Raw genomic sequence first — 72,089 nt, 5'->3', positions numbered from 1 at the left:
CCCATCCTTGGCTTACCAGCCTGTTAAACTGTGTCTGCGGGTCCATTTTCGGTTTCAAGCCATGTATTTTGGTCGCCAACATGTTGATGTTGTTAAAGACAAGCTTTAACATGATGGGCAGGAATAAAAGTATTCCCAAGACAAAAGGGGCTAGCACGATCAAGCTATATATGCTATTCATGAAGCTTGACCAAAGTAGAAATACTGACCTCAGGCCATGGACAATTTTATCAGCAGTATCTGAAGCATCAAAGCTCAGCAGAACATTTTTAAAATTCATAATCTCACTATGCAAAGTTAAAACATCCAGAGAGGTATTAGAATTATGCCAAATACACTGCAAGTGTCTTTAAACTTTTTCCTAATTATAATGACTATCATTGTAAATTTTAGAAGTAACACAAATCCATTGGTATTTGTCATGACACTTGAGATGGCTTCTTACTCTTAAACTCTGAACCTCCTTCCAATAGTGTGAATAGAATAAAGAATATCAATTTGTTGTTCCAAAAGGCTATCTAAATCCTCTTGAATATTCAACACATTAGTAACCTTTTTTGCCAAATTATTAATAAAAGTAGCTGTTTTAATTTCTTGTGTCAAAGCAATTGCAGAAGCAATGGTAGCTATTAATATAATTAAAGCTATTATACCAGCAATAATCAAGTCCACTACCCTCTTGCTTCCACTTAAAGCCTGACTCACTTCTTCCAGTACTTGCGCGATGTTTTCAGAATACCAAGGTCCTGTAATTCTCAGGGCAATAAAACAAAAGCTGGTTGATAGACCCCCATAACAGACATGCCAGGTTTCAACACACTAATACAATTAGAAAGTGTATAATCAATACAACTTACATTAAATATTGTAGAAGAAACAAAAGTAGTTTTAACATGACAATTAAAAGAGCCTTAACACATGCACTAACACTTGTTTGAAATCCAGATCCTGTCCTAACTTTATCTCTTGTAACATAATATCACAGAGAACTTCAGCTAACTTCCAAATATGTCTCTGAAAATGTCCAGAACTAGCCTTCCAAATGAAGACTGTTATTTCCAATATTGGATTGATTTCTAGACCAGTCCATGATTGAGTCAGAATAACTGGTCATGTTTAAGAAAAATATAGGAGTCATTATAACTTCTCTTTTTGATTCTCTGCCCCACAAACGTTATGCATTTAAGCATACTGGTCTGCAAAGGCATATAACTATCACTCGGCTACCGTGGGTGTCCCTAATATTAGTAAACATTTGAAGCATGCTCTAAAGAGACATTCATAGAAAATATGCTCTGGGAACAAACATTACCAAAAATTTCTTTTAAGTAAAGGAATTTTTTGTTTGAGATGGAGTAGAGAGACTTGAGACAGTCTTACTATGTAACCCAGATTGAAATAAACAGTCACAGGAATGATGCCTTTTTTCATTCCTGGAAAAATGAATAATTACTAAAAGCATTATGAGACCCTAACACGATTCCTGTAGTGATTCTTAAAAGGAGGAGTTTTGGAGTGGAAGAGGAAGGGTATATCTGCATGTAGCAATTAACCAAGGATCAGATTTCGCCATGAAGAAGACATTCTGCATGGGGTCTGGAAATGACAGCTGTTTTCATGTAAAAAGTGATGGCCTGCTCTGGCCTCTATCCAACTTCCCTTGACTCTGCTCTTAGACCCAGCCCAGATTTAATTGCCCCTCTTCACTGCCAAGGCCCTCTTTCTACTCTTACACTGGACACCTATTTCTTTCCAGCAACAATTCAATGTGTTACTCTGGGCTGTAAACATCTTGAGACTAGAATTGCAATCTTGAGTTACAAGCAAAATAACAATTCCCCAAGATTAATGCTGCAGAACTAATATCGTGGAAATGAGTGAAGCTAACCATTAAAAGGCAGACAATAAGTCGCAGGCCACATGATAAGTGAGGGGGTGTGTAAGGAAGGGTGGGGAGGTTAGCTGGCACCAGCCAGTCTGATGGCCAATGTTGATAGAAGATTGTGTGTGTGTGTGTGTGTGTGTGTGTGTATGTGTATTCCTGAGAGTAGTGGTAGTGCAAGGGTAGTGAGCATGTAACTGTGGATAAGTATTTTTAATGTAGCAAGTGTGAATACCACCGTGTTTTTATGGTGTCTAAATGTTAACATTTCTCTAAATTAAAAAAAAGTATAATTTTAGTCACATGACTGCAGAGAATTGAATCTCAGCTTATTTTCTAGGTTCATTCTCTCCAAGTAAATGGGATGGCAAGCTTGTAAGAACCCTGTCAGCAAGTTCATCTGTAGTAGCTAATTAAATTTTTGAGGTACTAGACAGGTCATACATTTCAATAGACCAGTGGAGTTTCTATGGTGGTCCCCTCCTCTGTCCCATCCAGGTCCACAGGGACTATCAAGACCTCACTGCCTCCTGAGTGCTTGGAGGCAGGTGTTGATTCACTGGAGCATGGGTGCATAAGCATTAGGGAGCCCAGATCTTTTTAGAAACCTGCCTGTGCCTCTTCCCTACTCCTAGACCAAGCAAAGATGAACTCCTTCTTAATTCAGTGGATCTGTGCCTAGAGTTGCAGCATCTTAACTTCTTTGCTCTCCTTTGAGGAACACAATCTGGACAAGCTTTGATACTCGAGGGAACTGGAACTAGAAATGGCAGCTATGTCATTTCACTATGACATAGCTGGGGACACCTCTCTGCTGCTAAAGTGTTTGCTGTGGAGCAGGAGGACCTAAATTTGGAGGCCAGAACCCATAAAAACATAGTTAGGTAGCCTGTGACTGTAATCACAGCACAGGAAGAACCAGAGACAGATGGATCCCTGGAGTTCATTGGCCAACCAATCTAACCAAATCTGAGACACCCTTTTTCAAATAAGGTGGAGTGTGATCAAGAAAAACACTCAGCATTGTTCTTTGACCTTTACAAGCATATACATGCGTGTACTCCTACAACACATGCACACACACATGCACACAAATACTAACTCCTTGTGCAGTTTCTCAGATATCACTGAAACTTATATCTTGCTTTCTCTCAATCCTAGCCTTATGAATTTACAGGCAGCCCTGAATTTCCTGGCCACCAAAGCAAAGGTCCCTGGGGCAGAGAGTCTCTCAGTCTTGGCATTTGTCCCTGTTTTCCACATCCTGTTCAAGATCCAAAACAAACCCCCACATTCTCACATAAAAACAAGCTGTAGGTTGGTTTCTGTTGAGAACTTAAAATGTTCCCTGAGTCTACTATAAAAATAACAATTATAAATGATCTGTTCATGTGTGTTCTTAGAATAAGATCCTACAGTTTTGTACCATACACAAGACTTGAGTCTGCCTTTAAAAAAAATATTAAACAATTTTCCAGGTGCTAAACTGCAAGTAGAGCCTTCACTTATTATAAAGCTGCTAACAATTATAAATTTGTTTTGTAGCTTGAATGTTTGTGACGTTACTCATAATTTCATATTTCAGGGAAGTATTTTGGGCCACAGAGGTTACCATTATTATTATGGTGATTTTTTTTTTTAAAAAAAGAAACAGTATGATACCTCCAAAAGGAGTTTGAGAAGAGTCACAAGTGCTGAACCTGTGACTCTAACATGATTCTCTCCAGTGTCCAAAAGTGTTCATGACAAGATATCCCAAGAGTACAATAATGATACTTATGTATTGGGGGTGAGCAACAGATGTCTAGTTAAAATCAAGGCCCACTTAATAGGAGGAAATTAATGCCTAGTACTGTAAAAAGCTAGCCAAATTCCCCTTGGCTGATGAGGTTATGGACCCTAGTGGATGCCCTACTGTTGTTTTCTCAAGTCAGTGAAAATTTGTAACTGTATTCTAAATATGCATCTTTATGCCTACAGGTAAATATAGTTCTCACTCTTCATCAAATAAATTTCTCTTTGTACCAGCTGTGAAATTATTATAGAATTCCATAGCTGAGCCAAATGTAGAGAACAATTGACCATGGGACCCAGCCCAACTGATACATCTACAACACAACCTGTGCTCCTAACAGTCAGCGAACACCATGGGAGCGGAGGAAAACACCGTATAAGAGGCAAAGGACCAAGGTATCTGGTGTGATATAGTGGCTACCAAAAATATTGTTGCCTTTATAAGACCTGCACAATGAGAACATTGGTTGACATTCCAAGATGAACGAGGAAAATCTCACAAGGCACCACTCTTAGATGCAAAGCTACAAGCAGTTAATTGCTCCTGAGAAAGAAAGAATGAACTTTCTTCTTGGGCAAGTACCCTGATAGGTTATACAATTCCAAGTGGTCAGCCCTAAATAAATACATATAGAAACAAAACCAAATGTTCTCAGCAGTGTGTGTGTGTGTGTGTGTGTGTGTGTGTAACCTTTTATATTCTGTTCAAACATTAAGTAAATACCAATTTAAAAATTCTTACTAGGTTGTATCCAGGCAATTAATATATATGGAAGAAAACATCATAAATTCGAGAGAGAATTGGGAGCATGGAAGAAATTGGTAGGGGTGGGGGATAGAAATGATAGAAATATAGCAAACATATAAAATTTTCAAAAAATAAATAAAGTCATGAAAATAAAGAATAGTTCCACCAGTCCGTATCAAATTGTTTGTGAGAACTTATATAATTCAAAAAGTAGATACGACCAGAGTATGTTTGGTTTGTCTTTGAACAGGCCAAGATTTACTTCTGAAATGGAAAATTCTATCAATATGAAGAAAAGCTAGAGCCAAGGCAGTTGCTGGAAGAATTTTCACTAGGAATTCAGAGTTGAAAGCTGTCATTGTGGATTTTTCTTGGCTTTGGGCTGAAGTCCAAAGAGAAGGAGGATACTGAACATAAGATGTATTGCCTAGGAAGGTGTTTTAAGGTGGTAGGTTTGAGTCATTGATTATTTGAACAGAATATACATCTGAAATATAAAGGACCCACAGCTAAATGGCAAGATCTCACAACAGGTGTCATAATGATAATGAGTACAAATGGACACAAATGATATTTCACATATCTATAGCATTTGCGATGTGATGTAAAGTAAAAGATATATGACTTTTACTGTTAAAGACAGGAAGGTGTTAATACCATTGTGGTTCCTGCCTACTTCATAAAGATACAAGTCATTTAGCGTTAAGAAATTCTACATCACACCAGAAAACCTACACACTCATGAAGACAGAACAGCTCTCTATTCAATGATCTCTGGGTCAGGGAAGAAGTAACTAAAAGAATTAAAAACTTTCTACAATTCAGTGAAAATGATGGCACAACATACCCAAAGTTATGGAACCCAATGAAAGCAGTGCTCTCTTAATGCCTCTGTAAAGAAATTAGAAAGTCTTCATAATAGCAATTTAAAACTACACTTGAAAAATCTAGGGAAAAAAGAAGAAGCAAACACATCTGAGAGTAGTCGAAGGCAGGAAATAGTCAAAATAGAGGCTGCAACCAATCATTTAGAAACAAAGAAAACAATACGAAGAATCACTGAAACCAAGAGTTGGTTCTTTGAGAAAATCAACAAGATAGACAAACCATAGACAAACTAACCAAAAGAGAGAGTACTCAAATAAACAAAACCAGAAATGAAAAGGGAGACATAATAACTGACACTGAGGAAATTCAAAAGATCGTTAGGTTGTACTTTAAAAACCTGTACTCCACAAAATTGGAAAATCTTAATGAAATGAATGATTTCTAGACAAATTTAACCAGTTAAATCAAGATCAGGTAAACTATTTACATAGCACTCTAACCCCTAAGGAAATAGAAACAGTCATTAAAAGTCTCTCAACCAAAAAATAGCCCAGGGCCAGAAGGTTTTAGTGCAGAATTGTACCGGACTTTCAAAGAGGAGCTACTACCAATACTCCTAAAACTATTTTATAAAATAGAAACAGAAGGAACACTGCTCATTTTATGAAGACACAATTACCCCATACCTAAACCACACAAAGACTGAACAAATAAGAGAACTTCAGACCAATTTCTTTTATGAATATTGATACAAAAATATTCAATAAGATAGTTACAAACCAAATTCAGAAACATATCAAAAACATTATCCATCATGATCAAATAGCTTTCATCCAAGGAATGCAGGAATAGTTCAATATAAAAAAGTCCATCAATGTAATACATGAAAACACCAAACTGAAAGAAAAAAGTTACATGATAATCTCATTAGATGCTGAAAAAGCCCTTGGCACATATGTAAAACATAACAAAAAGAATATACAGCAAGCCAATAGCCAACATCAAGTTAAGTAAAGAGAAACCTAAAGCAATTCCATTAAAATCAAAGACAAGATAAGGCTGCCCACCCTCTCCCTATCTATTTAACATAGTACTTGAAGTTCTAGGCAGAACAATATGACACTAAAAGAGATCTAGGGAATACAAATTGGAAAGGAAGAATTCAAAGTATCGATATTTGTGGGTGATATGAGAGTATACATAAGCAACCTCCAAAATTCTACCAGAGAACTCTTATAGCTGATAAGCATCTTCAGCAAAATGGCTGGATACAAAATTAATTCAAATAAATCAGTAGCCCTCCTTTATACAAATGATAAACAGGCTGAGAAAGAAATTATGGAAATAATACCCTTTACAATAGCCATGAATAATATAAAACATCTTGGTGTGACTCAAACCTAACAAGTGAAAGATCTCTATGACAAGAACATCAAGCCTCTAAAGAAAGAAATTGAGGAAGATATCAGAAGATGGAAAGATCTCCCATGCTCATGGATCAGTAGAATTACCACTGTGAAAATGGTCATTTTACCAAAAACAATGTACAGATGCAATGAAATTTCCATTAAAATTCCAGCATAATATTTTACAGACCTTGACAGAGTAATTCTCAACTTCATATGGAAAAACAAGAACCCAGAACAATACTCTAAAATAAAAACTCTTCTGAAGCTATTACAATCCCTGACCTCAAACTGTACTACAGAGCAATAGTAATAAAAACTGCACAGCATTGGTATAGGAATAGACAGGTTGATTAATGGAATAAAATTGAAAATTCAGAAATAAAACCACACACCTACACCTATGGACACTTGATTTTTTGACAAAGAAGGCAAAACCATACAATGGAAAAAAAGAAAGTATCTTCCATAAACCAGCAGGTCTAATTTGATGTCTGCATGTAGAAAATTGCAAATAGATCTCTCTTTATCACCCTACACAAAACTCAAGTCCAAGTGGATCAAAGAAACAGTGTAAAACCAGATACACTAAACTCAAAGAACAGACAGTGGGCAATAGCTTTGAACTCACTGGTACAGGAGACAACTTTCTGAAGAGAACACCTGTGGCTCAGGCTCTAAGATTAACAGCTGACAAATCGGACTTCATAAAACTGAAAAGCTTCTGTAAGGCAAAGGACATTGTCATTAGCACAAAACTACAGCCTAGTTGATTTGGAAATCAACTTGGTAGTTTCTCACAAAACTGGGAATATTTGTACCTCAAGACCCAGCTATACCACTTCTGGGCATATACCCCAAAGATACCCACTATACCACAGGGATACTTGCTCAACTATGTTCATAGCAGCTTTCTGTGTAATATTAAGAAATTGGAAACAACCTAGATGTCCCTCAATTGAAGAAAAGATAAAGAAAATCTGGTGCATCTACACAATGGAATACTATTCAGCCAGTAAAAATAAAGACATCATTTTGTAGGTAAATGGATAGAACTTGAGAATATCATCCTGAAGGAGGTAACCCAGACCCAAAGGACATGCATGGTATATATTCACTTATAAGTGGATATTAGCCATAAACATAGGATAGCACCGCTACCCTCCACAGACCCATAGAAGCTAAATAAGAGGGAAGATCCAAGCAAGGATGCTTGAATCTCAGGATGGGGAATAAAATAATGGTAGGAACTGGGTGGGAGAGGAGATGGGGAAGGGAATGGGGGGAGTTCAGGATCAGGTGTGGAGGGGGACGATAGGGGTGGCCAGAGGGCCATGAGAATGAATAGAAATCTTCAGCTGTTGGGGGTGGGATCTGGAGGGGGTATGAGAGATCTGGGATAAGGGAGGCTTCCAAGAATCAATGGGGGTGACCTTACCTTACGTGAGACTCACAACAGTGGTAATATAGAACCTGAAGAGGCTACCTCCTGTAGCCAGGCAGGAACCCCAGGGGAACAATAGTGACACTAACTGAACCCACAAAACTTTCAACCCCAAATTTATCCTGCCTGCAAGAAATGCAAGGATGGGGGATGGAGCAGAGAGTAAAGGAATGGTCAACCAATAACTGACTTAACTTGAGACCCACTCCATGAACAAGCACCAATTCTTGACACTATTAATGATACTCTGTTATGCTTACAGACAGGACCCTAGCATGGCTGTCTCCTGAGAGCCCCCCACCCAGCAGCTGATTTAGACAGATGTAGAGACCCATAGCAAAACAATGGATGGTTTGGGGAATTTTAGGGAAGAGATGGGGAAAAGATTGAGGGCTATGAAGGAGATAGGCACTCCACAGGAAGACCAACAGAGTTAACTAACTTGGACCCTTGAAGGCTCTCAGAGCCTGTTAGACCCCTCACCCCCCACACACATATGTAACAGATATGCAGCTTTGTGTAGATCCCGAATAACTGGAGCAGGAGGGGGGGTGCTATCCTTAAAGCTGTTGCCTGTCTGGGGAATCTGTTCCCCTAACTCTGTCTTTTCTGGCCTCAGTGGGAGAAGAAGCCCTAGCCCTGCAGAGACTTAGTGTGATAGAGAGGGGGTTACTTGGGAGGGTCCATTCTCTCAGAGGAGAAGTGGAGGGGGTAGGGACTATGGAAGAGGGGGTACAGAAATTGGGATGTAAAGTGAATAATTTTTTTAAAAAATGCTCAAAAAAAAAAAAAAAAAAAAAAGGAAAAAAATCTACATTATTTCTATGCCCTTTCCCAAAATTTCAAGGATCACTGTAGGGTAAATTCTTAGACCTGTTTTGATTCTGCAACAATGAACATATTTATAATTGAATGTGTGTTGCCAAACTGTCAGAAAGATGTAATTGTTTCAGCACCGAATGAGGGTGTGTTTATAGTTGAATCTTTGCCAGTCTCACAGTGAAAACAGTATTTTGGTGTAAGTTTTACTTTGCATTGACCTCATTACAAGCCAACTTGAGTATGTTTTCATGTTTTTAATAGCTGTTTTTTTTTTTTTTTCTATGTGTTCAGTTCCTTTGTTCATTGGCCCTTCGCTTCCTCAGGCTTGTGTGCTGTAAAAGCCAGGGGGAACTCAGTGTGAACAGCACCCTCTGGAGTTGGCAGTGCAGAGGCTGAAGACTGCTTCCATGGTCACCTATTAAGTTTTCCCAATCTGATTTCTATAGATTAAAAAAAAATCATCAGAATAGACTAAAATAGAAACTAGAACTGGAAGAGGACCTATCTTTCTTCCATAACAACGCTGGCTAAGAAAACATCAAACAAACTTAATTACAGACAATTTAGACAGGGATAGTGTCATGAGATGGGAATGAAAAGAATTTTTAATGACGTTTTTTGAAATATATATTTATGTGTGACTGATCTGTGATAAAGAAAATAAGTAATACATGCTGAAATTAAAGAGGGTTATAAAAAGAACAGCATGACAATCCCTTTTCCTGTTTCTTTTGCACATAAAGACTACAATAAATTAATGGCCACTTCTCCCTCAGCCTGTATTGTACTTTGAGATTCTTTCCCCACTAGAAACAATCAGACCTTTTGGATAAATGACCAACTAACAGCAAGGATAATGACCAACTAACAGCAAGGATAGCAGTCTACAAGTGTCAGGAAACCCACGGGATAAAGAAGGGGTCATAAAAGTTTACCAAATCAACTTAAAGAGACTCCCACAGACAGAAAAACCCATTTCAACAGCCTGAAAGGGGTTACAAACTTATGGAATTCTGATAACCTTGAAAAAATAAAAATTAACTGGTCATACTGAATTAACAAGCTTAATTAGTAATTAGAATAATTCAAATTATTAATTAGAATAATTAACATTATTATTAATTAGAATAACCAACAAAATAAGCAAATCAATAAGGAGGACCTATTTTCTTTTTGTCCCTCTTTCTTTGTTGTTTCTTTTTTCTTACTTTTTGAAGTACTGTGGACCTAGGGACCAAACTCAAGTTCTTATGTATACATGCTAGTATATCACTGAGCAACATGCAACTCTAGAACATACCAATTGTCCTGATTTTTTATACAAGTTTTATCTTTGTTCACCAAATAATGCATGAAAAGAGAATTCTCTTCATAAAATGTAGCCTAGCTAAAAATGGATCAGAGACTGAAGGAAAGGCTGTCCAATGACTTGCCCAACTTGGAACCCATCCCATGGGCAGGTACCAAACCCTAACGCTATTATTGATGCTATGTTGTGCTTGTAGCCAGATTCCTAGCATAACTGTTCTTTGTGAGTCTCTATCAGCAGCTGACTGAGACAGATGCATTTACTTACACACAATCACTGAACTGAGGTCTGGGACCCTTATGCAAGAGTTACAGGAAGAACTGAAGGAGCTGCAGGGCATGGCAATCCCATAGGAAGACCAACAGTATTAACTGAACCGGACCCCTGGGAGCTCCTAGAGATTAAACCACCAATCAAAGCGTGTACATGGGCTGGTCTGAGGCCCCTGGCAGATATGTAGCAGAGGACTGCCTTGTCTGGCCTCAATTGGAGAGGATGTGCCTAACCCTGTAGAGATTTAATACCCCAGGGAAGAGGGATCTCCAGAGGGAGACCAGCCTCTCAGAGGGGAAGACAAGGGGGAATGGGGTGAAGAGCTCTTGAGAGAGGAGCAACATTTGGAATGTAAATAAACAATATAATTATTTAAAAATAAAATAATAAAATAATTTAAAAATGTAGTCTTGCAAATGAATGAAGATAAGATAATAAAATGTGCCATTTGTCATTTTCATGATGTCTTGACATTGGTCACTACAGATGCGAGCAGTTACAGAGCAAAACAACTAGTGAGACTAGAGATGCTGCCTAGAAGAAGAACAAAATCCCAGGGAAAAAGTTTTCTTGTCAAAACAAAAAGGAGAGAGAGAGACAGAGAGATAGAGAGACAGAGAGACAGAGAGAGACAGAGACAGAGACAGAGACAGAGACAGAGACAGAGAGAGAACTAAAAGTAGATGAAGTGAAAGTTCTCAAGTGCAACTGCTAATTTACAGGAAATATTCATAAACATTAAACAATAACACAGGATTTCAGACTGCAGCCTTCTTTAGCAAAGAGACTGGAAGGAGGATAGTAGCTGTAGGGGGGCAACCTTTAAGAACATATTAACAACTTGGGAGGCAGAGGCAGGTGGATTTCTGAATTCAAGGCCAGCCTGGTCTACAGAGTGAGTTCCAGGACAGCCAGGGCTACACAGAGAAACCCTGTCTCAAAAAACAAAATAAAACAACAACAACAACAACAACAAAAAAAAAAACAAAAAATATCCACACACAAAAACAAACAAAAAAACATATTACCTGATCCTAATATTTGGATATTATCTGAACCTATATTCAAGCATCCAAACCCTACAAATAAAAGTAAAATGGCGTTTATAACATTCAGAAGATAATTAGAAATGTGAGCACCAAAAAATGGTTAATGATGATATTAAAAAAAAAATTGCCCCAGGCCACTCCATTGTGGTAGATCCCACAGATCTCCCCCTCCTATCTTCCTTCCTTCCACTCCTCAAGTCAAGCACACAGCCCCTGGGAACCCACAGGCACTTTGGCTAGGGAAGCAGGTGGACCAATGCAGACCCTCACTTCTCCCTCTACCCCAGGTCCAACCTCACAGTCTCTTCTCACCTCTACAGTAGACCTGCAGTAGTCGCCTCCAACGTCATCTCCAGTGGATCTTCACCTCCTAACTTCCCTCACCCCATTAGCTGTTTTGTCCGAGCCCCCAACACTAGCAGGAACTCCCCTAGGAACTGGCACGCCAAGCTGCTCATGGAAACACGAAGGCTAATACCACATTGTCACCTCTTTCTCAGCTGATCCAAATTCAACCCATTAGTTTCATTTCTAACTCTATAGCAGGCCATCTCTGCAGTCCCTCCCCCTTTCCCCTATCTCCACTGGACTACACAGATCTGCCCCTCCTAAACTGCCTTCCCAACCAACTGGTTGGTTTATCTCATTCCTTAACTCACAGGCCACTTAGTCCAGGGAAATAGGCTAGCTGAAGACTGTCATCTCACCTTCCCCTCCTCCAAATCAAATCACCCAGTCTCATTCTCAACAGAATACCCCTGCAGCCTTTCTCTACCTCCTGCCTCATCTCCTGGAAATCCTATATAGGTTCCTCCCCTAACCTCCTTCTGCCTACCTGTTGGACCCTGATCCTGGAGGATGTCCCTCGACAGTCTCCCGGCTGGTGGCAGGGTGTGAGCGGAGAGGGGAGATTGCCTGCCCCTGCCGCTGCTTCTGGCATCTGTCGTTGCTGGCCGATCTTCTCCAGGTGTTGCCCCTGCTACTCCACGTTGAACTGGTCCAGGCTTGGGCCAGGCCGATAAGGAGCCGACTAGCTGACAGAAAGGCAGCCAGGCATTCCAGGCAGGCTCCGGGGAGAGCCGGTGGGTTGTCAAGCGGTACAGCTCTTTGTTTAGCTGGGGAATGTTGGCTAGGTAGTGGAAGAGCCCTGCGGGCTCTAAAGCGTTACACCTCTTAAGCCGGGAAGTGCCAGCTAAGTAGCGGAGAAGGGCGGCGGCAGTGGCTGCGGAGGGTCAACGACAGGAAGTTCTCGGACACTTGGATGGTTCTTGTGTGCACTTTACTTCTCAATTAAGCTCAATATATACAGTTTGGGGTGGGTGAAGGTTTTAGCAGCAGGTAACCTCATTGGCTTAGTCTGAGGTTTTGGGGATGCCTCATATGCATGTGAGGAGAGCCTGGGGTACCATTCCTACGTGACCTGATGGCCGTAGACCTCTCAACCTCTCTGAGGGAGGGGCTGTGAAGCAGTAAAGGGCTGAAGCTGAGAGAGCCAGGGGGCCAGGAACAGAGCCAAACAGTCTACCGTCCCTCAAAGGGTCTCCAGGGTTTGAAGCTTGTTCAACCAGACACCTGGTTGTCTCTCAGCTCAGTGCCCTACACCTACCCAATGCTTTGCTTCATTCCCCAACTCCAATAGGCACTTTCTGGGAACCCGCAGGCCACATTGACCAGGGAACCAGGGAGACGAATTACAGATCTTTACCTCTGTCATATCTTTTCCAAGTCCAATGCCTCAGTTTCATTTCCAGCTCTGAAACAGAATATTTGATACAGCTTCCCTTACCTTCCTGCACTCATTTCCTGTGGACCACACACATCTTTACCAATGAAATTCTTTCCCATTACTTTGTCCCAGCCTCCCAACTACAGCAGGTACTCCCTGAGAATATATAGACCTCTGCTGCCAGAGAAGCAGTTAAGCTAACTGTAGATCTTCAGCTCTCCCTCCATTCCTCTATCTTGTTCTTTGGCCTTTTTAGCAGACCTTCTGCTCTGTCCTTGCCTCAGTATCTCCCCCTGTACTCAGGGGACCAACTAAGCAGGTCTTAGTGAGATACCCTGATTTCGTCCCTAGCCTGAAGCTTTGCCATTACCCTGAGCTTATATGCATCCCCAAGTCTCATGTTCCAATACACATTTTACCTGGCACTCCCAGTGCCCACACCTATTAGAACTCCAAAAGATTTTCCAGGCAACATACAGCCACCACATTCTTCTAATAACCAGAGGAAAAAGATAAACCAGGAAACAAAACACCCACCCAGCAAAGGGAAGACCAGATATCACCACCAAAAATTATAATCTTACCAATACCATCTGCCTAAACAGCAACCATAAAACACAATCAATAATAGCCAGGACAAAATGCCTCCACTAAAGCATAGAACTCTATCACAGCAAGTCCTGAATATTTCAACATAGCTGAAGCATAAGTCAAAGACCTTAAATATGAAAGAGGGTCTTAAAGATGAAGGAATGGTTTTCTAGAGAAATCTGTGAAAATATAAACAGTGGAATGAAATGAATAAAACTATTCAAGACCTAAAAAGGGAAATAGAATAAGACAAACAAACAAACAAACAAACAAAACCAAACTGAAAAAAATCTGGAGATAAAAATTTTAGGAACTTGAAGAGAAATCATATAGGAAAATTTTATGAACAAAATATGAGAGGCTGGAAGAGAGAATTACAGGCATTGAAGACATTGTTGAAGAAATGGATATCCCAGTCAAAGAATATGTTAAATCTAAAAACAACAACAACAGCAACAACAACAAACCAAACAAACCCTGGTCCAAGACATCTAGAAAAATCTGGGGTACTATGAAAAGACCAAAATATAGAAACAGAGAAAGGAAAAGAAACAGAAGGTTAAAGGCACAGAAAATGTTTTTAAACAAAACCATAGAAATGTTTTTAACCTAATGAAGATGCCTACCAAAGTACAAGAAGCATACAAAACACCAAATAGACCCAACAACAAAAAAGCCCTCTCTGCACATAATAAAACAGTAAACATAGAGAACAAAGAAGGAATTCTTTGCTAGACCATAAGAATGAAACCTGACTTCTCAATGGAGACTCCACAAACCACAAAGTCCTGAACAGATGTGCTTGCAGACTCTGAGACCAAAAATGCCAGCCAAGACTGCTATACCCAGCAAAACTTTAAATCACTGCAGATGAAGTGAATGAGACATTCAATGATTAAACTAAATTTAAGTAATACCTATCATTAAATCCATCCCTATAGAAGGTACTAGAAGGTAAACTCCAACTTAAAGAGGTTAATTACATCTAAGAAAACACAGAGAATAATTTCAGACCAGCAAAGTTAACAGAAGGGAAGAAGGAGCACAGATGCATGTGTGTACACATACATGCAAACAACAACAAAATAAATCTACAGTCATTGGTCATTGATATTTCTCAACATCAACGGTCTCACTTCCCCAGTAAAAAGACACAGACTAATAGAATGAATATAAAAACAGGATCCATCCTTCCGTGCATCTAAGAAACACATGTTCACATCAAGGATAGATGTCACCTCAGAATAGAAGGATGGGAAAAGATATTCCAAGTAAATGGATATGAGAAATAATATGGTGCAGCCATTTTAATAGCTGACAAAATAGACTTCAAACCAAAACTAATTAGACAAGACAGCAAAGGATACTCCATACTCATCAAAGGCAAACCCCACCAAAAAGACATTTCAATTCTTTGCATCTATGCCACAAACACAAGGACACCCAAGTTTGTAAAAGAAACATTACTAAAGCTTAAATCTCATATTGATCCTCACACACTGATAGTGGGAGACTATAACGTAAGACTGAGAAAGAAATCATGAAAACACTTTTCATAATAGCCTCATTACACAAACTATCTAGGGATATCTCTAGCCAAGAGACTAAAGGGATTGCATGATAAAACCTTCATATCGTTGGAGAAATAAGTTGAAGAAGGTATCAAGAAGATGGAATGGTCTCCCATGTTCATGGATTGATAGGATTAACATAGTAAAAATGACCATTCTCCCAATAGCAATTTACAAATCCAAGGTAATCTCTCATCAAAATTCCAACAAAATTCCTCACAGATCTTGGTCATCATTCAGCTCCATACAGGAACACATACATCCTAGGATTGCTAAAAACAATCTTGAATAAGAAAAGAACTGCCTGGGAGGGGTATCACTGTCTCCAATTTCAAGTTGTACTACAGAGCTATAGTAATAAAAGCAGCACGATATTGGCACAAATAGAAACACATTGATCAATTGAATTGAAGACATAGACATAAATACGCATGCCTACAAACACCTAAATTTTGATAAAGAAGCCAGAAATACACATTGAAGAAAAGACATTCTCCAATAAATGATGGTGATCAAACTGGATGGGGGTGGGTAGAAGAATCCAAATAGATCCATGCTTAGCAGCTTGCACAAAACTCAACTCTAAATGCATCACAGACCTCAACATAAAACCAGATATAGTCAACCTGATAGAATAAAAAGCAGAAAATAGTCTTGAGTTCATTGGCATAAAAATACTTGCTGAACAGAACACTATTAGCCCAAGCACTAAGATAAACAATTAATAAATGGGACTTCATGAAACTGAGAAATTTGTGTATGGCAACAGACACTGTCATTTGAACAAAGCAGCATCCTACAGAATGGAAAAAAAGATTTTCACCAACTACACATCTGGTAGAAGGCTAATATCCAAAATATATAAAGAACTGAAGAAACTTGATATCAAGAAAACAACTTAATCTTTAAAATGATGTACAGGTTTAAACAGAATTCTTAGTAGAGGAAACTCAGATGGTTAAGTAACACCTAAATGTTCAACATTCTTAGTCATCAGGGAAATACAAATCAATTCCTTTGAGATTCCATCTTATACCTGTCAGAATGGCTAAGATCAGTAAACCAAATGAGAGCTCATGCTTGCAAGGATGTGGAGTAAGAGGAACATTCTATCACTGCTGGTGGGATTGCAAACTCATGCAGAAATCAGTGTGGCAGTTCCTCAGAAAGATGGGAATCTACCTACTTCAAGACCCACCTATACCACTCTTGGGCAATATACCCAAAGGGTTTCTTCATCCTATAGCAGAGACACTTGTCAACTATGTTTACCACTGCTCCATTTAATAGCTAGAAATTGGAAATAGCCTAGATGTCCCTCAACAAAATAATGAATAAAAAAAGATATGGTACTTTACACATGGAATATTACTCAGTTAAAAAAAAAAAGACATGATGAAATTTACAAGCAAATGGACAGAACTAGAAAAATATTGCCCTGAGTGAGAAATTTCAGATCCAGAAAGAAAATGTGGTATATATTCACTTATATGTGGATATCAGCTGAAGGTAGATATAGAATTAGGGAACAGTGATCTCATTAGGAAAGAGAAATAGAATCGATAGATATGAATGGAAGGGGGGATCAAATAGGAGGAATAAGTGGAGAGGAAGAGGGTAAAATAGGTTGGTACAGGAAGAGACAGCTAAAATAAGAGGCATTTGGAGAGTAGTATGAGACAGTAAAAACTTCCTAAAATGTACATGTGTATGAAAGATTTAAATAAAATTCTCAAATAACAGGCAAAACAGTCCCAACTGGCTATCTCTTGTCATCCAATGAAACTTCCAGTACCTTGATTGGGTTATTGTCCAAAGGAGCTCAGTGGGAATACTCAAACAACCCAGACTGTTGCCAAAGTTATATAGGTTGCTCTCCACAAACTTACAGAAAGGCCCCATTGCTGAAGACAACACCTATGCAACTCAGTGAGCATAGAGATATTGAGCTACGTAAAGCCTTCACCCTGACATTCCAGAATTGGCACAGGAGTGTACTCTGCATACTACATCAAAAGAGAAACTTCAAGCCAACCACCAACACTTTATCTACAATGGTGTGGTACTTTCAAGATAGTGTAGTGTAATAATGGCACAAAACTTGAGGGAGTAACCAATTATTAACTGATTTGATTTAAGGTCCACTTCGTCAGATGGAATTCATGCCAGATATTGCTTGGGTAACCAAGAACACCAGACTAGTTAGCCCAGGGACCTAGGGTAAAAACAAATAATACTGGTCTAAATAAAAAAAAAAAAAAACAGAATGATAAAATTATTCCTAATGATATTCTGTTATACTCAGAGACCAGTGCCTTGTTTAGTTGTCATTAGAGAACCATGCAGCAGATTGATTTCTTCATCAAATCCTTCTTCTCAGAGGTCAGGGAACCCAGCAGCAGAAGAGGCAGAAACAATGTGATCAGCCCCAGACATTTAGGAGACCAAGAAAACAAGGCCTTCTAAATCAACATGAGCTACATTCATGAACTTACAGATGCTGAAGCTGTATGCACAGATCTTTCATGGATGTGCACCAGGTCTTCTGTCCATACATTGTGGCTTCAGCTCCATGTTTTTATGGGACACTCGAGTGTGTTAATGAGTGCCTCTGTGATTCTTGTGTGCCTTCTCTTCGACTCTTTTCTGTTTGTTTGTATTTTTTAAACTATCCTTTTATATTGTATTTTTTTAAAATGAATGAATGAATAAAAACTTAGCCACTGGGTAAGGGTTAACAACTGAATTGTCATTTATACCTGCTGGAAGAGGGGAAATTAGGTTTTTCTAGTGAAGTGACAATAAGTATATCATTCACTCCTGGACAAACCTCATGTTCAAGAGTAGTTAACTGACAAATACTAGATGACAGGTTTACTAGTTGGTTTATTTATTTATTTGGTTACAATTTAGTTTTAGGGTTTTTTTTTTTTTTGAGTGGTGTTTTATTTTGTTTTCTTGGTTTTGGAGGTTTTGTTGTATTGGGTTTTTGGTTCTGAGAAAGAACTTAAAGTTTTGTGAGTGGTGTGGAGAGATCTGGAAAGACTTGGGGAAGGAGAAGAATATGATCAAAATATATTTATTTAAAAATTTTGTTAAATAATTAAAATATTTTTAAAGGACAAATTAATAATAATTTATAGTTTTACATATTATGCTAGATATGTTTTTGAAGGTTATTTGTATAAAGAATATAATGAAAAAAACTTATGGATGAAATATTATTATATTTAGGATATTCTTTAAATAATATTGTAGTATATTGGGGTATTAAAACACTAAAATTGGCCATGAATAATTGGAGTTGGTTGAAGCAGACCTATGAGTGTTTAGATATTACTCTAATTTAGTGTATTTAAACTTTTAAAATGAAACCACTAAAATCCATTCTATTTTGAATAAAACATTGTGGCAGGAGCAGTACTAAGAGTTATCTTGTTATCTTTGGAGTCCTATTGGTACACTAAACACATAAAGAAACAAAATTTGAAATTCACATTATTTATTTTTCTGCCTACATTTTATAGGAAATAAATATCCATGTATTCAGTCAACCTAGGGCTGAAAACGTGTAAAATGGGCCTCATGAAAATGGTGAGATCAGCTTCCTAGGAAACAGATTCTGGTGGAGTGACCTGGGACCCATCACCTGTAAGGTGCACAGGAAGAAAGGTCAGACATGACCCAAAAGTTATTTGTCACACAGATGCAAAAGAAGCTCACCAGGAAGTTCTATGGTCAGGTGCACCTTGCAGGTTGCTTCAGTTGAGACTTGAGGTTTGGTGTGATTTTTCTTCACCAGCCTTTGGAGGAAAGACTGCTCTCTGGGAAGGATTTTGCCTTGTATGAGGCAAGGTGCTTAGACCAGGAGACCTGGCTATGTATGACTAACACTAAATCCCTCTCAGCACCTTGTCAGCAGGCATGGGAATGAGGGCCTCAGGCTGGATGGCATCCTGACAGTGCCCCACTTTATGTGACAACACACCGTCACACTATCCTTACTTCTCACCAAGCCCAAAATTATGGATCCTGGAAAAATAATATGTCAAAAATTAGTCACAACTGGCCAATATTTTACTTCAGAGTCCTGAAAGCACAACAAGCCATATGAGTTGGCAAAAGATGATGCATTAGTCATATCCTTTGTATGACAAGTCTTGCAAGTCACAACCCTGGCATTCCTGACATTGCAAAGAGTCTTAGGATTATTTCTAGTGCCATTTTAAGGGTGAACTCTAACTTTTTTTTTTTTTTTTTTTTTTTTTTTTTAAAAAAACCATTTTACCTCAAGATGGTTGCAAACTAATTGACGTTTTAAGAATAGTGTCTAAGGCTCCAATATATTCTTTAGTTGCACTTGCAGATTGGGAAGATTTTGCTACAGTTACCAATGACATAATCAAAACTAGCTAACTTGACAGTTAATATTCAAATGTTGGCACATTTTCCTTATTGTTATTGTTGTTGGTGGGTTTTTTTTTTTTTTACTATTTTATTATGTTCATATACCTCTACCTTCTTGCCAACATTTATTTCATTCCAATTGCTTCCACCCCCCAATAATAGGTAGGAGAAAAAGAAGGCTAAAGGGGTTAGGGGGCATAGACCTCTATAGGCTATTTTCTGCTGACTGGGGACACCGTGTTTCTTGTGGCAAGTCCAATCTTTGTATTCAAAATATCCAGCAACCCAGCAACCCAGCAACCCAGCAACCCAGCAACCCAGCAACCCAGCAACCCAGCAACCCAGCAACCCAGCAACCCAGCAACCCAGCAACCCAGCAACCCAGCAACCCAGCAACCCAGCAACCCAGCAACCCAGCAAATAGCAAAGGCAATAGTAAATGCAGAAGCAGGACTAATCAGCAGCAGCCTCTGCCTTCTTCGGAATACCCCTCCCACTCCTCTTGTGGCTCTGGCATTTATTCCCTCTTTAGAGTCTCCAGAATTAAACTATCTGCATTTGAAAAAAACCATGTTCCTGCTAGTGCACAAGACAATAAACTGAAGTAGACCCATATCCTTTACCTGGGATTGAAACAAAAACATGTTTAGATAAAATAACTGGGTTTTTTAAGAAACCAAAATTCTCACTACACTCAAGCTGACTAATTGGTCTTAAGATGTTCTTTTTAAAATTAAAACAATAATTTAATATAATTAATTAATTAATTAATTAAGTGTGTGTGTGTGTGTGTGTGTGTGTGTGTGTGTGTGCGCGCGCGCGTGCGCGCTAGCTGGCTCAATCCTAGATGATTCTTACAGTCTCTGTTTTCATAGAAGACTAGAATTGCAATTGCCACCATTGCATCCAGCTATTTTTTTTTTAAATTATGGGTTTGTGTTGTGACTTGTGTGGCTTTAGGGATTGACCTGAAAGGGCAATGAGAGGATGAAGTAAAGGACAGCCACATAGACATGTAGACACACAGACACATGGATACACAGACATACACACAGACACAGACATACAGATATATAGACACACAGACACACATCCACACACAGATACATAGACATACAGCCACAGCCACACAGAAACATACAGCCACACAGCCACACAGCCACACAGACATGCAGGTACACAGACACACAACCACACACACAGCCACAAATTCACACAAACACACAACCACACAGACACACAGCAGCACTGAGCAGATCTTGGGTGGCAGCTCTGTCCCCAATCTCTAAGAACCCAGAGGAAGGGGAGCTCCCAGAGCTCTAGCCTGGGCAGTATCCTGTCTGTGCCTGAGAACTGAGCAGATTTTGGGCCCCAGCTTTTACCCCAGTAGTAACACCTACTCCACACAGTTCTGATACAACAAACATAATAGGAAAGACAGGCTCCAGTCAGAAACAGGGCAGGTAGCTCTAAGGAGATACAGATGGCAAAAGGCAAGCACAAGAACATAAGCATCAGCAACCCAGGGTACTTGGCATCATTAAAACCTAGTTCTCCTACACAAGAAAGTCCTGAATTCCCCATATTACTAGGAAAGCTAGATTCAGATTTAAAATCCCTTCTAATGATGATGATAGAGGACTTTAAGAAGGACATAAATAACACTCTCAAAGAATTTGAGGAAAACACAGGTAAACTGGTAGATGCCCTTAAAGTGGAAACACAAAAATCTCTTAAAGAATTACAAGAGAACACAACCAAACAGGTGAAGGAATTGAACAAAACTATCCAGATCATAAAAATGGAAGTAGAAACAATCAAGAAATCACAAAGGGAGACTACCCTGGAGATAGAAAACCTAGGAAAGAAATCAGGAGTCATAGACACAAGCATCACCAACAGAATACAAGAGATAGAAGAGAGAATCTCAGGTGCAGAAGATACCATAGAAAATATTGACACAACTGTCAAAGAAAATGCAAAATGCAAAAAGTTCTTAACACAAAATATCCAGAAAATCCAGGACACAATGAGGAGACCAAACCTAAGGATAATAGGTATAGAAGAGAGTGAAGATTCCCAACTTAAAAGGCCAATAAATATCTTCAACAAAATTATAGAAGAAAACTTCCCTAACCTAAAGAAAGAGATGCCCATAAACATAGAAGAAGCCTATAGAACACCAAATATACTAGACCAGAAGAGAAATACCTCTCGTCACATAATAATCAAAACACCAAGTGCACAAAACAAAGAAAGAATATTAAATGCAGTAAGGGAGAAAGGCCAAGTAACATATAAAGGCAGACCTATCAGAATTACACCAGACTTCTCACCAGATACTATAAAAGCTAGAAGATGCTGGACAGATGTCATACAGACACTAAGAGAACACAAATGCCAGCCCAGGTCACTATACCCAGCAAAACTCTCAATTACCAAAAATGGAGAAACCAAGATATTCCATGACAAAACCAAATTTACACAATATCTTTTCACAAACCCAGCATTACAAAGGATAATAGCAGGAAAGCTCCAATACAAGAAGGGAAATTATACCCCAGAAAGAGCAAGAAAGTAACCCTCTTCCAACAAATCCAAAAGAAGATAGCCACACAAAGATAACTTCACCTCTAATAACAAAAATAACAGGAAGCAACAATCACTGTTCCTTAATATCTCTTAACATCAATGGACTCAATTCCCCCAATTAAAAGATATAGGCTAATTAACTGAATATGTAAATAGGACCCAGCATTTTGCTTCATACAGGAAATCCACTTCAGTGACAAAGACAGACACTACCTTAGAGTAAAAGCCTGGAAAACAAATTTTCAAACAAATGGTCCTAAGAAACAAGCTGGAATAGCCATTCTAAAATCTCCAGCCTGAGAACACAAAGGGAGGGACTCATGGCTCCACCTGTATAGGTAGTTGAGGGTGGCCTTGCCAGGCATCAGTGGAAGTGGACAGCCTTGGTACCTGAAAGTTTTGATTCCCTAGTGTTGGGGAATTGCAAGAGCAGGGAGGTGGGAATGAGAGGATGGTGGGAGCACACCCTCATAGTAATTAGAGGAGGGGGGATAGGGTAAAGGGTTAGGCATCAGTGGAAGTGGAGGGCCTTGGTGGCTGAAATTTTGGATCCCTTAATGTTGGGAAATTTGAGAGCAGAAAGGCAAAAATGGGAGGATGGTGGGAGCACACCCTCATAGAAACTCCCAGAATTATATGGATTAGACATGACAGAGGCAGGCCGCCAGAAGACTAGATTCCAGAATTCAAACAAACAATTATCTTGACACTAAAATTTGTTTTGAGAATTGTATATTGCAGAATATATAGCCTTGGCGTATCTACTCATCAAGCAAGCTGAGAAGACCTGCTTGAACCCCTGTAATTCCAGCTGGATGCAGTGAAGACACAGTGTCAGAGGCTTATCAATTTACTCTTCCCACCAACTCCTCTTCTAATATCTCAACACCCATAACCAGGTTGAAGAAGTTAATGAAGATTCAGCGCCCCTATTCCCTGTGCTTGGGGACTGAGGTGGTTATTATTGGGCTGTCTTTCTAGGGAAAAGTAGTGGTTTTGGTGGAACAGGGAAGATTAGCTAGGATTTATTGCATAGCCATAACCTACTGGTTGAAATATGTATACTTGTTATTAAGATGAAGTTATAATTTCTTAAATGGTACAAAATTTACTTTGATTTCAAATTTAAGGTTTTCATTAGTATGAGCTTCTTATTAATACAAAAGTGAGATGAGTATTGTTACTATCACAGGCATTGAGCCTGTATAACACATTTAGAAATACAAAGCTTAGACCCAGTCCTTAACTTTTTTACCTTATTTGAGACAGTTAGACTGTGAGTTAAGGGCCCATAGCAAATTCATGGCTCTGAGTTTATTGTTAGGGTGTTTTCTATATTTTCTTTAGAAATAGCTGAGAGGAGTTAACAGACAACAGTCCAGATTACCTTACATGGATAGTTGGTTTTCAAAACACCAGGAATCCACAGAATTGATGTTGCAAACCTTTCTGTATTAAGAAAGGTTTGCAACATCAATTCTGTGATTAGAGACCTATCTGCTCTTGACAGCTTCCTGTCTTGGATTCTAAGAAGAAATTGAGCATCTTTGGAGTTATTCCAATTGTGGTGAGTCAGCCACTAGGCAAGAATTGCCTCTTTCCATCTACAGACAAATTACTGTCCAGAAAAGGACACACTTGCAGAATAGTCGACTGACTATATCTGCCTAGACAGAACAATCAGCCCTTAATAATTCTGCATTACTAGGTCTGTCAGATGATCCTGGGCCAGAAGGCTGACAATCGGATGCTCCATTGTTCTGTAGTATAGGGACTGTCCAGGTGCTCAGCAGTCTCTATAAATTGGCTAAGTTTTAGAAGCTATGCTTTGTGATTCCCATAATTTCAGTTAACTCAGTCATTCTGGATTTCTGACAGGGTTAAAAACTTATAGTCTCATAGCCAATCCTTGCTATTTACTTTGAGAGAAAATATTTGAGAGGATGGTTTTCAGCTGACATTCATTCTAAAGCCAAGAAAAAAAAAGCCAGGTTCAGAACTAAGTCTTTTAGTTAGGATAGATGACAGAGGTTCTGCTTAGTCAACAAAATGATGGATTTGGTATTAGGTCTATCTTGCACATTACTGACAGAAATTGGTATAGTTATGCTCTAACTGTATTTTGAGAGAAAAGTTTTATTTTAACAGGAAGAGTGATATGTAAGAGGAGCTAAGGTGGGAGAAGTAAGGAGAGGAGGAGGAGAAGGAGAGGAGGAGCTAGGTGATGAGAAAGAGAAAGAGAGAGGGGGGACAGACATGGAGGCAGATGTTCACATGTCTCTGCCAGTCAAAGATAGTTGATATATCTAGGTTGGGTATTAGGTTACACTTCTGATTGATATTGAGCATTACCAAACTTATAAAGGCTTTGGCTAACATTTAAAAAATTGTATAAAAGCAAAAAGGAGAAGGGGACATGGGACAGGGGTTTTCTAGGGATGGGAAATGGGGAAAGCGGATGGCATCTGAAATGTAAATAAAATATCCAATAGAAAATAAATTAAAAAAAAAAGAAAGATGGTTACAGACAGGAGCTTGGCATGACTGTCCTCTGAGAGGTCCTACCAACAGCTGACTGAGACAGACACAAACACACCCAGCCACTGAACTGAAGTCGGGGACCCCTATGGTTGAATTAGAGGAAAGATTGAAGAAGCTGAAAGGGAGGGAGACTCCATAGGAAGACCAGCAGTCTCAACTAACCAGATCCCAGGGAGCTCTCAGAGACTGAACCACCAACCAGAAGCATACAGAGCTGGTCCCAGGCCCCTGACACATATATAACAGAGGCTTGCCTGGTCTGGATTCAATGGGAGAAGATTCACTTAATCCATGAGAGACTTGAGGCCCCAAGCAAGGTGGAATCCCAGTGTAGGGGGGAGGAAACACCCTCTCAGAGGCAAAGGGTAGGAGGAATGGGAGGAGGAATTGTGAGGGAGAACCAAAAGTGGGAAAACAACTGGAATGTAAAGAAATAAAATAATTAAAATAATAATAAAAAAATAAGACCTTTATAGGGTTGCCTGTCAACTTGCCTTGTAGTTTATTTTAGATCCAGTCAGATTGACAGCCAGAATTAGCCATCATGGGGAGGGGAGTATCACTTGAGCCTCTTATTTCTCTTCTCAATGTGGTTATATTGAATAAATCTTTTTAAACTATTAATAGGTCTTTTTAACTGAGGTATTGAGAACAAGTAGCTGATCCTGATTTGTTAGGGCTGCCAAGCCACAGGCTCTGACTTTAGCAATTCCAGTAACATGAGAATTGACTGAGAAGTATGTGTAAGGTTCTTAGGCTCATGCCTGGCACACAGTGACTACTCAGGAAGTCGTCTTTGAATAATTTTCCTGTGGATGAAAACTTGACCAAAGAATAAAAAGTGGAAAATCCTACTCCAAATCCTTTAAAAAGAAAGCAAATTTGTCAGAAACCATTATTCTCTTGTGAGAACATTTCCCTTTAAGAATCCCTTTCAAGGGCTGGAAAAATAACTTTGTCATTAAGAGCTTACAGCTTGCTGCTCTTGAAGAAGACCCAGGTTAAGTCTGAAGAATCCGTACAGTTCCATCAATAACTCTAGTTCTGGGGAATGTGATGCTTTTCTGACCTTTACAGGTTCCTACATGTACATGGTAAACATACACACACTCAGGCATACATACAAATACATAAAATAAAAAGAATAAAAGAATCCCCTTCTATCTTTGGATGTGTTTGCTGTGTGAACATGTGTGTTCTGGGGGCATATTAGCTCTAGTGTTCACTTGTACTTGTACTCATGGAAGTCAGGAGTTGCTGATGTCAAGATGTCTTCTTTGCTTTCCACCTTGTTTATCTGTCTGGTTTTTTGAGACAAAGACTCTAACTGAACTTAGAACTAGGGTGGGCCTTTAGATGAATCCATCTCAGTGACTGGGGTACAGGTATGTCATATGCTCTCTTTTTATGTGGGTGCTTATGATCCAAACTTATTTCCTAATAACTGTACAGCAAACACTTTTGCCCTCTGAGTCGTCTCCTCCAGTTATCTGTTGTTGTAGCATGCTATGCGAAGCCGACACAACCCTGTAAGATGTCACGTAAGGATTCTAGAGAAAGAAATTTGGGGGCCCAGTTATGTCCTGCTCTAAGTGACTCCATATCATTTAAAGCAGTGGCTTTCAAAGCTTTCCCTTCCCCTAGGAACTCTGTCTTAAACAAAGACATCTGGCACCATTTATGAGTGCAAACACGGAGGCAGGATGACTCTCAGTAAGCAATTTTACATGTGCTGATACCAACACCTGCCCATCACCACCATGAGGTACCAAATGATACTATTCCTAAGAGGAAAAAGGTGTCACCTATATACCCATAAAGTGAATTGGGGACATATGAGCATATGGTGTTTTAAAAGCATATCATAGAAACTACTGAGAATTTATCTAACACATCATGACAACAAAGTGCACCCTACCTGAACTACATAAAAAGGACAACTGTAATAGAGACATCCCCGGGAACCTGTCAACTATCTTGTGTGTGTACTAAAGGATTGTCAGACATAGAACTCCTGAATGTCCTTGATGCTTCATCTCAGCACACTGTTTGATGTCCTACAGCTTGATGTCACTCACTAAAGTTTCTAATTTTTGTCAGGTCCTATGTCTCTTAGGCTCTACTATACCCTGCAACCCAATAGCTTGGCTATGTGGGTCTACAAAAAGTCTTCAACCAGATAAATAAAGGTCTACTCTAAACACCCGCAGTGACTCTTCATGTATGCATCAGCTTTCTGCCTCTGCCTTAAGTGGGGTCTCTGACATCTGAGTCTTCTTCAATCCTTTTATAGCCATTCTAATGTAACGGCCAAGCTGCCCCACGTTGGGTGGCTAAACTGTAACGGCCCACTCTGTTCTGTAGGTCCGGTCTAGCGAGAGAGAGTGTGGGGCAGGTGACTTGAAGAATGGAGACAAGACAGAGGTTCTGATCAAGTCTCAAGTCTCATTTATTGTGTCTCTCTCTCTCCTTTATTGTCTCTCTCACTGTCTCCCATATTCTCTCTATAGAAGGGAAATCTGGGGTATTTATAGGCTTTTGCCACGTGCCTTGTAGGTGCGTGGATATCACGTGCCTTGCAGATGTTGATATGACATAAGCCTTACAGCCATGGATTGCGTGGATAGCACATGCACCGTGCGCCTTGCAGGCTTGGATACCACGTGCGCCTTGTAGCTGGGGGCAGTAAACAGCAAAACAAAATATGTGGGATATCAGAGTGTGCTTCAGCTGTTGTAGGCTTTTGAAAAACAAGCCTCTATCAGGGTATACGGCTTGAGATGGCTGCAAAGCTGATAGCCGCTTTCTGCTAAAAGTCGGCTCCCAACATTCTAATTCATGATATATTGTACAACATTCTGTATATAACTGCCAAGATGTGATCCAAGAGTTAATGTTAGTAATTATGGTTGGTTTTGTTGCATTGTTTGTTTGGTTTTTGATTTTTGAAATAAGGTCTCACTCACTATGTAATCCAAGCTGGATTGGAGCTGTCTTTGTAGACCAGGTTGGCTTCAGGCTCTCAGAGATCTTCCTTTTGTTCCTCAAGGGCTAGGATTAAAGGTATGCACCACCACACCTGGACAATACAGAAGCTGTGATTACAATGTCCAACTATCAAGAGAAATCTAAATTACTTGGTAAATAGCAGGAGCAAATCTGATACAACTTGTAAATGAACTGTTTTGCAACAAATTCTAGCATTATGGGAAGATACAAACACATGTCTGTTCCTGAAATACAGCTTTAATGGTAGGGGGGAAAAGGAACTTAGGAAAGTCTGATACCAAACCTAGATGTGACTTTGTCTGTGTCTCTAGTTCCTAAAAACAACAAGTCATCTAAAAAAACAACAATATCATCATCATCATCAAAAACAACAACAACAACCCCACCAGGATCACTAAAAGAATGGTTAGTAAATCAGATGGGGTGACTGAGAAGTAGGAGGCTGTTCACCATCCTCCACCAAAGAATGAAAACCAAAGGGATTTACATCTGCAAAAGGAGACCAAGGTAATATGTGGGCCCACATCCTGTGCTTGCTGTAATACTAGGATCTTTTGCACGTCTCCAATTTCCTGACTTACCTCCTCCTAACTGTCCCTCCTCTGAGGGACAGTTATCCTAAAGGGTCTCAGCAGAGAAACTTATCTGATTCCTTTAGAGCAAGAAGTAAATGCATTTAAAAAAAATCCCAGACAATTCTTATGTTGAGATTGGGGTTTTGGTCTCTTTGCAATTCTTCACATGACCATATCTGAAAAATTAATTTCCACTCTGCCCTGAAGGCATTACACACAAATCCTGGCATTGTCAAATTTCATAGCCATTTTAAACAGGCCAGGCTAACGGTTCAAGCTGAAAGTGAAAAGGATTTTCCATTAAGCTGCCTATAGTAACCTAATACAATGAAGGGAATTGTCACTAGATGATTCATCTAGTTAGAATCTCAACTCCCTTTCTGGGTAGAAAATCTGAGGCTTGATTGTTTATATTAGACACCAAGCAAATACTTACTCATAATTCAGCTATTCTGTATCCAAGCAAGGGAAAGACTCCAAACAAGGAGGTGGGAAAGGCAAATGTTCACTTTGGCTATAAGTAAACATCATAGCCTGTCTAAATTTGTCATTGTTCCTTGTCCTTGTGTTTGCCACTACACACACACACACAAACACACACACACACACACACACACCTACCTCAACTTTTTACTCCTGCAATGCCATTTTTGATAACATTCCCCCAGGGAAATGCCAGCAGTAACCTGAGTTTTCAGTCTGATCAGTATCAGTGGGAAATTTGCCATGTTGCTATTTGACAGTTACAAAGGCCAGCTTGTTTTTGACTGGGTGTGGTGGAGCCATGAGCTTTCCATAGAGCCTGCACTCACTGATTGGTCACAATCACTTGGAGCATGCTCACACTGCATCTTATTTATGCTTCAAGCCAAACTGCTAAGAACTCGGAAGAAGAAGCACCTGGCACAGATGCTCAACAGGATGTCTTTTCGTTCACAGCTCAATGACATAAGACATGAAAAAAGCTTCTCTGTTGCTAGGGATCCCTGGAAAGTGGTGCTGAAAATCACCATCATTTCTTATTCCTGTAGCATCAGCAACTGAGTGAGCTTACCAACGTGGCAGGGGGACAGATCAATGCCCAGTCTTCTCTCTACAAGCAAGCACAGTATTATATAAGGCTGAAAGACAGATGGGCAGGGGAAGGTAGGGTGAACTTTTAGATCAGGAGGAAAAAAATAAAAGAGAATAGACCTTCCTTATTCCTTTTATGAGCGAGAGGGGGGGGAGAGAGGGAGAGAGGGAGAGAGGGAGAGAGGGAGAGAGGGAGAGAGGGAGAGAGGGAGAGAGGGAGAGAGGGAGAGAGGGAGAGAGGAAGAGAGAGAGGGAGAGAGGGAGGGAGGGAGGGAGGGAGGGAGGGAGGGAGGGAGGGAGAGAGACAGAGAGAGAGAATTATTTTTAGGTTGTCTTTAAACTTGAGATCCTTTGGCCTCATCCTCCAAAATGCCAAAATCACTGGACTGCCCATGTCTGGATGAGGCTTTGTTGCTTACGTCTTATTCTGAATATAGGAGGTGTTTGTGTAGCCATGGAGCCCTTGTTTGTTAAGAGTCTATTGTGCTACAGTAACTAACACCAAGCTACTGGACACCAGCCTTTACTCAAACTTTGAGCTGCCAGGCAGGGTTCAGGTCATTCAGCTCACATCAGTGTTACCTCTTACATAAAAGAGGTCAAATTAACCCTAAAACTGTGGGTCTCAGAAAAGTGAGTTTAAAGGGTGAATGTCTTGAAATTGTGGTTTTGTATTTTAGATAAGAAATCCCTAAGTCTGTCTATCTAAGCCTGTTTCTCATTAGACATGTGAAGCAGTAAAAAATGAATCAAACCTGCAGAAAGAGAATGGCTGCCTGAGTCAGAGATCCAAGGAATAAGAATCCTGTCACTTGCTGGCTGTGTGGCCCTGGCCTGCTTGCTTTGCTCACAAGCTCCAACTTCTCACACCTTACACGGGAAATTAGCTATTGAAGGAGAGGCAGCCACATTAATTCTCCTTCTCCTGCCCTGTGCTCCTCTCCCCTCAGTGCAATGAAACTGGGGAATAATTACCTAAGCCCTGACAGCTACTGACATCCTTCTGAGGGCAAGCCAGATGTAGGGAAGATGTAGGGAAGCAACAGGGAGAGAACCTCACTTTCTGGGGGGGAGAGAACTTGACATCTCACATCACGGTGGGAGAGTTGGGAATCTGATGTCTCTTGGTCCCATTTCACAGGAAGAACCATGTGCTTCTAAATGTGTAGACAGATAATTTAGTTTTAATATTTCAGTTACTTATTTATTCATTTTATATACACAAAATTTATTGAAAATAGTTTTTCCATATATATATTCCATATATATATATTACACATACATACATACATACATACACATATACATCCTGATTACAGTGCCTCTCCTACTCCTCTCAATTCCTCCCCACCTATGTTTTAATCTTTGGCCTTTCTTCTCAACTGGACCTCAGTAGCATTATTTATAAAACTCTAAGTTTGGACTGCCTACATCAGTGCACTTCAGTTCTGGCTGTTCATTAGAATCCCTTGGGGTGGAACTTAAAATATATTTCCTGAGCAGCTTCTGAGACTGGTTCCCTAGAGCCAAGTCAGCACAAGTGGATTTGAAGACCTGACATGTAGAAAGTCAGGCTCACATGCCAGCCTCTAGCTACTGAAAAATCCAAGGGAATGATACTCCAAGGAACAAACAAATCTTTCTTTTTCATTAGTGTCTGTACACAGTCTTTCTCATGCATGTTCTGGAACCCCTATCCAAGCCATCCATTCGGAAGTCAGGCTGTGCAGCCTGTCCCTGGGCAGGGAGAACCACAGGCATGGTTAGAGTTTTCAGTTGTAGCTCAGGAAATGTCTTGTTTGAGAAACACAGCTGAAGCCTTGAGATTCCTCAGCTGGGGGCTGATGTGAGATGCTGTATGACATCTACCAGGTAATCGTGAGGAAGTCGAGAAATAAGAAATTAACACTGGTTTAATCTTGAACCTAGAATTTGAGTTTAACCCATGGATAAAGTGATGTGCAGTCTAAAGAGGGAAAAAGCCAGGGGGCTGTGCATGAGACCACTTCCTACTGCTGCTCCTCAGCTGCTCCTTTGGCTGTGAGTCACAATCACAGTTCCTCCTCCTCCTCCTCCTCCTCCTCCTCCTCCTCCTCCTCCTCCTCCTCCTTCTTCTCCTTCTCCTCCTCCTCCTCCTCCTTCTTCTTCTTCTTTTCCCAGACAGGGTTTCTCTGTGTAACCCTGGCTGTCCTGGAACTTACTCTGTAGACCAGGCTGGCCTCGAACTCAGAACTCAGAAATCTGCCTGTCTCTGCCTCCCAAGTGTGGGGATTAAAGGCGTGTGCCACCACTGCCTGGCACGATCACATTTTCAAATAAAGGAAACTACAGATTACTTACATTAGTGGATGCCAACTCTGGGTAAGCATTAGACTCATCCACTGGGGTGTGCCTCTCCTTTTAGTTTCAGGTATGGTGACTGAGCACAGTGACTCCTGTCATGTGATTGCAGAGCTATAGTTAACTGTGCAGGACTCACAGGTGTGATCTCCGATGCAGTCTTACCCAGTGACATTTGGTTCCCTCAGAAATTACTCTGAGCACCAGTCTCATGACTTGAGGAAAATGTATAGATGTATTCTTTCAGGTGGACTGAAAAAAGAGACCCGAGTTTGATCAGAAAACCAAGGCCTACAGACAGAGAGAACCAAAGATGCAGGAAGGAGAATGACAAAGGTTCTCTTGCTCCCCTTTACCCAAGACCCATGGTTCTATCTGTTATTCTCATCTTAAATTTGAAAATGAATGCTTCTATAGCTAAGGCAGCTGAGCTGGCATTTGTTACTTATAGTCATAAGCTCTAACGAGCATGGTCACTACATATGAGTTATAACACTTGTCATACTCACTTGCCTTCTAAACAAGCAAGGAGCATATATGTAGATAAAATCAGGAGGCAGGAGATCTGTGTATGAATCTTTCTCTAGACTCTCCCAGACATAGAGAAACATAATTCTTATTCTTAAAGGTTACCGAATTCCATTGCCAACCAGCTAAACCACCTTGGGGAAAAATTTGGTTTTTTTTTTTTTTTTTTTTTTTTTTTTTTTTTTTTTTTGTTGTTGTTGTTGTTGTTGTTGTTAACATCTTTAATTATAAGATGGCCAGTGTGGTCTATGAAAGCATTGACAGTCACTCTCTTGAGGCTTCATTCAATATAAAAGGCTGTACTAACATGGCACTTGGTATCGTAGGCATTTTCTGTGGAATTATTCTTGAAAGTATGCACATTAGATGGAGTGGCCAAACAAGCATAAAAGCATATACCACAGGTTTGTGAATGATGAGTAAGACTTAAATGTTTTTAAATTTAAATATGATAATTTTTGAGTCTGGGGAGATAGAAAAGTTGGTAGTGCTTTCAGTCCAAACATAAGGATCTGAGTCTGAATCCGTAGCATCCATGAAGAAGGTAAGGCATGTGCCAGCACACGCCTGTAATCCCATCCCTGGGGAGGCAGAGACAGGAGGATCCTGGAGCTCCCTAGCCTGCTAGTCTAACCAGTTGGTGAAGTTCTGATTCAGTCGGAGATTCTGTATCAGAAACTAAGGTGATTAAAACAATTAAGGAAGAATCTGACCCCAAGCCCCTGACTATTCCCTCTCATCCATATACATGAGCAGGTACATAAACAGGAGAAAGGTCAGCTTTGCTTAGCTTTTCAAGTTAAGTTGACTTTTCTTACAGGCAAACAACCTTAGAACCAAACATTCTCAACTTCAATCTATTTATGTGAACAAATATTTATTCATTTGGCAAATGTTTATTAAGAGTCACTGAAATGCCTGCTGTGTGTCAAGTGTTCTGCCCTTATGGGATGAGCTGAAGGTTCCAAATATCTGGTACCCAGGTCTCAGTTTGGGCTGAAGAAGATACATATTAATACATCACAGTATGGTGTGGGCCACAGGTGGGCACGCTGTGTTTAAAACAAAATCATGAGTAGGCATGGAAGAAGTAAGTTGGTACAATATATACTTGAAGGCATGCTTGAAGAAGTAATGAGTTTAGCCCAGGGAGCACACATAGGATGGACCGGAGAGGAAGAAACAGAACTTTCTTAGAAGGAGCAACATACTAAATTATGGGTTTGAGAGCTTGAGGTCAGTGCTCAAGAGTCTACAGTTCTACACTATAGTAAAAAAAAAAAAAAAAAAAAAAATTCTTCCCAGAGGCACCTGTTCATTGATTCCAGACATGTGCAGGAGCTGGATGTGAGACAGGGATGCTGGGGCGCTAGTATTTAAAAATTAATTAGGAACAATAACAATAAAGAGAAGCAATGATATCAGATTGATGGAGCCCCCGAAAAATAAACAAAACATAAATGAAGTTAAAGCCTCTTGCCTGGAAGAGTGGGTGGCTGAAATTAGTGAGTAAAGAGTAGAGAATGTGAATTGTGCTAAACACCACGCGCCTCAAGCTTTACATACATTGACTCACTGTGTCACATCACGATCCAGGAGATAAAGTTTATCATTTGTCCCAGAGAGGTCTTTTTCATCCTGTCCTTCACCTGACCCCCTTCCCGTTCACAATAATCTTAGATGCGCTGTAGTTCACTCATTAAAAACATGTCTCTCTCACCAATGGATGCTCTTCAATAGCAAGAAAACCCTTTGTTTTCTTTAGCACTGTGTTTCCAGCCACTTTATAGAAAGACATAATGCAAAACACAATAAATACCAGAAATGAAAAGATAACAGAAACCAAGGAACAGATAACTTGAAACAAACTAAGTAGCCAGGTGGTGTCAGGACCATGAAAATTTACCTGAGTAACTAAGAAGGCCTTCAAACTGGGATATTGAGTTCACAGAAGGTACCGAAAGCAGACTAACTACTAGATTTTCATTTTTACAAAGTTTTAAACAGCATGGAAGCCGAGGAACTTACTCAGCAATTAAGAGTGCTGGATACCCTTTCAGCGGACCTGGTTTGATTCTAAGCACCACATGGCTCCTAACACCCACCTGTAACTCCAGCTCCAGGCAGTCTGACACCCTCTTCTATCTCCTCAGGCACTAGGCATGCGCACACACAGAGTGCACAGACATACATGAAGGCAGAACATGCACCAGCTTTAAATAAAACAAACAAACCTTATAAACATACTTTAAAAATAACATTGGTTCCATTGTTTTATGCATTCAAATCCTTAACAGTATTTACTGAGCATTTGTGCTACACCAGCTGTTATGTCAAGCATGGCGACAGCGGTGAACAACACAGAGGTGCCTGCAGTCTGGGAGAGGGGAGTGACAGGAGTGATCACACAGGATAATTTCAGGGGATGATAGTTCTGCGCCAGGTGTGAGATGGAGAATAGTGGTGGTGGAACGAAGCATCAGCAGACAGGTCTTCAGAGAGGCCTCTGGGCAAATTCCATGGGTTTGCATTCCTTTATTCAACATCTGAGCTTCCAGATTACATATTTGAAATCTGTAATATTCATGTTTCATATGTATGAAATATATATGTATTTACATACTTGTCTACATATATGTATTCCATATATATGGAATATGGAATATATATTTTCCATATATATGTATATATATGTATATGTATATATATACATATATATATATGTGTGTGTGTGTATGAGGGATAAGACTCAAGCTTGAACATGAAATTCACTTATCATTTTGTGTGTACACCTAGCACAATATACATGGGTTAAAGCTAATTTTAGCAGTAAATATTATCAATACATCTTTAGTTTGGTGGGTTTTATTTTATTTTATTTATTTTTGTCATAGTTGGGGGTCAACTTAGTGACTATGTTACGACCTTCCACATGCTGGGCAAGCACCCAAAAGCCCATCCCCAGGCCCTACGCCAGTGTTTTCATGGGACTCCACTATATGGAATGAAATATGGGAATTTTCCACATGTGCTGTCACTTCAATGCTGAGAAGACGTTGGACTTTGGAGCATTCTGTCTGGATTTTAGATTTTCACACCAGGGAAGTTCAACTCGCACATGAGTAGAAGCCTACACAATGATGCTCTAAGAGAAGATGACGATCAGAAACAGAGATGGAGTTAGAGATAGGACCAGCACCAAGAGTTGTGAACTAAGACCAGAAAGGCTCTGTGGAGGTGGCAATTGTGCATATCAAACAGTTTTGTGGCCAAAAGGAAGGTGTCAATTATCGCCCAACTAAGATCTGGTTAGTAACATGGCCACATGGTTAAGAAATTGTCCCCCAAAAGCATACTTTCAAGTTTTAAGCCAGAACCTAAACTGAGGTTAGGTGATCATCGCAGAGTGGAAGCATAGGACACTGAAGGAGAAAGACCGGGCATGATGGCATTCGTCTGAGACATCTGTTCTCAAAAGGCTGAGGGCAGAGAATCACAAGTTCTTGGCTACCCTGTGCCCTTCACTTAGTCATTCCAAAAGGACAAGTTTGTCAGCTCATCTGAAAATACCTTACACCAAATCTTTGCAACAGGCCCTGGTGGAGCAGCTTATGTTCCATGGTGTATGGGCATAAAGAAGATCCCCAGAGAGCATCAGACATGAGTGATACTTTATCTGAGGTTTTGGTTCCTAAACTTGAAAGAACAAAAAAATTCATGTAGGGTGTTTGCCATGCCCTGCCTAAAACTTTCTATTCGTTATGCTGAGGGTGGGTTCTAAGTCATGGAGAAAGGATCTACTAATTAGCTTCAATTAAAGCTTATGAATCTCTAGAAATAATGAAAAAGTGATTGATTATATACTGGGGTACAAGGACATTGCTTTTTTCTTTCTCTTCTTTTTCTTTCTTTCTTTCTTTCTTTCTTTCTTTCTTTCTTTCTTTCTTTCTTTCTTTCTTTCAGGAGAGAATCCCTATCACAGCAACACACTCACAGACTTGATAAATCTAAACCATTGGTCCAGGCACTTTTCTAGTGTAGTTGTGTAGACTAGGGGACAGTCCTGGAAGGTAAATGACTTGCCTCAGCCCACAAAGCTGGAAGGAAGAGAACTCTGTGTCTTACTTCATATTTTCTGAAATATCCAAACCCCACAATCAATCCTCTTTGCACTGCTGATCACAGGCATGGGAGAGAGAGAAGACAACAGAGGATTTAAGAACCAGGGTTGAGGGGGCAAAGTTCTCAAATGGATACTTTCCCCCATTTTGATGTCCCATCTACTGATGGGACAGATCAGTAGAACAGAAGATTATAATGAAAACACTCCAACTAGGTGTAACTGGGTTTATAAGGGCAGAATACCACCTGGCACAATATACCACTTAGAGAGATACATTATGATAATAGTTTATCACAGAGAAGTGAGATTTAATCAATATACTCTGAACAGGAACAAATAACATTGTCCAATGACCCCATACTCATCTTCAGTGTACTGAGGTGAGCTTTATATTTAGAGAAAGAACTGGAGCAGGAGGTAAGAGTGATGTTTCTGCAAGTGTTCGGAAGGGTCCTTATCACTTGAGAGAACAAGCTGGCTCTTTGGAGATTATTACTAGGGCTCCAGGCATAGCTTTCCATTATGAATAATTTCCCTCATCTGGAGGTCGGTCTGTTCTATCGGCCTCTGCTGTTTCTACAATCCAAGATGACCAAAGACCAGAGACCATGAGATGCCTTTTGGAAGCCTAGAAGATTGATAGTAAGGTACCCAGTCTTTCACCTTGTGCTTGTCTCCTTGAAAGAGAATGAGATAGACTGGGTACCAGCAGTTTCTAGAGAGACAGGTGTTGAGTGGTTTACCTATCAGCATGTGCAGGTAAATAGGGGACCCAACGTAAAGGAGAGGAATGCAAGATGAAGGTAAAGATGGCAGGTTCCAGTCTGCTTCCATTAACCTTGTAGGCAAAGCAAGGAGTGGATGGATGGCTTTTAGGAAAATGGGTTTCTAAGTGCTTTTCTATTTTTTTTTTTTTTCAAAGATTCCAGTCATTTGCCTATATTGCCCTTTCAGCCTTATCAGCTATGGGATGCCATCTACTGGACTCACAATCCAGCACAGAGACCACATACTCTGTTGTTAGAAGTGTGCTGGTGACAGAGTGAGGCTTCTATGGGGACTAAATCTGCACACACCCGGATGGTTCCGGTTTTCTGGCATTTACATTAATTTATTTCTTCAGTCCAGTTGGCATTGTGACCTCATCATTTATTGTTAGTCTCCTCAGTGTTTAGTGGCTAGATTGTATCCTATTCTATAGCTTTGTTATCCCACTGATCTAAGCTGGAGTCTCTGGGTTCGTCAGCCTTTCTCGGCTTCCTTATTTGACCTACCAAGGAAGGGCAAATGAGTCCCCCCTCTTCCATCTTCCACCTATGCCCTCCTCCTACTTTGCTGGCACTGCTTTGCTACACAGCATTAGTCAGGAATGTCTGAGCTGTTGTGTTGTTGGATACCATCTCGCTCAGAGGCAGATGCCCTCGGCAGCGCTGACCCAGGGAAACCAGCTATGGGATCTGTCCTGCCTAGCTAGCCGCAGGCAGAGGAAAGGAAGCCACTCTGTAATTTTCCCAGCAGCCTCCTTAAATCTCTGGGTGACAGCTTAGACACGTTGCCTTGAACAGACACGGAAATGAGCTCAGAGCTTAGGAAACTTGCCCCAGGTCACAAATTAAATTGGTGTCAATGTAGAAGTGAACACAGCCTCAAACTGGAAACGGTCCAAAAGGCTGCAAGAGAAAGATCATAGCTCTTTCCAAGGCTCGAAGCGTTCGTCTCTAAGCAGTTACTGGAAGACTGTGCCAGACTTCCCCTTCATCTTTATCCTGTGAGGAAGCGGCATAGTGGATTAGTCATTTTCTCTCTTACAGGTGACTGAGGATGTTTCTCACGTCCTACTACTGGTTTCGTTGTCCCAAGGATTTCATTTGAAGGGCGGGGCACTCCTTCACTTCCCTCCACCCCAACCGGAGACTGAAGTCTGGACCAATGAAAGCGTAGAACCTCATTTACTGGCACTAAGAACGGGCACTATTTAAGTGGTAGCAAGAATGGGCTGTGAATCGCGTCGGCTTTCTCCACAAAGGGAAACGCTGTCATCTTATCTGTAGCATCACTGAGCTGAAGAGAGGGAACAGAGGAAAGTCTGCAGGACTCCTGGTGCCACTATGAGCTATGTAAAGTGTGCAAAATACATCGGATACTGTCTGGTGTGGGCTGCTGTCTTCTGCATCGTAGCTAATGCTTTGCTCTACTTTCCTAATGGGGAAACAAAGTATGCTACCGAGGACAACCTCAGCCGCTTTGTGGGCTACTTTGCTGGCATTGTAGGCGGAGGCCTGCTGGTAAGTCACTCAGAACTATTATCACTAAAACATCCTCTCCTCTCAAATGGCAGAGTGCATTCTTCTCACGCAAAGTTTTCTTTAATGCCCATCAGTAAAAACTGGATTTTGTCGTTGTTGCTCTGCTCTCTCTTCGAAAGCAGAATATTCTAAGGTTGTGTTAAAGTTTTGCTGACCCTATTAGATGTTGCTTTAGTAAAATCTTTTACCTTAGAGAGAACGCTCTTTTCTCAGAAGCTTTTACTTTACAGCTTGAAAAATGCTCACTTTTCAAGGAGACTTGAGAGACTATCGAGTTTCTGAGTGCTGGAGCAGCGCTCACTCCTCATTGGAGCTGAAGAAAGTTGTCTGGGCTCCGAGACAACAGTTTGGGGTCTAAATTACTCTCTGTTGCTTACTTTCAGGCATCTATGACATGGGAAAACATAGGGAGTGAACTGGTATTTCCTAATAACTGTAAGCGGTCTCCTGAGGTTGGAGTCAGAAGCAGGCTAGCATCTCAGTCTAGTGGTGGAATGTGTTGATTTATTCTCCCTCCCCCTACAGACTGTTTTTAGTTGAAGTTGAGAAGAATTTACTTGATACAATGGGAGGTGAAAGTATTAGTTTCAATCTGCACACAGATGGAATACAGACACGTTTGATTTTTCCCTCTTAAACTGCTAGACTTAAGAACTGCAAAGAGAAACTTTAAGGAATTGTTACTGTCACAGAGAATACTATTTTTTTTTTTTTTTTGCCAACTAAAATTAAGACATTTAAACCTAATGGACTCCTTGTGGCACGGCATGGGAAATGTGCTTTGAACGGGAGCATCACTATGGTTCATGTTCCCATAATCAGTGCAAATGCAATGATATACATGAGCACAGTCACTGTTTAACATATACTTAGCATCCACTCTGCTTTGTTGCTTTTGGCCTTAAACTTCAAGTAGCTCATTCTCACGTGAAGAGCATCATTGCTGAGTTGGAATGGTGCCTTTGTATCTTCAAAGAAACAGATCATATTGTTTTTTTTTTTATGAAAAATGTTTATCTATTCTATCTACTCAAAATATTTCAGGCATTCCACTCAAGATTTGATCTTCTATGTTTGATAGGGGCGGGGATCACATTTAAAGACAGATTTCACATTTAACAGTGCCGATGGCTTCCATATAATACGTTAATATTTGTGGCAAATGTTCACCTTCACAGGTTGCTATTTCACATTCTGTGTGCTCACCCACTGTACATGGAAACAAGCAAGTGTAATACTTTCATCTCTTCTCAGGCCTTTACATCATTCATAATATTTGGCTAATCTAATCAGCAGACATAAATATATTTTACAGAAATGCCTGACCCCACCCATAGGAAATCGGGCAAGGCAATGACTTGATTCTGTTTGTCTTCTGAGCAGATGCTCCTACCAGCATGTGTGTTCATTGGGCTGGAGGAAGAGGACTGCTGTGGGTGCTGCGGCTTTGTAAACTATGGCAAGGGATGCTCGGTAAGTCTCCCGGGGCTGCATCTCAGTGAACACGCTTTAGTCCTGACACAGGATGGAGGCTCAATTCTTTTTATTTCCTTTCCGTAGATGCTTTTTTATGTGCTGGCTGCTCTGATTGGACTCATGGGATCTGGCTACTGTGTCATTGTGGCATCGCTGGGTTTGGCAGAGGGACCAAAGTGCATCGATGCCAACGGAGTATGGAACTACACCTTTGCCAGCACTGAGGGACAGTATGTAATTGTTCTTTACCTAGTAACACATTCTTAAGCACAACACTTAAAACTAACTTATCTATCTATTCACCCATCCAGTATTTCCTTACTCCAAATCATGCAGTATGTAAGGATAGATGGGCAGTCATCAACCTGGGGAAACTCTAACTACTATTGAATATAGTCACTGATCTTGTTCTTACAACAACACTATGGAGATGCTCCCATGATTACTTTTGTTTTACAAATGAGAAAAGGAGGCAGGCAAAGATGAAGTGACTTATCCAAGGTCTCATTGCTAGAAAGTACTAGTGAACCTTTGAATCCAGGCTGTCCGCCTGCCTCATAGAGTTTATTCTCAGACAGTATGTGCTGTAAACCCCAATGGCACTCAGGTCAAGTGCAGCACATTTTACTAGTTCATAGGACAGTATTCAAAATCTAGAACAAACAATGATCCCACCTTATACTTGCATATTCTGAAGTGTGTATAACACACGCACCCTTGATTTAAGTTACCAGGAAACAGAGCAAAGGTCTTACCCACTACTCCAGCTTCAATGTGGTTAAGAAAGGCCCATTGTCTTATGTTGAGATTTTCTGTTTTTTAATCAGTTATGACAAAAGGTGCAGAATCAGAAAAGCTGGTGGAAACTAGTATCTATGGTGACGAATGAGTATAGATTGTCCTTTCCCGACTTGCCTTCTTTAAAAGAAAAGATAATTGTGTGTGAGTATGAGAACATATGTCAGTGGAGGGTCTCACAGAGTTCAGAATAAGGTGTCAGGTATCCTGGAGCTGGAGTTACCAGTGGTTGTGTGTTGCCTGATGTTGGTGCCAGGAACTGAGTTAGTGTCCTGTGCACACACTCTTAGCAACCGACTACCTTCTCAGACATGATTCAGCTTTTAAGTTTGAATTTCGGAAGGTCCATTTTTTTAAGACACAGAAATGAAAACAAAGATAAAAAATGACTATAGATTATCCTTTATATTATGAGTAATATTATTCCTCATAAATTTTGTAACAAGGATGTGGGGGAGAGAGATGGAGAGAAAGAGAGAGAGAGAGAGAGAGAGAGAGAGAGAGAGAGAGAGAGAGAGAGAGGTTAATATTTCCTTAATGAGATAAAATACTTGAATTAGCCTTGGGTCTGATCTCAGCTTCTCACTCACTCTCTAAGAACAGGAAGACATGAACTCATTTTCCTGTCTCTCAGTGACTTCATCTAGAGAATAGCAGTTGTCATGAGCATTAACGAGGTGATGCATGTGAAACGGTCATGTGATGGATGACACATTGTGAGCAGTACCAGTGTTAGCTTAGGAGGAACATGAAAGAATGGTAGTCTCTGAAGAAAAACAATGCTCACTGGAGTTGGAGTCTTAATGGCTCCCGTTGTCATCATCTTTGCTCAGAACATAATGTGCTCATAGAAAATGATCCCAGGTGCGCACAGGGTTATGTCCATTACTAAAATAATGTAAGAGCTATTCATATATCCCTCCCATTACTCAATTATGCTTCTCAAAAAAAAAAAAAAAAAACCAAACCCTTTTTTTTCTAGATCATTCTTTATTCAAATCTGTTTAGGGATCTCAACAGGTAGAGTAACAATTCCAAGCTACTGATTAAATTTTCAGTAGTTAAATAGAGCCAAAGAAAATTTTGACTCTGTATGACCTGAATAACAGCTTTTGTTTTTACTGACAAGCAGAAACACAGGGCCAGAATGCCATATTTTTGTTTTGTTTTGTTTTGTTTTTTTTAGGGGTGGAGTGGCGGTGGTAAGTTTTGTTTTAAATCAACAAGTTGGATCTCTTATTGGCTCAGTGTGCTGTTCCAATGTTAGATGTCTGGTTTCAAGCTGGGGCAGGAAGAAGTGATAAAAAATTGTACCAGGCCTCTTTAGGGGGTTAAGTTACTCCTTGATGTTCCCACATGGTTGAATCTGACTTCAGTGTGAATCCAAATACTACTCTGTGGGGTAGCAAGGGCTGACATTCTAAGAAAGGGAGCCAAGGCATGCATATCTATCTATCTATCTATCTATCTATCTATCTATCTATCTATCTATCTATCTATCTATCTATCTGCTATGTGCACATACACACACACACACACACACAAGAAATTTCTCATTTTGTTACATATAAAGTCACATACGACCTTAGCATGGCCTGGTGTGATTTTTAACAAGGCGAGTTTGTGTTGTAATTTATCATTCTGTAATTTTTAAACACACATCATGTTCCGGATTCTGTGCTGGTGACTGGCTGGAAGAAGGCCCTGACTCTCTGACAGCATGGAACTTAGCCTTGAGGAGTGGGTTCAAACAGGTCTTCTCTCCTGAAGGGTTTTTTTTTTTGGGCAGCCTTTCACTTTGTTCCCCTGATCAGCATACTTGGCCTCCGTGTTCTCAATCCATGTTCTGCTAGGAAAGAATGTTCCATATGGCCCAGCTCTACCTCAATTTTGCACTCACGCAGCAGATCAGTAATCTTAGTCTAATAACTGAATAAAAGGTGTTTTTCATTGCTACAGAGGCATGGGCATAACGCCCTAAAGTAAACAGGCTAAACTCAGATCCTTCTACTTTCTACTGTGAATTAACTTTTTGCTTAAAAATTAAAAAAAAAAATTATAGCAACAAATTTCATTTGAAAGTAAAAGCCTCTTGAGTTTTAACTTGGCAGAATTTGGATACTTTTCAAAAAAGGAAAGTATTTGATATCTTAATGAAATGAAAATTAACATCCTGAAGTTTAAAATATAATATAAAATATATTTTCTAAATAAATAATTTACTCAATATCTTGCTCATAGACAACTATAAGCAATGGTAAACCTGGGTAATAATAGAAATATGCTTTATAAGTTTACCACCCCAACCTGAATTGTTTTCATTTTTTCATATTTACTTTTAGTTCACAGCCATATGATACACGACATGGTTTTAAACATGATGCAAATATACCTTTGCTTTTCTTTCTCACAGAAAGTCATATGTCTTTTAAAGAGTATAAAAATCTCTCACGTGAGAATTTTTTTAACCACAGAATCCTAGATTAGTGTCAAAATTTGTGTTTTAATTTAATGTTTATCTTTGGGATAATCTTTGGGCTTAAACCTTCCATTTGTTGGAATGGCATATCTAGCACATACTGTCGTGTTAATTCTGAATGTTTCTGAATAAAAACCTCCCAACAATAAAAGTAAGTTATGAGATATCCCCTTAAACTGTGGTGGTGTGTCTGAAGTTCCTCTTCTGTCCACAGGTACCTTCTGGATTCCTCTATGTGGTCCAAGTGCTATGAGCCCAAGCATATTGTGGAGTGGCATGTGACTCTATTTTCTATCCTCTTGACTTTCTCTGCGATTGAATTCATCTTGTGTCTCATTCAAGTGATAAATGGAGTGCTTGGAGGCACATGCGGCTATTGCTGCTCTCGCCAGCAGGTGAGAATTTGTGTGACTGTACTGAGGTCTAGCCCCGTAGTGGCAACAAGGCTCCATTCTTCTCCTTAAAGGCAAAACCAGGCACAGACAACCGGCCAGAACCTATTCTCACTATACAGGGAGGCATTTCTTACACTCAATTTTGGAGTACTGAGGTTCACTGACGGAGTCATCTTGGTTTGCAGATGGCTCTGTGGCCACAGGGACACTTGCCTATAGACACAGTATCTCTTTCAAGTTAAATTCCTCGTGTGTTTCACTCACCCAGCTCTGGTTACAGATATGAGTGTCAAGATGCTTGCCTTCATTTTTCTAAGTACGAATAAATAATACCCAACACTGACTCCCTAAGATGTAGCACTAAACTCACTTCCCATTCACATGCCCTACTCGAGCATTGAACAAGACCTCTAAGATCACTTACTCAGGCAGCAGACTTCAATTCTTCAGTTATTTTATGCCCAAGCCCTTCCTTTTAACCTTGGTGCAGTACTCCCTGTCCTATTTGATTCCCTGTAATTGTTTCCTAATAAGGAATAACAAAAATGCCTTTCCCTTATGCAGTAAGCATCCAGTACAATTATTAGCCTTTGAATGTCCGTCTGAAAGAAACTTTCTATGTGAAAGAAAACCAGGAAGCTCTCATTTCCTGTGGATAGGACTTAGGAATAAAATATTCACTTGTTTGTAACAGAGAAAGTTATATTTTCTTTTTTATTGAAATTAGTTTTTCTGTCTCCCTAAGTCACATATTATTGAAGAGATGGGGAGTTAAAATCAGGTCCATTTTGGGAAGTTGCTGTTTTATGTCTTATTCTTTAAAACAAGATGAAGTAAACTTAATTCACTTATATTTTCTATTTCATTTATCTCCTAATTCAATATCTTTTGATTTTCCTTGAAAATAAGGCAAAACAGAACAACTCCCACCCCCTAAAAATATCCAAAAATAATAAAAACAAACAAATAAAACCTAATAGAAACCAAAAGTCAGTGCTACTGGGAAACTCTTTGCTATAAATATATGGGAAATTTCTATTCATTTTGAGAGGAAGTTAGAATTTATTTCTAGCTTTATCTATCAGGCAAATTCACAAGATTAAGAATTTCTTTGGGATCCTGCCAAATTTCCAGGAAAACAGCCTAGTGGGAAAACTTTAGTATGACATTGTTTTTTTTTTAAGGCAACTGAGTGGAAGGAGAGCAGAATAAGACCTTTGGAATTGATTCCTAAATGCAAACCTATGCTCTCCCTTGAAACTCAGAGAAAGCACAGAATAAAGTCAGCTACTGCTGGACTTTGGTGCTGGGGCATTTGGGGCACAGGAATAAGGAGTCTGTAGACAAAAATTGGTTCTGTGTTTTGTGAGGAGAGATAACTTCCTGAGTTGGAGGCAAGCACGTGGTTCTGTCATCAGAGTCACTGTAGAAAGTGCTTCTTCTTAACATTTAGAAAGATCTATTACTTTTGTTTGCAAGACAAAAGGTGCTCTCACAGGACAGGGGATTTAGTACAGGAGAGCTGACTCCTAACTTGGTAGCATTTGATTTGAAAGGTTAACTTCAGTAACCCCACACCAGTGGGAAATTCCCACAGCATTATTTTAAATTATTCCCCCAACACAAACACACTACAAGCCAATTCTGTGTCAGTATCCGGAAGTTTCCATGAACACTTTCTATAAATTTTCCTGGGGAAGTAAATGGGTCTGGTTTGTTTAGGAAACATCTTGTGAGCCTTGTCTGATCCCTAATGCTGTGGCTGGCCTAGTTTTGATTTAAAAACAAAATTATTCAGTTTTATGTTTGCTTTGAATAAGACTGTGCATTGCGTGTTGACACTGGTAATAAGCTAATGCAAATTTTACTTTCTTTACAGCAATATAACTGCTAAAAAAAGAACACAAGACAGAACCGCGTGCTTCCTGTATTTCACTGTAATTTGTATATTTTACCTGTGTTGTGAGACTTTGCACCTTGTGTCATATCCCACCCTTTCTGCTTTTATAAGGAAATGTGCTGACATCATGGTATGATGTCAGTGTTTACATTCATAAAACAAACTTTGTTTTGAAGAACGAGGCAGCAGACCCCACTCACTCAGAAGGGATTTTACAGACTTAATGACTGTTCTCAGCATAGCTGAGATAAACTCTTCAATGTTTGAGATAAAAATCATATCTAACTATTGTCCATACGTGCATTTGTTCTTTTAATAAAAGATCTCTGGTTTCTTTTTTAAGACCAAGAAGGACCAAAAAAAAAAAAAAAAAAAAACCCTGAAAAGATTTTACTGTTTATATGCTGTTTTCCTTTTGTACGTGAACAAATCTCTAAGAGACCCTCTGAAGTGAGAGAAAAGCACTTGCCTGGATTTGGAAATCTCATTGCAAAAGCGCTAGCCCAAGTGTGGGAGAGGAAAGATGTGAAACTGACAGCAGCTGTGAACACTACTCAAGGCTGAAGTTTTCTAGTGTGTAGAAAGCTTCTTGTCCTTCAAAGACAAAGACTGTTTCTGTAAAGTGGAAGGTCAGTGTATTTAGACAAGAAGGAAAATGAGAAATGAAATAAAGCAGTTGATCACCATGGTGGGGAAATGGGAGAGGTAGAACAGGGTCAGGAAACTCACAAGGGAATGCTTCCAGAACTTGCTGTTGAGCATAAAATTAAGTATTTGCTACCATTCAGCTGTGGTTTTAGTTTTATGTCTGAAGTGACACCCTATCTCATCAGGCAATTTATCGGAGTCATGTAGAGAGGACTTCTTTCTAACACTTAGAAAGATCTATTACCTTTTCTGGAAGACAAAAGACGTTTTCAGAATATGGGCTTTTGCGTCTGGAGATCTGGTTTCTAACTTAATAGAATTTGATTTGAAAGGTTACACACAGTGAATACACCCAGTAGGACAAGGTGACGGCATTGTCCACAGCTTCTGGTTTTCTCTCCCTGTCTGTGGTCTGTGGTCTACAGGTTGGGTGGCATCTATGTCAAGGGCTTGCTTTCCTCTTTCCTGCTTTTTTCTTTTCTGCTTTCCCTGCCTTATTCTCTCTTCTTCCTTTTCTATCAACAGATAACCATGACCATGCTATCCCTCGAGGCTATCAAATCGGCTAGATATTTTTCTTTCTGCTGGGTGCCCCAATAATCAAAGTTGTAGGTAAGGTAGCATGTTTTTCTCTCTTAGTGCACAAATTATACCTTGTTATGTATGTATGTATGTATGTATGTATGTATGTATGTATGTATGTAAAAGGATCCCTTAACCTACTGCTTGGCAGAACTACTTATAGGGAACTACTTATAGGGAGATAGAACTGTGTATTTGCTCACGGTTTCAGAGCTTTCAGTCTGGGGTCACCAGCTGCACTGATAATAAGCCTGTGGTAAAGCAGACATCACTGAGGTAAGAGCATAGATCACTTCATGGTAGATAGGAAGCAGGTAGAGCAAGGTACTGTGGGCCAGATGTAACCTTCAGATGTATGTCCTCCCACAACTTACTTCCTCCAATTGAGTCCCACTTCTAAGGTTTCCACTACCTCCTAAAACCATTCAAGGACCAACTGTTAAATAAACACTTCCAGATAATAATGATTAGGATTTTATACAGAGGGATTGACTTTGGTTGTTTATTGTCCTGGATAACAGACAAGAGAGTTAATAAAGGGTTTTGCTTGCTATTGGACAGGCTTACTCTTCCTTTAGGCAAGAGACCTGCTGTGCTGCCTGACCCAAAGTTCTAACATCTTTGTGCTATGATCCCTCTGGCAATCTGGTGAAACCTGGAGACTTTTTATAATAATACCTATAAGCACATAAAATAAAATAAAATATATATACATAAGAAGTAAATCAACACACTGGAATATTTTATCACAGAAATTAGAAGTGGGACTAGAGAGATAGCTCAGTGGTTAAGAACACTGATTGCTCTTCCAGAAAACCCAGTTTTGAGTTTAGCACTCAAACTGCAGCTCACAACCATCTGTAACACCAGTGTCAGTGGATCCAATGCCTTTTTCTGGCTCCACAGACATCACCTACATGTGGTACAGTGACATACATCCAGGTAAACATTCTTCCACATAAATAAAATGAAAAACAAGTCAAAATTATGTAGTAGTTGTTTTGATAGTCTACTTTGTTGCTTCACATCTGAAGATAAGGCAGACAATTAATTGTCCATGTATTCTAGCTGTAGCCTCATGAGTAAAGCAATTTACTATACTTTTGAAAGAGGATTTCGGTTAAACTGATATTTTTGAGGTACCAAGAGCAATTCAGTGTGATATAAAAACATACACAAATACTCTGGATGAAAATGGGACATTAGTTTAAATACTACTTTGGTTTATTGCATGTAGTCATAATGAAAGGAAATGCAGTTAACATTTTGGTTAAAGGTTGGTACAAAGTAATGCTACTATCAATTTTCTACTAAAGTGTGGTCCCATTCTACAAACATCTACCCATGAGCCTATCAGTAACTCTTGGGCACTGGGTTAAAAATCTCTGCAATACAAAATTCAAAAAGAATCTTATAAGATAAAGATTAGAAGCTGTGTGTAACTTAATGAAGAAAAAGGGTCTGGGTAACAAAAATATAAACTTTATTTCTATCAGGGGTGAGTGTACAAAGACATAGCTACACCCAAGCAAACTGATCTAATCTTTTACGGCTCTCAATGCAAGGTAATTTGGAGTTTGTGGCTTTAGTGCAGAAAAGAATTTCAGGACTAACCAGCATAAAGAACTAGTGACTTTATTAAAGAAATTTTAATATAAGCTTTAACCTAAGGTTTAGGAGAAAGAACCACTTTGAAAGAAAAAACATATGCAAGTGTCACTGTGAGCTTCTCAAGAGTGTCAAATGGTAAGACAAACCCAAGAGTGGGAATGGGTTTCCCAAGACAGCATAGAAACAAATTATCAAGATTAGTCATACATATCTTTTCAGTGGCTTTCCAATTACCTCTTAAAAACTTTCTAAAGAAACTAGTTCTTAAACCTAGGACAATGGAAACTCCCAGAAATCTATGAGGGAGACCCTAGCTAAGACTCCTAGTAATGAGGGATATGGAGCCTGAATTGGCCATCTCCTGTAACCAGGCAAGACTTCCAGTGGAGGGACTGGGACACCAACCCAGCTAAAAAAACTTTTTAAAGATATTCTGCTATCCTTGCAGATAGGAGCCTAGCATAACTGGCATCAGAGAGGCTTCACTCAGAAACAGAGGAAATCTGTTGCAGTGACCCACAGCCGAACATTAAGTGGAGCTTGAGGAATCCTGTAGAAGAGTGGGAGGAAAGATTAAAGGAGCCAGGTGGGTCAAGGACACCACAAGAAAACCTACAGCATCAACTAACCTGGGTCCATGAGGACTCATATAGACTGAACTACCAACCAGAGAGCATGCATGGGACAGACCTAGGCCCTCTGTACAACTGTGCAGTTCGGTCTTCAAGTGGCACTACTAAAGCAGGAGCAGTGGCTATCTCTGACTACAGTGCCTGTCTTTGGATACCTTTCCACTAACTAGACTTCCTTGTCTAACCTCAATAGAAGTGGATGCACCTACTCTTGCCAAAGACTTGTAGTCTTGCAATACCAAGGCTAGTTGATATTCACGGGACATCTCCCTGTTTTTGAGGAGAAGGGGAGGTAGGGTGGATGGGAGAGGGGAGATGAGAGTTGGAGGCTGGGAAGAGGAAGGGGAAGCTGTGATCAAGATGTTAAAGGAAATAGATAACTTAATTAAAAACCAGAGCTGTTCAAGTGATAGCTCATGCTGGCAAGGATGTGGAGCAAGGGGAACACCCCTCCATTGCTAGTGGGAATGCAAACTTGTACAATCATGTTGGAAATCAACTTGACAGTTTCTCAAAAAACTGGAAATAGTTCTACCTCAAGACCCAGCTGTACCACTGCTAGGCATATACCCAAAAGATGTTCTACCATCCCACAAAGACACTTGCTCAACTATGTTCATGGCAACTATATTTGTAATAGCCAGAAACTGGAAACAAACTAAATGACCCTTAACTGAAGAATGGGTAAAGAAAATGTGGGACATCTACACAATGAAACACTATTCAGCTATTAAAAACAAAGATATCATGGATTTTGCAGGCAAATGGATGGATGTTGAGAATATCATCCTGAGTGAACTAACACAGCCTCAAAAGGACATGCATGGTATGTACTCACTTATAAGTGGATATTAACCATAAAATGCAGTAATACCCATACTATACTCCACAGACCCAAAGAAGGTAAACAGGAAGGAAGACCCAAGCAAAGATGCTTGAATCTCACTTAGAAGGTGGAATAAAATAGTCATAAACGGCAGGTGGAGGGAAGGAACTGGGGATGCACAAGGGGATGGAGAGGGGAATGGAGGTTCAGTATCAGATGTGGAGAGGCACTGGAGAGAAGACCATAAAAATGAATGGACATCTGCAACTGATGGGTGGGGAGGTGGGGAACATCTCCAGGGTGAGACAGAGACTTGGGATAAAGGAGGTGTCAAGAATCAATGGGGTTGTCCTTAGCTATGAGGCACAGTATTGACAATATGAAACCTGGAGAGGCCACCTCCTGTATCCAGGCAGGAACCCCAATGGAGCAATAGGGACAATAACCCACTCACTAAACTTTCAACCCCAAGTTTATCCTGTCTGCAAGAAATGCAGGGATGGGGGTTGAAACAGAGAGGAAATGGCCAATCAATAACTGGCTCAACTTGACACCCATCCCATGGGAAATCACCAACCCCTGACACTATTAATGATACTGTTATGCTTGCAGACAGCAATCTAGCATGATTGTCCTCTGAGAGGCTCCACCCAGAAGCTGATTGAGACAGATGCAGACACCCACTGCCAAACAGTGAATGGAGCTTGGGGACTCTTATGGAAGAACAGGAGGAAGGGTTGCAGCCTTTAAGGGGTTAGGATCTCCACAGAAAGACTAACAGAATCAATTAACCTGGACCTGTGGAGCTCTCAAAAACTGAACCACTACACAAAGAACATACATGGGTTAGACTTAGGCCTCCCTGTACATATGTAGCAGATGTGCAGCTTGGTCTTCATGTGAGTCCTAAACAACTGGAGCGGGAGCTATTTCAAAAGCTGTTGCCTGTTTGTGGGATATATTCTAGAGGGGTTGCCTTCTCTGGCCTCAGTGGGAGAGGATGTGCCTAGCCCCATAGAGACTTGATGTGCCAGGGTGGGGAATACTCAAAGGAATCCCCACCTGCTCAGAGGAGAAGGGGAAGGGGGAAGAAGGGAAAGATTGTGGGAGGGAGTGATCAGGAGGGGAGCAGTGGGCAGGATGTAAAGTGAATAAGTAATGATAATGATAACAACAACAATAACCAGAGCTGTATTTTTCCTTTTTTTTTTTATAAGAGAATGATAAACTGTATCCAGAGACACCTGTGATGGAATTGTAATCTAACATGATTAAAACAAGAAGCTCTTAGAACTACACAGTGGGTTTAGTGCATTTCCTTTCCGTGTAGATTGGTTTTTGATGAGATTCCTAGAAACATGCAGGTTTAAACATGCAAAGGCAAAAAAAAAAAAAAGACCCTGAGCAGTTGTCATCTGTTTTAGTTGGGATTTCTACTGTAGTGAAAAGACACCATGACCTCTGTAACTTATAAATGAAGGTATTGATTTGGAGCTTGCTAACAGGTTCAGGGGTTTGGTCTGTTGTTTTCCTGGTAGGAGGCATCCTACACACTGGCAGACATGGCGATGGTAAGGTCAGTGGCACTGGGCCTGACTTTAGCACTGGAAACCTCAAAGCCCACTCAACTCTCCATGATACACTTTCTTTAACAAGATGACATCTACTCCAATAAGGCCACATCTCCTAATAGTGACACTCTTTATAGGGGCCATTTTCATTCAAACTACCTTATTTTACGTCTTGGCCCCATAGGCTTATAGCTGTATCATAAAGCAGAAATGCATTCAGTCCAACTTCAAAAATCCCCATAGTCTATAACAGTCTCAACCCTGCTTAAAAGTTCCAAGTCCAAAGTTTCATGGAAATCTCTTGAATCCTACTATAATCACTGTAATCCTTTATAAAAATCAAAACTAAAAAGCAGATCATATGCTTCCAACATACAATGGGACAGGCTATACATCACAGTCTATACATTATTACCAAACGGAGAAAAGGGAGCATAGGAAAGAAATACTGGACCAAAGCAAGACTAAAAGCCAGCTGGGAAAATTCTAAGCTCTGCTACTCCATGTGTATTGTCAAAATACTTTTCAGATCCCCAACTCCTTTCAGCTTTGTTGACTGCTACGCATGCCTTTCTTTTAGGCTGGGGGGCTGAGTTCATTCCCAGTTAACAACTCTCCTTAGTAGGTATCCCATGGCTCCGTCATTTCCAATATCTTGGGATCTCTAAGCTAATCCAGACTTCAAGCTTCATACAATGAACTTTCTGGGCTTCCATGCAGGGACACTTCTGCCACACAGTTGACCTCAGTGTCTTTCCTAATCTCAGAGGGAGATTTTATGACCCTTTTCTTCTATCCTTGACTTTAAAGCCAGACCCACACTGCTGAAACTCCCAAGCTCTTTGCTTGCTGGGGCTGGAACTTGGTCCCTCATTCAAATACAACTTTACCAGCTTTCTAGTTTTGATGGTTTTCTTCACTGCCTAAGCTTGGCTGTCCTGGAACTGTTCTGTAGACCAGACTGGCCTTGAACTCTGAAATCCAAAGGACTCTGCTTCCAGAGTGTTGGGATTTAAGGCAGGCAATACCATAGCCCTAACCTTTTCTTCAATTCCTTTTCACTAGTTGGCTGCTTGTCTGGGTGAGGTCTTACCCTGAGGTCACCACTTTCTTTATTCCATTTAGCAGGAGGCTTTTCTTTGTTTGTGTCTTTGAATACAGGGTTTATCTTCTTTGTACTCCCAGCTGACCCCTTTCTCCTTGAACCATATGTATATTTTGTATTTTTCCTTTTTTAGCTTGCACATTTTCATTATAGATTTACATAAGACTGACCACTAATAAACCACAGGACACAGTCCACACTAGGCTGTTTTGAAATCTCTACAAATGCAATCAATCCAAAACTCTTTAATTTAAAGCAGCCACATTCAGATTACCCTCAGCACCTTTGTCTTCCACATTTCTACTAGGATGGCCCATTAATTCCCACTTACATTGTTAAACTGCTCTTCTAATCCAATGTTTCAAAGTCCACACTCCTCTAAACAAGAACATGGCCAGGCCTATCACAGTAATACCCTAGTCCCTGGCACCAACTTCTGTCTTAATTAGGGTTTTATTGTTGTGATGAGACAGCATGGTCACAGCAAGTTTTCTAAAGGAAGGCATTTACTTGGGGCTTGATCACAGGTTCAGAAGTTTAGTCCATTGTCATCATGGTTCCCAGGACAGCACAGGCAGACATAGTTGCTGGAGATTGGCAGGCAGCAGGAAGAGAAAGTGATACTGGACCTGGCTTGGTCATTTGCAACCTCAAAGCCCACCTCCAGTGCCACACTTCTTCCAACATGACCACACTTACTCCCAGAAGGGCATACCTTTAATAGTGCTACTACATAGGAGTGTATGCGGACCATTTTCATTCAAACCTCCACAGTATCATGCTGAAATTCCTACTTCTCCCCAAGGTGAGGAGATCCTTTCCTTTCTCACAACCCCACAGTTTTCCATTTTAGCTTATTCAGAGAGAAAGAACAGATAAGCTTCAGAGAAACACTGAAAATCTAGGGCCATTTGGAAAAACAGGGTGTGAGGGGCCAGAAGGGACATGGTTATAAATGGCTGTAGATCTGAGAGAGGCTGGAAGCCAAAACTGAAGTTTCTAGGTTTTTGTTTCCGGAGACAAAAAACTGTTCCAAGGTTAAAGTAAGATAGCACGAACAGAGATGCTGTATTAAGAACAGTTATGGCTGGTGACCAAAAAAAAGGTATGGGCTCAAAAGTTCTGGGTTATAGATCTCAAGATCCTTCCAACTCCATTCTCTTTTGGAAAACTTCTAAAATTGCAAATTTTATTTTACTTTCCAAATTATAAAAATATAAGCATGTAAAAAATGGAGTTCTGCCAATTCAAGAGTGATTGAGCACGGAGAAAACAATCCACAATGGCTCCATCCCAGTACTTTTAGTTGTATGTACGCAGCTTGGGATTGTTCCACACAATGGAAAAGCCTATATTTAGATATTCGAAATTTGGGAAAACAATTCAAAATAAGAGTAGCTCACTCCGGGTAGAACAGAGTGTGTACATTTTGACAAGCACTAAAAGAAGATGTGGTTCGATAAGCTTTACCCTTTCTATTAAGTTCAATTTAATAGTATATTAGAAATATAGTATGCTGTTCTGGGCAAAACGTACATTACTAGCTTTAAAACTAAGTGATAAAAATTGTTTTTGTAATATAAGAACATATATTCTTCTAATATAAGAACATAAGAATGTAGGCATAGCTTAAGGCCACTTAAAATTGCAAAGACTTAAAATTCAACAACAACAACAAAACCCAGTGATACATTTCCCCCCCTCAGGAGTTAAGTCATAAGTTTAATGAGTTTATCATGGGCATATTTTCTTAATTTTCTGTTTAAAGAGATAATGTATGAGGCATGTAACAGAAACATGTTTTAATAAACATCTATTTACTCAATGTCACATGAGTCAGAAAATTAGCTTTCTTAAGGTTAAATAGCAGGTAATACAGATGGCAGTGTTGAGACCCATACTCTGCCTCAACGCTTTGGGGCTAAGTGCTCTGGTCAAGAGAGAGAGTGGGGCTGCAGGGGAAGGGACGCGAAGAATGGAGACAAGACAGAGGTTCTGATCAAGTCTCAAGTCTCGTTTATTGAAGGGAAATCTGAGGTATTTATATGCTTTTGCCACGTGCCTTGCAGGTGTTGATATGACATAAGCCTTACAGGCATCTATAGCGTGGATAGCACGTGCACTGTGTGCCTTGCAGGCTTGGATACCATGTGCACCTTACAGGCATGTATGGCCTGGATAGCACGTGGACAGCACGTGAACTGCATGCCTTGCAGGCATGGCTACCACGTGTGCCTTGCAGCTGGGGGCAATAAACAGCAACACAAAATATGTGGGGTATCAGAGTGTGCTTCAGCTGTTGTAGGCTATTGAAAACCAAATCTCTTATCAGGGTATATGGTTCCAGATGGCTGCAAAGATAATCTAGCCGCTTTCTGCTAAAAATCGGCTCCCAACATGGCAGTACAGAACACAAAGTGGAGGGAAGAGGGTGGGTACCAGGGAGACTTTGAACTTAAGTTTATGTGGAAGTCTTAGAAGTTAAGTGTGTCTCAGAAAGAAATGGCGTTCGTTGGCTTCTATTTTTCTGTTAGATTCCACCACAAAGTTAGGTATATTGCTGACATTTTACTCCTGCCAGTCCAATGCCCCGCCCTTTCCAGGCCTTCCACATAGTCCTGCCTCCTTCTATATTTGTATGCAGTGCAGTCTCACCACACCTCAGAACTCAGCTGCTCCCACACTGAACGACGCCAGGCCTTCCACTCTCATGCTTGTGGCTCTCTGTCTCCCTTATCTTAGTTGTCCATATTTAAGTGATTCAAAGTTTCCCTTCATTTGTAAATTCTTTAATGATAGACATTGTTATTGCTGAGAGGAAACAACTCTCACAAGTCACCCCACAGCCTTGTTAAGGCCTGTTTATAGCCAGTACACTCTAGGGCTGAAATAGTTGAGCCATCTATATTTGTCTAGAAGTCCCCTTGGGAGATTGTGTCAAAATAGTTTCTAATTATCTGGCAACACAAAAATAATAAAAAACTATTGTAGATTCTGATTGCTTGAAGAGTGGGCACAGCCACTGAGTATTTGTTTTTTGTTTTATTTATTTATTTTTTTTACACAAAATCACAGATGCCAGTCTACATGAAAAACGTTTCCTGAAGTAAAATCTAAGCAGATCACTACGTGTTGCCCTTATCGTTTCTTCTTCCTGTAGGAGAGGTTTCTGATAACATTTCCAACACCTCTTTCTGTGCAGAGAACTATGGGGCTTAGTGCATCTTCTCAGAATGGCTGCTTGGTGACACTCATCAATGGTCCACAATGTGTACATCTGCATTCATTTGGTATATTTACTTTGAGAAATTTGGTTTTAGAAAAACCATCAAGAATGCTCACAGTAGTTCAGTTTTCAGAGGTTATCATAAGCCCACAGCCTTGTGTTTTAGTGTTCCCAGCTGGTGGGACTACTTGAGGAATCTATGGATCCTTTAGGAAGTGAGACCTGGCTAATAACAGTGGGCTCCTGAGGGGTGAGTCTTTGAAGGTTTTAACCAAGGCCCTGGTCTAAGCCTCTTTCTCTGCTTCCTGCCCCAGTGTGATGAAATAGTGTCTGTCTCATGTTCCCACCACTTCACTGGAATGCCTTCCTGGCCAAAACAAACAGAACCTTCTGTAGCTCTGTGCAAGACTGTGTCCTTTTTTCCTTAAGCAGTTCCTGTAGGGTATGTTTTATTACCAAGACAAAACTAATGCTGTCTGATAGCAAAGAATTGCTTTGATTAAATGGAACCAGAATGGTGTGATCAAGAGGACCTACTAAGTCAGAATAAGTAATATAGACCAAATAGCCATTAAAAAGTTTAAAAACAGTGGTGTAGAGATAGCTCAGTGGTTAAAAGCAGTGGTTGTTCTTCCTAGAGGACTCAGGTTCAATTCCCAGCACCCACATGGCAGCTCACACTGTCTGTAACTCCAGTTCCAAGGGATCTGACATCTTCACACAGACATATATGTAGGCAAAACCACAAATGTACACTATGTGCACAGAATCTGAATATGTTAAATGATTTTAATCAACTTTCAGGTGTTGGGTTTTTTTTTTTGTCCTGATTTATTTGAGTTACTCACTCTTTCTGAAGTTCTACAAGAAATACACATTGCTTTTTAAGGAAGAAATAAAAAACAAGAATAGAAAGATGCATACTAAAATCTTTCAGAAACCTATCTACAGTCCTTAAAGCAAACTCTTGAAGTACATGAGACAGCCATTGTCTTTATACTTAAACAGAGAAGTCATGCCAAACGAGTTGCTGGGAGATAATTATACCTGCAAATAGGTGGAAAGTGGCCAGGCAAGGCTGGCTGGGTCACTGTACTAAATATATCAGGGAAGCCCTAACTCCTACATAGTGTCTGAAAAATGTAGGCATATAATTTCTGCCTTGCCTAGTAAATTTTCTTTTTTCTTTCAAGTATCTATGTATCTTGTTTTAAAAAATGAAATTGATGGTACACCCTCATTTTGAGTATTGTTATTATTGTTTTAATCAGTACATTTTGCAACACTGCCTTGTTTTCCTTGTTTCTATTTTCTGAAGTCAGAGAAGATTATTTGTAGAAGTTGGCCTAAGCTAGTTTGTGGAAATGATTCAGTGAACCTTAGCAAAAAGAAAAGTTGACTCATGGACCTATGCAATGAAAAATTATTTCCTTTTCTCCTTTAAGAGTAAGTATGTGTGTTTTAGGATAGAGTCTGGAGTTTTATAAATAAAATAATATTATTTGTAAATAAAGATAATTAAACTTCTTTCTCTTTAATCTGTATTCAAATTTTAATTTAATTAATTTTTTAGATTTTTAAATTTTATTCTATGTGTATGAATGTTTTGCCTGCATATATGTGCAACACATTTGCTGATACCAGCAGTGGTCAAAAGATGGTGTTGAATATCCTGAAACTGACTTATAGATGGCTGTGAGCCACTATGTGGGTGATGGGAAGTCAGCTCAGAGCCTCTGCAAGAGCAGCAAGTGCTGTTAACTGCTGAGCTACCTCTCCATCACTAACTTGGAATTTTACAAAAGTCTCTTCTTTTATCTTATTATGCTGACTATGAACTCGAGTTGAATAGGAGTAACTCAAGTGAGCTCCTTGTCTTATCTGTGGTCTGACGGAGAAAGTTCTCACCTTTTTATCATTGGGATTGCCTAATTTTTTGAGAGTATTTAATCATGAAAAGACACAGAATGTTGTCATTGTCTTTGTTGGTTCTCTTGGGATAATAGTGTGATTTCATCCTTCATTTGTTTGTATGGTCTACTTCATCTAGTAATTTGCAGATTTTGAATCATACTGGTGTTCTAGGGAGAGATCCCATTTCATCAGGTGTTGAATATGCTAGGAATTGCTTAAGGACACTTGCATTTATGTTCCTAGGAGATATTGGTTTAATTTGCATAGCTTGCTTTGGCATGGGTGTAATGCTGACCTAATAACAAGCATTTGCAGTAGTTTCTCCTCTTCAATTTTTGAAGAGAAGTATCAGCACTCATTCTTTAAACATTTAATAAGTGCTTTGACCATGTTTGGTCTCTTCACTACCCCTTTATTTCCCCCTCTGTCTCATTTCTTTCTATATCCCTAATAATCTTCCATTTACATTGATGTTGTCCCTGCCTTCTACACCATGTCATGTCTGAAATAAGACTAGCTTATTTCAGTTAACACAATGATCTCCAGGCCCATACATCGTCTAGCAAATGGTGTAGTTTCCTCCTTCATTGTGGCTTAATAAAGCTTCATTGTATGTATGGCCCATATTTTCTTTATGTGTCCATCTACTAACAGGCACTAGACAGATTTTCTTCTGGCTTTCTACTGATCTGTTTAGATTTTCTGTTTCTTCACGATTTAGTTTTGGTAGGTTATGTGTTTGTAAAGATTTTTTGGGGTTTCTTTTAGATTATACATAATCTCAATATGTTGTTCATACTAGTCTCTTATGATCATTTGAATTCTTGTAGCATCAACTGTAACATCCCCTCTTTTGTTCTGAATTCTCTATTTTTTTTCCTGCTTAGTCAAAATTAGAGGTCATTGTTTCTGTCTTTTTAGAAAAATAATTTGTTTCATAGGTCTTAGATGTTAGACTTCTAGTTTTACTGTTTTCTGCCCAGTCTTTATAGGTTTCTTCCTTCTGTAAATTAGGTTTGCTATTCTTAGGTTTTGTTTTGTTGTTGATTGAATTAAATTAAATTTAAAGTTAGGATACCCAGTATTTGTAGTAATGTCATTTTCAAACAATAGATATGTTACTAGATGATCTTTCTGACTTAGTTTTTCTGTTTCTATGACAAATCACCACAGGCAAGGAAACAGATTTTAAAAAGTATTTAATTTGGTTCATGAATTTAGAAGATTAGAGTGTATGATGGTTGAGTAAAGGTTTGGTTGGAGGAACACCTGAGAGCTTACATTTTGCTCAGTAACCAGGATGCAGAGAAGGCACACTGAGGATGGTGACTGGGGGGAGGTGTGTGTGGGGGTGAAACCTTAAGCCTACCCACAGTGACACACCTCCTTCAACAATGCCACCCTTCCTAATCCTTCCTAAACAGCAAACAACTGAGGAACCAAGTGTTCAGATGCCCAGGACTTACAGGGGCGGTGTCTCATTCAGACCACTACACCGCTCTTCACTTTCCCACTCCTCTTTCCCCTCATCTCCTCACTATCGTTCTCTGACCCAGGTTCTTTTGTTCTTTCAAGTCATGTGTCCCTTTGCCATCCCCTCTCCATTCTCCAGCATTTTTAAAACTTTCTTGGTCTCCTTTCTAAGCTTACATTGACAACCACCCTCACACACATAGATACACGTATTAAAAGTTGGAATCTGCATGTGAGACAAAACATGCGGGTTTTGTCTTCCCGAGTTTGGGTCACTTCATTTTCCAGATCTACCCATTTTCCTACACATTTCTTAAATTCATTTTTTTTTTACAGCTGAGTAAAAATTCCACTATATGTACATGTACAACATTTTTATTTATCCATTCATCTGCTGGTAGACATCTAGGTTGGTCCATTTCCTTGCTAGTGTCAGCAGAATGCATGGTTGAGGAAAGACATTTACTCTGGGACATTCTGTTCTCTGCGTATATGCTTAGGAGCTGTACAGAGAGGCATATGATGTTAGGAGCCGCCGTGAGCGGTGATAACATTCCCAGATATTCCGCACCCCTTCCGAGTCCCCTTCGCCCGCGAAAGAGACATGTGAGGCAGTGTTCGGGTAGTTACTACAGTGAGGCTTTATTCTTGTATCAGCAGAAGCGGAAGACACCAAGCCCAGAAAAGGCACTGCTTATATGCACCCTAGAGTGGCGTGTTCACTTCTGATTGGCTGTTCACTCATCACCCCATAATTATGCCCTAGGATGGGCAGTGGCTTGGCGTGCTTTCTCCTCTTGCACCTGCGCAGTTTAGTTGTTTACTTGTGGGAGCACCGGATGCCCGGGCCATCTTGTAATGGCAAATGCTATCACCCTCGCCACGGCTCCTAACAATATGACAGTTCTATTTTTCAATTTTTAAGTAACCCTCACACTGATTTCCAGAGTGGCTGTACAAGTTTATACTTCTACCACCTGGGAATGGCTCCTTTCTCCTTATTTCCTTACATTCTCACTAGCGTTTATCATCTGTTTCCTGGGTGACAGACATCCCAGGTGTGTTCCGCGCGCCTCTCGTGTCCCCTTCACCCGTGGAAGAGAGACACGTGAGGCAATACTCGGGTGGTTACCACAGACGAGGCTTTATTCATATAAGCAGAAGCGGAAAGACCATGGAAGGGGCAAAGACAGGAAGAGGCACAGCTTAAATACACCCTAGAGTGACGTGTTCACTTCTGATTGGCTGTTCACTCATCACCCCATATTACGCCCCGGGATGGGCAGTGACTTTTGGCTCGCTTTTGCCTTTTTCTACCTGCACAGTTAATTGTTTACTAGTGGAGGACATGATGTCCACGCCATCTTGGAATGGCGGATTATACCACCGCTAACAGCGGCTTCCTACATCTCCCCCTGTTTAAATTATTAATATGAAACAGCCTTTTGCCTATTAAGCGCAGCACCAATCAAGATTTGAACTCAAGCCCGATCAAGCAAACTCCATCTTGGGGGAATAAGCAATCAAGAGCTTACAGCCCGAAGAATTTCCCTTACCCTACCAGGTGCAATGGAAACAAGTCCTCTGGGTGCAAGGGCTAAGGGGGTGTAAAGAGGAATTGACACCCGTCCCTGTGCAATGGAGTATAGCTCCCAGGAGTGCAAGGGCTGTCAACCTACTATTCAGGTACCACAGCTATTTAGGCAAGGGCTGGCTGGACTTAGACCTCTCATCGACCCAGTGCAATGGGCTGAACCCTTAGGGTGCATCGACTGAGGGTCTCAGTCATCGGCTACTTTCTTAGCCTAGATAGCCAAATTTCAGGGGGAGATGCTTGTTCCAAGGCTGCGAGTGCTTGGGCGCTAGCGACCTTGTCACATTTTTGTTGGGCTCTGAGCTTACAGACCAACCATACATGAACACTAATCCACAACATAGGGCTGCATCAAACAGACCTATCCCCACCAATTAAGAAAGAAGGAAAAGGCAGAAGAAATTCAAGAAGTAAAATCGCCAAGGGAAACAGGGTTCATCTGTGCTCCATCAAGGCTCGAAATCCGGATCTGCAATTGCTGTTGCATCTGGTCCAACTCCCCAGTCCAACTCCCTTTTAAATAAGCAGAAAGATTATGGCTTTGAATAAATGTATCATTCACAAATCTCAGAGGTGTAATACCTGGATGTGGGGTTGCTGACACGCAGCTTATTTGAACCACATCCTTGAGCTGCTCCACATGGGCTTGGAGCAAATCAACTCTCTGATTGACCAACAGGATGCCTGATATGCATTCACTTTCTGTAAAATGGTCAAAGCCTTAGAGGTCTTTTCTGAAATTTGATTAGCAACAGTAGCTGCTGTAACTTTATTAACCATGGCTAGGTCTAGTGATCCATTCCAGCATTGTGCCAAAAGGCATGTAACATTCTTATAATCCAAGACATCAGAATTATTCTGAAAGTTGGATAACATAAAGAAAAATGGAGGGTCCACACACACCAACACAGGTTGTGCAGATGCATTCCTAAACACCTTATTAATTTTAATGTTATTCAAATGGCTAGAGATATTAGATCATGTAGCTGAAACATTCTGCACTTCATGAAGCACACCATTCAACAAGACAAAGGCAGATACACCCTTTTTAACATTCTAAACAGTGGCTACAACACATAATTTAATTGTGTTGAAGCAGGATAAACTCAAGAAAATACACATATGATTTAATATAGGACTTGCATCCCTTTGAAAACATCAAACAGAGGTTTAAATCCTCCTATGGTAAGCTTAAGATGAGGTTTTAGCCAAATAATATCTCTTAACAACTTTTAAAAATCACTAAGAGCAAATCAAGATTAAAAGTAAACCATTTTCTTTTTGTATGTACATTCACAAGCCAGAAGATGGTGTTAGATCCCACCACAAATGGTTGTAAGCCACCATGTGGTTGCTGGGAGTTCAGTCTTTATATTTTAAAAGTCTAGCCTTTAACGGCTGAGCCATTTCTGTAGCCCCAGATTGTCTCAAATATTGAAAGACACTGTCTTTGAATCCTTTTTTGGAGTAACAAGTACTCTAAAAATTTTTAAAGCTCGTTATATTGGAGCAATGGCTTGCAGAAAAAACTTCTTTAGAGAAATCCACTAGTAAAGTATCACACAATGAATAATACACACCAAAAGATTTAACCTCTTAATTTTTTTTGTATTAAAGCAGCAACAATATTTATATATATAAAATGTAAAACAATTAACCATTTTTGAAGCAATTTTTTCTAACAAATATCGCTTCATGGGCTCTTAAATATTATGAATAAATTTACTGCCTGTAAACCTTTCACCTTTACCAGAAATGTAAAGGGATGGTATAAAACATCTTTTATATAAGCATTTACTGAAATGGCAGCTGGAGTAGGCAAGTTAGGCCGTATAAATCTTAAATTTGAACTTTATTTTGGATTAATTTAATAACCAATCTTCTTTAGTCTAATGAAAATATAATCCAAGGCATCTCATTTTTAAAAAGAAATTAAAATAATTTGAACAGTATTTTATCAGCAGGTACAGTTATACTCATGGAGGACATAATTTTAATTTCTCCAGTATAAACATAACTTTTAGCCCACAGACTGTTGTAAAGTCTTTGGGTCTTAGATTTATCCCTCTTCTCACTAGAAAAATGAAGGCAAGAGACAAATCCCCTTAAGCACATTTCTAGGACCTGGTTGTAAAAACCCAGGACAAAAGGAGCTTTTAGCACCTGAGCTGTAGAGCTCAGTCTGCATTGTCTTAATTCAAATGTAAATTTAACCTCCCTCAGGCCTGTTCTCTGAGGCTTGGCTAGGTTTTGAACTGTGTGATTTTGACCTTAACTTTAAACCTTAAATTTAAACTGTAGACCTTAAAAGACACGTGTTGTATCTTTTTTCTATAAACATAGGCAAATCAAAAAACCAATCTTTAACGATGTAAGCAATCTATTTTTTCTAAAATCAACACCAAGTAGATTACCTTTATGCTGTAAAGTTTTGCTGCCACAAAACAAAGTGTAAAATTTAATCGAAAACTTGTAGCATTGTATAACTCAGGCTGCTGGCCGGTGTGCCCTGAGGACGGGGCAACCAAGTAACACTCAATAGCTGTAAATAAAGGCAGCACTGCAGCATTTGAATGTACTGGCAAGGGAACAGGCCAAGATCTAACTATGTCCCATAGTGGTATACTTATCGCCAAATCAAATGTCAGTGTCAGGAGAATCAGGGTCGTCATCTTGCAATCTGGCTTCCTTCTTCACAATCTGTACCAGCCGCGTAGGGACCCAAATTGAATTGTTTTCACCTGTGGAATAAGCACAAACATCTCCCTTCCCGGCCATGGCTCGGGCCTATCTCGTCCCTGACCTTGGAAAAGGGCTGCAGCCCTCTGTAAATTAGCTGCCGCTAGTCCTGTGTTAGTAAGGATGTTTCCCAAACCGCATTCAGCTGTGGCATTTTCAAAGATCATCTGTTCAATTAATGTCATTGCTTGCTCTAAACTCGAGGGGCACTCCCCGTGTGCCCGCTGGGAGGCCGCTTCCCAGAGCAGACTTGTCTCCCTCCTCTGGCTGTCTTTCGCGCCACGCTCCCTTGATCTCGCTCTGCCGGGCTGCAAGCCGTCACAGGTAGCAGAGCGCAGACGCTTCCCCAAAGATTCTGTCATAAAGGAGGATCCTTTTGTCCTCCACTCTCTCTCCACCCACCGGTGAAGGTTCCATAAGCTTAATGAGCTCTGCAGTAGCCCTTGTTCCTTTTGAGTACTCTGTCTCCCCAGGCTCTTTGGCCTGACCCCCAGGCCCTTTGGCCTGATCCCCAGGCTCTTTGGCCTGATGCCGGATAACATGCCCTGGTTCTGGTATGCTAGAGTGGCCCTCTTTCTCACAACACAAATAAGTTAAAAACAAATGCAATGCAAGCAAGAAGCTAACTAGTGGAGCGGCAGTGGTGAGTTTAAATCCGCTTGCCACAAATGCTTCCACCCCAGGCATATCTTCCAGAGGTGTACCTCGTCCTGTAGTCTTTTAACCCGCCCCAAAACTTGGGGGCCTCCGTGTTGCCTTGAAACTCTCGGGTTTCGGCTCCAGTTGTTCCGCGCCCCTCCCGTGTCCTCTTTCGCCCGTGGAAGAGAGACACGAGAGACAGAATTTGGGTAGTTACCACATCGAGGGTTTAATCTTGTATAAGCAGAAGTGAAGAAGGCAGAAGGGGCAAAGACAGGAAGAGGCACAGCTTAAATACACCCTAGAGTGACGTATTCATTTCTGATTGGCTGTTCACTCATCACCCCATATTACGCCCCGGGATGGGCAGTGACTTTTGGCGTGCTTTTGCCTTTTTGCACCTGCGCAGTTAATTGTTTACTAGTGGAGGACATGATGTCTGTACCATCTTGGAATGGTGGATTATACCACCACTAACAGCGGCTTCCTACACAGGTGTTTTTTTTTTTTTTTTTAAACTAAGTTCTACTCTGCTGATTTTGTTTCAATACTCAGGATTCCTAAGCTGGCCACACCTCATTTGTTTGTTTGTTTGTTTGTTTTACTTATTCACTTTACATCCCACTCACTGCCCCCCTCCCTGCCACCACCTCCCACAATCCTTCCCCTATCCTCCCCTTCCCTTTTCCTCTGAGCCGGTGTGCCCCTCCTCCCCATATCCTGTCACCCTGACACATCAAGTCTCTGTGAGGCTAGGAACATTCTCTCCCACTGAGGCCTGACAAGGCAGTCCAGCTAGAAGAACACATCCTAAGTACAGGCAACAGCTTTTGGCATAGCCCCTCTTCCAGTTGTTCGGAACCCACATGGAGACCAAGCTGCATATCTGCTACATATGTGTGGGGAGGTTGGTGGTTCAGTCTCTGAAGGCCCTAAGAGTCCAGGTAAGTTGATTCTGTTGGTCTTCCTGTGGAGTTCCTATTCCCTTCGGAGCCCACAATCCTTCCTCCTATACTTCTATAAGAGTCCTCAAGCTCTATCCACTGTTAGGCTGTGGGTATCTGCATCTGTTTTAGTCAGCTGTTGGGTGGAATCTCTCAGAGGACATTTGTGCTAGGCTCCTGTCTGCAAGCATAACAAAGTATCATTAATAGTGTCAGATTGGTGATTTCCCATGGGATGTGTCTCAAGTTGGGTTGGGTATTGGTTGGTCATTCCCTCAGTCTCTTCTCCATCCCCAACCCTGCATTTTTTGTACACAGGATAAATTTTGGCATAAAATTATCATCCATCATAATCAAGTAGGTTTCATCCCAGGGATGCAGAGATGGTTCAATATATGAAAATCCATCATCAATTCACCATAAAAACAAACTGAAAGAAAAATAATCATAAAATCATTTCATTAGATGTTGAAAAAGCCTTTGGCAGAATGCAACACCCCTTCATGTTAAAAGTCTTAGAGAGATCAGAGATACAGGCACATAATTAAACATAATCAATTCTTATTTTGGTCTCTAGCCCATCAATGTAGCTCTGCCATCATGTTCAAGTGTGCCTGGTGCAACCAAGGCTCTGTCCTGAATAAGATGATGGAGGGACTCAAGGACTTATTAAGAAGGCTAGCTGGGATGTTGCCTTGATTGTCGAGAACCTACAGAGTACAGACTCAAGTCTCCTTGCTGTAGCTCACCCTGTGCTCTAAATGCCTTGACATATACTGCTATAAATGCAACCTGGCTATAGGGGGAATTTCACCACCAAGTCCAAAATATTAAAATGTGCTGGCACAAAGATCTCATTACATTAAAGGCCAAATAACAAGGTACCTTGATGCTAGTATTTGAAACACCAAATCAAGAAAAAGTTTCAGACTGAAATGCAGTTAGTGGATTCAGATGTTGAACAATTTAGGACACAGGAGTACAGCTATGTAGTAAAGATGCTGTATGGTGATACGCACATATGTGTCGAGGTCCTGGTCACCCTGGAGATGCTGTTATAATAGTCTATGTAAAAGATGAAGTGAAGTTATCTGCAACTAAAAACATTAAGTTTTCACAAACAAGTAATATTGATAAAGAGGTAGAAGTTATTACCATGGGGATGAAGGAGCCAGTTCAGCTTGCTTTAAACTGATTTTTTTTTTTTTTAAAGAAAATTCATTCCATTGTCTCATAGAACACTTAGAGTTGGGGTAAACTGTGTGAAATTGTGTCTCCGTCCTTCCTCATCTACCTAATACATTCTCTGATTGGCTTTAATAAAAATCTGGTGATCAATTAGCTGGACAGGAAATGGAAGGCAGGACATCCTGGGAGGAAGAAAGGAACTCTGGGAAGAAGAAAAAAGAAGACCCTTTTGCCAGGCGAGATGAGAGGACATAGACATGATTATGTGCCTGGAAGTCATAGCTAGCCATGGGATGGGGCAAAGTGATCCAGTTAACTTAGATGAACAAGTTGAGAGTCTGACTAGCTAAGGCCTAAGCTTTGAAATATTAAAAGGTTTCTGTGTGGTTATTTGGGAAACTTTCTGGTTAAGGAGTGACTTCAGCCATATTAATTTCCACATTAATTAACATATATCATTTTAAAACTCAGTATGTTTTCTGATGTAACTCTTGTTGTAAAATATAAAATATAGCTGATGGGACATTTAATTTACTGTTTGGCTCCAAGTTCAATGATGAAGGATCTTAGGTACTGACAGAACCTAAGAAAATGGGGCTTTTGAGGCAACAGCATGTTCTGAATTCTTTTACATCACCATGAACATAAATATAGATACTGTTTCTAAGTAACCAATTTAGTTTGCATCCCCTGGTGCAAATTACTATATGAGCATTTTAAAAAAAATACTTCTTGGATATTTCTGTATGTTTTCTTTTGAAAAATACTTGCTGATTTTATCAGTCCACTTATTATTAATTTTTTGGCTATGTGATATGTATAGTTAGATTAATTGAGAAAACCAAACATATGTATGCTAGAATGTTCCCTTTTACACTTACTTTACTGAATCCCAATGTTCTTTGGATGCTGTGTTTTAATTTTTGTCTCATGCTTTCTATCCTGCTTTATTATTAGATTAATTGATTATTCAAGGATGCATCATTTAACATCGTCATTTCAGAGTTTCCAGTTTCCAGCAGGGGCAACATGTGGGTAGAAGCAGTTGTGTACCAGAGATAGGAGGTACATACAGGTTGAGCTGCTCAGTTTTGCTGTGAACTTGAAGCAGTTAAAAACCCAAGTTTCTACTTAATCCAAGCAATTGCCAAGGTGGAGTATCAACCTTACAACAGTGATTCTCAGACCCAGATGACATCAGCAATTAGCCCTCGATGAATGTCAGACCACAGTCATCAATCAAAACCACCGAGGCACTTTAAAAGATATTTGGGTTGATCCAGCCAGGTCTCTGAAACTGTGATCCAGTGGTTTCAGCACTCCCCATCCTGTCGGGAGATTGAACTGGATGATTCTGGTAAACAGAATAATGGCCATCAAAAAGGATGAATTCTTAAAACATGCAGGTCAGATTCTCCGGTTTTGCACACTTGGCAAATGCCATGAGTCTTTCCCAGTAGTCTCTCCCAATGTACCTGGATACAATTTTAGCATCCTTTTTTAGTCATCTTGCTTGTCAGGCACTGGTACTAGGCCAGAGTCACCATGGAGTCTACTTTGGTATCATTCTGTCTTAGTCAGTCTTGTTAGATCTGACTCCGAACCCCAGCACACCTCTTTTCTGCCATCACCATCATGACTTGACATTTTTATAGGACAGCCCTTCTAGCCATCTACTTTGGGACAGCTGTTGAGGCTTCTGGTGCTGCTGTGAGTTCATTCATATTGTGCTTACAGTCTCCGGATCTTAAGAACTTCCAAACATTAACTCATTTGTTTGGAAATGTCTGGTCTTACAAGGACTAATGAGCTAGTTGCTTACACAACCCATAGTGTTCTTAAGATGAACACGCCATGTCATTCACACAGGGAACATTTCAGGGCCTCCCATGTCATTCACACAGGGAACACTTCAGGGCCTCTGAGACCCCGGAGGAGTTGGCTGCTTTTTTAAAAATGGCTTTGCTATGACTTTTCAATAAGGCCCAGGCCCAGGCCTAGTCAGGCTGCTGATCTTGAAAGGGAGCAGGGAGTGGAACATGCAGTGAGGAGGTGAAGAACATGGGACTCAGCCTCTGTTCCTGTCTAGTTTTGTTACCTTAAGCAAGTCCTCATGTCCCTCAGCTCCTCTTTCATTGTTTGTCCACTGGAATGGTAATGTCTGGCTGAGATAATATATGTGAGAATCTGGTCAAAAGCAGACAGTGCTGTGTTCAGAAGCTGAAAGGTGTTTCTGACTGATTTTGAAGCCCATGTATGTGTATGTTTACATGTGTACCCAATGGGGTGGGGGAGATGTGGAGTGTATACCTGATTAAAAAGCCCGTCTGAGCTGGGAACCTCACATTGTACTAATCAGACCTCACTGGGATCTGCATCTTCATATTCTCTTGGCTGAAGTCCGGCCAAAGACCCCACCCACATGCTTTCTTTTCACCCTTCTTATTTCCTTCCCCACCACCCCTCCATGTCCAGGTCCAGCATTGCTGAGTCTGCCCCAGGTCCTTCCCTCACACTGAGCCTCCAGGCCCAGGCCCAGCATGAGTCTGTCTCTCCTGAGACACCAAATGACAGTGCCTTAGTCCTGGACTTCCCAGGCTCGAAAACAGAGGAAAACAAACCATAATCCTTTATAAATTACACAGTGGGTGGTATTTTGTTACAGTTGTTTAAATGGGCTAAGATTACAAGACCAACTCATCATGGTCCCGGGGTTAGTGTAGTTTGAGTGCCCAGGCGTGAGCATAAGCACTCAAAATGGGTGAAAGCACAGGCCATTATGATTTGCACGTACCCAGGATCCAATGAGATGATAGAGTATAAGCCCCAAGTAAAATTAAAAGGGAATTGAGGCAAAGCAGTACAAGGGTGCCATAAGTGGCCTTCATGGGAAACCCATACATGATGGAGAAACATGAGAATTATAGAACAGAGCATTCTGTAACCACTGTCATTTAAATCCACGGTCCCTATAGAAGAATCCTATGTGTTCTGTGCTAGAAAGCAAACACCCAGACCAGAGCCAATACCTAGGGGCCTGCATTATCCACACTCCCCGGCTCTTTTCCAGTTTCCTTTCTGCCTCTAGACTATTCTTGGCCATTCCAGCATGGCAGTCTCTCTAGAAGTGGGATTCAAAACTATATCATTATGAGTTTTAACTATAGAAGGAAGCCTTTGTTTCTCAGGAAAGGTCCCTATTACCTCTAGAAGGGGCTGGCAATCAGATGATTGCTCTCTGTGAAGAAGGCATTTTTAGAAAAATAAACAGGCTTTCAACAGTGACACCATGTGGTCAACAGGAGTAAAGACAGCAGTGGACTGCTGGTCCCTTCCCTTGAGCTGAGGACACAAACTTGAACTTGAGAAAGGCACTTGGAGAGACACTTGCCTTCCTGTTGCTGAAGGGAGTAGACATGACAATGATGCTTTTCGATTTTGTATCTGAAGTTCTTGGACCAGTTCATTCTTCCTAGAGTCATTCTAAAGTAAACTTTATAGGTTGGCTTTGGTTGCATATTTAAAACTTAGTAACTAAATAATACTGATTTTTGCATACTTGCCTGAGCCTCTGACTTTTACTCCATGCTAAGAGCATAAGCTTGGCTTCATTTCTTCCTATCACTGTATGAATGCTAATTAGATTTGTTTAAAAAAGAATTATGGAAGAGTGAGAGGACCCACAACTGAAATATCAAGAAAAATTATGTGGTGATCATAACATCTCTGGTACATTTCAGATAAAACACCAATAGTTTTTGGTAACCATTTGATTAAAACATTTTTATTTATCACCTATCATTTATCTATCTATCTATCTATCTATCTATCTATCTATCTATCTATCACGTGTTTGTAATTTATCTATTTATGTTTATAAGCATTTTGCCTAAGTGTATGTATGTATGTGGATGCCTGGTACCCACAGAGCTCAGAAGAGGTGTCTTATACCCTGGAACTGGACTTAGGGGAGGTTGCAAACCACTCTGTGGGTGCTGGAATCAAACTCGGATCTTCTGCAAAACCAACAAATTCTCTTAACTGCTGAGCCATCTTCTCAAACCCACCACTTTGTGTTTAAAGCATTCCCCAGGGAAAGTTATGCATCTCACTCATCATGAACTTCTAATTGATAAAATTCTTAATTTATTCTAGGTCCAGTTTCAATTTCTTGAAGCATTTATTGATATGGGTGTATAAATTAGTCAAGTTGATATTGTTTATGTGGCTTAGAATAAAAGCCCTAGTAGATACCAGGGCATGTTCAGGGCATGCCTGTGTCTATAGTAGATAGAGTAGAAAACATCCTGTCCACTCAGATGACTACTCACCCAGAAAGAATCGCAGTGCACTTAAGAGGGGCTGGGGGGCGCAGGCGGGGTCATCTGCCGCTCCTGATCTTGAGGGCATAAATGTATAGACAAATGACAACATCTGACCTGTTAAGTCAGTGAGTTACACAGGTGGAGGAGATGCTCAGAGACTAGAGTTGTCAGATTTCGAAGTTAAGACGATTTAGTTTCAAGTTCAATTTCATCACCTAGACTCAGCAGCTGTGTGATCTTGCATCTCATTCTAAGTACCTCAGTTTTATCACCTGTGAGCTGGGAATACCATTTCCCTCTAAGGATGTTTAAATTAGATAGTACTGGAAAACTACAGTGCTACAGTTCTACAAGTAAGTATTATAATATATTATATAATATATATATGTATAATATATATAATATATAATATATATAATATAATATATATGTATAATATATAATATATAATATATAATATATAATAATATATAATATATAATATATAATATATAATATATAATATATAATATATAATATATAATATATAATATATAATATATAATATATAATATATAATATATAATATATAATATATAATATATAATGTATAATATATAATATATAATATATAATATATAATATATAATATATAATATATAATGTATAATATATAATATATAATATATAATATATAATATATAATATATAATATATAATATATAATATATAATATATAATATATAATATATAATATATAATATATAATATATAATATATAATATATAATATATAATATATAATATATAATATATATATAATAAAAATGCTAATGAAACAAAAATGTTAAGATCAATCAGATCATCAGCGAATTTTGTCATCTTCAAATAAAAAATAAAAACTGAACATTTGTGGTGGCTTGCATAAGGTCAAATGAGTCAACATTTTAGCATGGAGGAGGAGGGGTGCATGAGCCCCATTCATAGCTGAGGATTGATAGGTAGTAGTTTCTGGGAGAGGACAAGTCAACTTTCATTAAGGCATGTCCCCTAGTAGGTTGACAATATTACAATTCACATTTTTCAACACAGAATTACATAGCTAGCA

The 72,089-nt window shown here is 40.0% G+C and overlaps 1 protein-coding gene and 1 pseudogene across 1 annotated transcript; both read left to right on the top strand.

Annotated features, from left to right (window-relative positions):
• The first annotated feature begins 38,367 nt into the window (after positions 1–38,367).
• Positions 38,368–46,279, top strand: Tm4sf1 (transmembrane 4 L six family member 1). The gene is made up of 5 exons (XM_034499381.2): positions 38,368–38,917; positions 40,322–40,411; positions 40,499–40,644; positions 43,906–44,086; positions 45,966–46,279. The coding sequence occupies exons 1-5, from the start codon at positions 38,741–38,743 to the stop codon at positions 45,978–45,980; spliced, it is 609 nt and encodes a 202-aa protein (XP_034355272.1). The 5' UTR covers positions 38,368–38,740; the 3' UTR covers positions 45,981–46,279.
• Positions 46,280–66,090: 19,811 nt separating this feature from the next.
• On the top strand, positions 66,091–66,685 carry LOC117707316 (proliferating cell nuclear antigen pseudogene; annotated as a pseudogene).
• The last annotated feature ends 5,404 nt before the right edge of the window (positions 66,686–72,089 follow it).

This window comes from Arvicanthis niloticus, chromosome 4 (assembly GCF_011762505.2).
Source record: "Arvicanthis niloticus isolate mArvNil1 chromosome 4, mArvNil1.pat.X, whole genome shotgun sequence".
NCBI lineage: Eukaryota > Metazoa > Chordata > Mammalia > Rodentia > Muridae > Arvicanthis > Arvicanthis niloticus.
Note: the sequence above shows the minus strand (reverse complement) of the source record. Positions and strands in the feature narration are given on the sequence as shown.

Excerpts from the sequence above, each read along its gene's own strand:
- Tm4sf1 (XM_034499381.2), top strand. The coding sequence starts at position 38,741 with ATGAGCTATGTAAAGTGTGCAAAATACATCGGATACTGTCTGGTGTGG. Across the intron at positions 40,412-40,498 it reads ACTATGGCAAGGGATGCTCG|ATGCTTTTTTATGTGCTGGC; the intron begins GTAAGTCTCCCG and ends TCCTTTCCGTAG. Across the intron at positions 40,645-43,905 it reads TTTGCCAGCACTGAGGGACA|GTACCTTCTGGATTCCTCTA; the intron begins GTATGTAATTGT and ends TTCTGTCCACAG.